Here is a 72,089-nt window from a genome sequence, read left to right as displayed (position 1 = left end):
ATTAAAACCAGGTATGTAGACAGTACATGCAGCAACAGTAAAAAATGTCTCCCCGTCGCTGACAGTGTTTACAATATATAGTAAATTACTATTGTACGCAGTACGTTGGTTTAACTTGTTTTTATTATTAAATTTCATTATCATCTAAGTCTGGTATATTTTGATTTTTTACAGAATCGATCATCATCAAATGAAATTTCTGAAATTTCTTTTAAGAACTGATTAAATAAATCATCCTTTCCTTGCTTGGAAGGTTTATAAAACACGTAATGGCTTAAGTACCCAATGAAATTATCTTTTTTGCTGAAAATAGAAAATATAATATTTATTATTTTGTATTATATGTTAGAAAAACATATTAAAAAACGTGTGGAACTGCAAATACTAACCGACAATATTCAGGCAAAAAGTGTTTACTATGCTTCCACGTAGTTTCTGTTTTATTCGTATGAGCGCCTGTTTCTGGATCTTTAAAATGTAAACTATTTACGGTTTACGGTGAGATGTTTATACCCTTAGTTTTTAAAAGCCATTGCATTATATAAAGATATTTGAAAAGCAAAGAACGTGGTTTTCTAAAAACAAACTCAGTTACAGATATTGTTTTAAAATTACCATATATGCTAACATATAATTATGAGCAATGTCGTGATATTATATAACTAACATTAAATAAAAATACTGCGCAGCAATTGTGGAAGGGTAGAGTAGATAGAGACTGATGAATCAACATTTTGTTGTAGAAATAATGGCACAGAGGCCATTTGAAAATTAATCACAGCGTCAATTTTCAAGATCTCATTACTGATGCTTACATGAATTAAATTGAAGAAACCACTTTTTTCTAACATATAATACTATCAATATTTTATATTTTCAATAAGAGTAACTTCATTGGATACCTGAGCCATTATGTATTTAGTAAATGTATATATAATAGAAAGATGGTGATTTATTCAATGAGATATTTGCAGAAATAGCAGAAATTTCATTCAATAAATGTTATTGTTAACAAATTAGCATTTGACTAGCTGGCATTTTGAACACAGGTAACGACAGTCACTTGTTTCCACCTGTGAACCTGTCAGAATATATTTAAAATACTTAGTTACTTTGTAAAAATACCGAATTTCCGCAGATAATGAAATGCATATACTAATGAAATAATATACTGAATTAGACGAATCGAATTACGTATAACTCATCCCGATCGTTGAACGGGTCGTTTGCTAGGAATATACCAAAAAACGTTCTTGACAAGTCTATAAAATACTTCAGTTCAGTTTGTTCATAATTCATCGATAAAAGAATCTAACTCTATGTTATCCAATAGACAAGATTTTAAAGTCAGTTTCTACTTTCATTATTAGATGCGTTGACTTTAATTCTATAAATTGTAATGATAAGTTCAAGATTTTACAGAAAGAGTTTATTTGTAATATTAAAGATTTCCTATATAAGGACAAGAGGAATACTTTTACCAATATCTATCTACCTATCTTAATATTCTTCCCACTTGGCCCACTTACTTTAACGAGTCTGAGTAAATCATCAGTACTATCTCTATTTTTATTAATAAAATGAATCTGTGATTCCATATCCAAAGATATAGTAAAAGCTACAAAATTCAGATTATTCAAGTTACTTCTATCACTCATCAAATTTTTTATGAAATTCTATGCTAATTCATGCTCTTTAAAATATTTATAATCTACTGGGACTTCATTAACTTTATGTTTTAATAAATCAATAATCAAAGTATCTATAATTAATATTAAAATCAAATAACAGTGTCAAAATAGTATTAATATTATCTTTTATTAATACTACTGGTATTTAAATTTTATTAAATATTTCAAATCTGTTATCACCTTGTTCAAATAATTTATTATTAGTTTTGACAATATATTTTGGGATGGATTTTTTTAGAATGATAGCAATTCAGTTATGAATTTTTATGAGGAACAAAGGGTTATTATTATACAATTAACATGTATATAATTCATTAACTTGCCCATTTAGGGGTAACATGTTATGCATAAATAGAGATTTACATACTTGTATAAATACCCACACTAAAATCATCTAAATATCTAAATCATTTTTAAATCTATGATTTGGAAAATTTTAGGGACATGGAACTCAATTCATCCTTTATCTTACAGTTTTATCGTCAACACGTGGCCAACACGTATGCGAAGAAGGCAAAATCATGAGCCAGATGCGGGCATAACCCAGACCTTTTTTCACGGTGACCGCCTGCGCCCTTTATCTGGGGAGAGTCACGGGAACCAAACTAGCGATACTACCGTGACTCTCCCCGTTGGCGCAACGCCCTACTACGGGCCCTTCCCGGGGGAGGAGATGTGATCCTCCTCCCCCGATGGGGGGCAACCATGATTGATTGCCCCCCGGCGACGCCGCGCGGTCACACGCGACGTCGCCCCACTCGTGCCGTTGCTACTAGCCGCGACCGGGCCCCCACCCGATCGCGACCACGGCTGCGGGGCCGGCTAACACTGCCGCCCCCGCTAAATGGGGCCCCTGTCACGGGCCCCCGGTCCGGTGATGGGCTGGGTGCGAGAGGGAATGAGGGAATAAAGTCCCTCACCTCGCACCACAAACACCATCACCGACCCCTTCGCGCTCCCCCTGCCACGGGGAGCGGTGGAGGGTCTTACGGTCGGCGTCGCCGCCTGCCCCCCACCTCCTCACGCGCCCTCTCGGCGTCTTCCTTGGCGGCCATGACCTCTTCACAAAACAAGGCCATGGCCGCCCACGCCTCCTCGCTGCCGACCATTGCCCGTATGACGGCCGGCAGCGAGAGGTCCGCTCCAATCGCTCTAACGAGGACACCGCGCTGAGCTGCCCACGCCGGACAAATTTCCAACGTGTGCTGCGCGGTGTCCTCCCTTCCCCTGCAATGATGGCACGCAGCCGTCGCCTCCCGCCCTATCCGATGCAGGTACCGACCGAAGCAACCGTGTCCGGTCAGTACCTGTGTCAGGCGGTAGGTGGGCGTACCCCAGCTACGGCCCACCCAGGCATAAAACACTGGGCGGACCGCCGCGGCGACGCGATCATCCTGCTGGTCTGGCTTCGATAACCAGACCAGCCACCGACTATAGACGCGTCGCCGCGCCTGGCTCCGGGCCCTGGCGGCCTCCTCGCCATGCGGGTCCACGCCCCGCTGGCGAAGGTTGCAGAGGCTTTGATACACCTCTGCGTCCATTTTCGCCAGCAGGTGAAACGGTGCGGAACCCGCTAGCAAGGTGGCGGCTGTGTAGGAGATCGTGCGATAACCCCGCACGACTCTGATGGCGACCAACCTCTGTAACCGACGGAGTACAAATGCACCCCGCCGATTGGCCATCAGACCGCCGGCCCATATCGGCGCGCCATAAAGCGCCATGGACCGGACGACTCCCAAATACAGCCGCCGTGCCGCCATGTTGGGTCCCCCGAGATTAGGCATTATGCGGCCTAACGCGGCCACTGCCCTCTCGATACGGGGACCCAACCCTTCCAAATGATGCCCGAACCGCCAGTAGCTGTCGAGGGTGAGGCCCAGATACTTCATCCGGCGCCCCACCGCGACTTGGGCTCCGCCCACCCGTAGAGACGCCTGGCGCGGCACCCCGCGACCACTGACGTTACACAGCCAGATGGCCTCGGTCTTCTGGGGTGCCACGCGCAACCCCAGACGCTCCACTTCGGCAACGACTCGTGCCGTCCCTTCCTCCGCGAGGGCCACGGCCCTCCTCCACGTGTCCCCGTCGGCTATCACCAGGGTGTCGTCGGCATAACAAATCAACGACACGCCGACGGGGAGTTCTGCCCGCAGCACCGCATCGTAGGCCATGTTCCACAAGAGCGGCCCTAGGACCGACCCCTGTGGAACCCCGCGGTGCACCGCTCTCTGCTCCATCCCGTTCCGACCCGAATATTGGACTACCCTGCCCCGAAGATAATCCCCGATCAGTCGGCATAGATAGGCGGGCACCCGGTGGTACTGGAGTGCCCGACCTATCGCCCCCCAGGAGACGGTATTGAAGGCGTTGGCAATGTCTAATGAGACTGCCAACGCCACACCCCCCCTGGAGATTGCCGATTCCGCCAGGGTCCGCACTGTCGCTATGGCGACGACTGTGGAGCGGCCCCGGCGAAAGCCGAACTGTCGGTCGGCCAGATCGGGGCCGACGCGGGACAGGTGCCCCTCGAGACGGGATACAATGACCCGCTCGAGGAGCTTCCCAGCCTCGTCCAGCAAGCATATCGGGCGGAACGCGGATGGAGAGTCCGCGGGCTTCCCAGGCTTGTGAAGGAGGACCAACCTCGCTACCTTCCACATGGGGGGGAACTGACCGGTCCGCAGGCACGCGTCAAAGACGCTAATCAGCCCGGCCCCCAGAACGCCCACCGCTACTGCCCAGGCCCTGCCAGGTATGCCGTCCGGTCCTGGCGCCGTCTTCTTGGCAGCCATTCTCCGGACGGCCCTGGCCAGCTCCTCCTCGGAGACCCCCAGTTCGTCGGACCACCAAGGCGGGTGATCCGGCTGTGGCTCGGGGGGATGCAGGAACGCCTCTCCCCCAACGGGGAAGAGGACGCGCATAGTTTCCCCGAGCAGCTGGGGGTCGAGACTCTCTGTGATCGGGGGCGCCCATGATCGCATCTTCCCTGCGACCATATGATAAGGGCGCCCCCATGGATTTGCATCCAGAGAGCCGAGGAGCTCCGTCCATGCCTGGGCTTTCGCGGTTGCGATGGCCCGGCGGAGGGTCCTTCGCGCCAGGGAAAATTCCCCGCGCAACCTCACCACCTCTGCCTCCGTCGCCCCGCGCCGTCTCCTGGCGCGGGTGTACTGGCGTCGAGCGAGGACACACCGAGTGCGTAAGTCCTCGATCTCGCCCGACCACCAGTACACGGACCCCCCTCGGCTCGGGGCGGTGGCCCGCGGCATGACTGCGTCGCATAAGGACGTCATAGTCTCGCGGAACCAACGCGCCCCAGCAGAAGGATTGCCGAGGGTCCGGCGTGGCATCTCCTGCCATGCCACAACGGAGGCTGCCATCGCTAGGGCGTCCGGGTCCAGCCTCTTGGCGGACCAGCGTGGCGCCAGGTGTACTTCCCTGCCCGGTTGGCGGGGTCCATTTACGCCGGGGGTCGCGGATACGGTAAACGTTATATAGAGGTGGTCGCTTAACGTGGCCACCTCTTCCGCAACCCTCCAGTCGGACACACGGCGCGCTATGGCGGGGCTCGCCAACGAAATGTCGACGATCGACTCGCCCCGCGCGTGCACGCACGTGCTCACGGCCCCTTCATTCAAAACTACGAGGCCGTGACCCGCCGCCCATTCGAGCATCGCGTCGCCCTTGACGGTCGTCCTGGGGCAGCCCCACGCTGCAGCGTGGGCGTTGAAATCACCCAGGACGAGTACCCCACTGGCGAGATGTGGGGAGATGCGTCTCCCCACCTCGTCGAGGTACGCCTCAAATTCGCTGAGGCCCATAGCGGGCGACGCGTAACACCCGGCAACCACCAGTTCCCCCCACTTCACCGCCACAAAACCGTGGCCCCTCCCCACGACAGAGCACGGCAGCGTGCCGCGTCCGTACTGCCAAGTGATCGCCGAGACACCGTTAAGGTCCCCTACCCAAGCTGGGTGTTTGGGGACACGGTAGGGCTCGGCGATCACGGCCATCCCAATGTTCCACTGCCGGAGGGTTTGAAGCATGAGATCCTGGGCCCCCCGGCAGTGGTTCAAATTGACCTGGAGGAGGCGTTGAGACATTATCGGGTCTCACCCGCGGCCTCCTCCAGGCCTCCCCTTCCAACGTTTAGGGGCGCCTCTGCGCGCCCCGGATCTTTGCCGCCGTACGAGGCCATCACCCCACGACTAAGGGGCTCTGACCCGCACGGCGACTGTGCTGCCGCTTGTGGTGGGGGCTCTGCAGCACCCCCACACATAACCCAGACCTAACCCAGACCTAACCGGTGTTATCCTCTAAAATATTCATCGAAACCAGGTTTAATTGACTGCTTCAGTGTGTTACCACATTACTACGTGATTCAAACACGAAAAAACCCCAGGATCTGGCCAACAAGTATGCGAAGAAGGCAAAATCATGAGCCAGATGCGGGCATAACCCAGACGAAACCCAGACCTAACCGGTGTTATCCTCTAAAATATTGATCGAAACCAGGTTTAATTGACTGCTTCAGTGAGTTACCACATTACTACGTGATTCAAACACGGAAAAAACCCAGGATCTGGCCAACAAGTATGCGAAGAAGGCAAAATCATGAGCCAGATGCGGGCATAACCGAGACCTAACCCAGACCTAACCGATGTTATCCGCTAAAATACTGTCCGAATCCAGGGTTAATTGACTGCTTCATTGTGTTACCTCATCACTACGTGATTCAAACACGAAAAAAACCCAGGATCTGGCCAACAAGTATGCGAAGAAGGCAAAATCATGAGCCAGATGCGGGCATAACCCAGACCTAACCCATACCTAACCGGTGTTATCCTCCAAAATATTGATCGAAACCAGGTTTAATTGACCCCTTCAGTGTGTTACCACATTACTACGCGATTCAAACACGAAAAAAACCCAGGATCTGGCCAACAAGTATGCGAAGAAGGCAAAATCATGAGCCAGATGCGGGCATATCCCGGACCTAACCCAGACCTAACCGGTGTTATCCTCTGAAATATTGATAGAATCCAGGTTTAATTGACTGCCTCAGTGTGGTACCACATTACTACGTGATCCAAACACGGAAAAAACCCAGGATCTGGCCAACAAGTTTGCGAAAAAGGCGAAAGTATAAGCCAGATGCGCGCATATCCCAGTCCTAACCCAGACCTAACCGGTGTTATCCTCTAAAATATTGATCGAAACCAGGTTTAATTGACTCCTTCAGTGTGTTACCACATTACTACGTGATTCGAACCCGAAAAAACCCAGGATCTAGCCAACAAGTTTGCGAAAAAGGCGAAAGTATAAGTCAGATGCGCGCATATCCCAGACCTAACCCAGACCTAACCGGTGTGATCCTCTAAAATATTGATCGAAACCTGGTTTAATTGACTGCTTCAGTGTGTTACCACATTACTACGTGAATCAAACACGAAAAAAACCCAGGATCTGGCCACCAAGTATGCGAAGAAGGCAAAATCATGAGCCAGATGCGGGCATATCCCGGACCTAACCCAGACCTAACCGGTGTTATCCTCCAAAATATTGATCGAAACCAGGTTTAATTGACTGCATCAGTGTGGTACCACATTACTACGTGATTCAAACACGGAAAAAACCCAGGATCTGGCCAACAAGTTTGCGAAAAAGGGGAAAGTATAAGTCAGATGCGCGCATATCCCAGACCTAACCCAGACCTAACCGGTGTGATCCTTTAAAATATTGATCGAAACCTCGTTTAATTGACTGCTTCAGTGTGTTACCACATTACTACGTGATCCAAACACGAAAAAAACCCAGGATCTGGCCAACAAGTATGCGAAGAAGGCAAAATCATGAGCCAGATGCGGGCATAACCCAGACCTAACCCAGACCTAACCGGTGTTATCCTCTAAAATATTTATCGAAACCACGTTTAATTGACTGCTTCAGTGTGTTACAACATTACTACGTGATTCAAACACGGAAAAAACCCAGGATCTGGCCAACAAGTTTGCGAAAAAGGCAAAATCATGAGCCAGATGCGGGTATAACCCAGAACTAAGCCAGACCTAACCGGTGTTATCCTCTAAAATACTGAGCGAGACGAGGTTTAATTGACTGCTTCAGTGTGTTACCACATTACTACGTGATTCAAACACGAAAAAAACCCAAGATCTGGCCAACAAGTTTGCGAAAAAGGCAAAATCATGAGCCAGATGCGGGCATAACCCAGACCTAACCCAGACCTAACCGGTGTTATCCTCTAAAATATTGATCGAAACCTGGTTTAAGTGACTGCTTCAGTGTGTTACCACATTCTTACGTGATTCAAACACGAAAAGAACCCAGGATCTGGCCAACAAGTATGCGAAGAAGGCAAAATCATGAGCCAGATGCGGGTATAACCCAGACCTAAGCAAGACCTAACCGGTGTTATCCTCCAAATTACTGAGCGAAACGAGGTTTAATTGACTGCTTCAGTGTGTTACCACATTACTACGTGATCCAAACACGAAAAAAAACCCAGGATCTGGCCAACAAGTATGCGAAGAAGGCAAAATCATGAGCCAGATGCGGGCATAACCCAGACCTAACCCAGACCTAACCGGTGTTATCCTCTAAAATATTTATCGAAACCACGTTTAATTGACTGCTTCAGTGTGTTACAACATTACTACGTGATTCAAACACGGAAAAAACCCAGGATCTGGCCAACAAGTTTGCGAAAAAGGCAAAATCATGAGCCAGATGCGGGTATAACCCAGAACTAAGCCAGACCTAACCGGTGTTATCCTCTAAAATACTGAGCGAAACGAGGTTTAATTGACTGCTTCAGTGTGTTACCACATTACTACGTGATTCAAACACGAAAAAAACCCAAGATCTGGCCAACAAGTTTGCGAAAAAGGCAAAATCATGAGCCAGATGCCGGCATAACCCAGACCTAACCCAGACCTAACCGGTGTTATCCTCTAAAATATTGATCGAAACCTGGTTTAAGTGACTGCTTCAGTGTGTTACCACATTCTTACGTGATTCAAACACGAAAAGAACCCAGGATCTGGCCAACAAGTATGCGAAGAAGGCAAAATCATGAGCCAGATGCGGGTATAACCCAGACCTAAGCAAGACCTAACCGGTGTTATCCTCCAAATTACTGAGCGAAACGAGGTTTAATTGACTGCTTCAGTGTGGTACCACATTACTACGTGATTCAGACACGAAAAAAACCCAAGATCTGGCCAACACGTTAGCGAAAAAGGCAAAATCATGAGCCAGATGCGGGCATAACCCAGACCTAACCCAGACCTAACCGGTGTTATCCTATAAAATATTGATCGAAACCTGGTTTAATTGACTGCTTCAGTGTGTTACCACATTACTACGTGATTCAAACGCGAAAAAAACCCAGGATCTGGCCAACAAGTATGCGAAGAAGGCAAAATCATGTGCCAGATGCGGGCATATCCCAGACCTAACCCAGACCTAACCGGTGTTATCCTCCAAAATATTGATCGAAAGCAGGGTTAATTGACTGCTTCATTGTGTTACCACATTACTACGTGATTCAAACACGAAAAAAACCCAGGATCTGGCCAACAAGTATGCGAAGAAGGCAAAATCATGAGCAAGATGCGGGCATAACCCAGACCTAACCCAGACCCAACCGGTGTTATCCTCTAAAATACTGTCCGAATCCAGGTTTAATTGACTGCCTCAGTGTGGTACAACATTACTACGTGATTCAAACACGAAAAAAACCCAGGATCTGGCCAACAAGTATGCGAAGAAGGCAAAATCATGTGCCAGATGCGGGCATAACCCAGACCTAACACAGACCTAACCGGTGTTATCCTCTAAAATATTGATCGAAACCAGGTTTAATTGACTGCCTCGGTGTGGTACCACATTACTACGTGATTCAAACACGGAAAAAACCCAGGATCTGGTCAACAAGTTTGCGAAAAAGGCGAAATCATAAGCCAGATGCGTGCATTTCCCTGACCTAACCCAGACCTAACCGGTGTTATCCTCTAAAATATTGATCGGAACCAGGTTTAATTGACTGCCTCTGTGTGGTACCACATTACTACGAGATTCAAACACGGAAAAAACCCAGGATCTGGTCAACATGTTTGCGAAAAAGGCGAAATCATAAGCCAGATGCGTGCATTTCCCGGACCTAACCCAGACCTAACCGGTGTTATTCTCTAAAATATTGATCGAAACCAGGTTTAATTGACTGCTTCAGTGTATTACCACATTACAACGTGATTCAAACACGGAAAAAACCCAGGATCTGGCCAAGAAGTTTGCGAAAAAGGCGAAAGTATAAGCTAGATGCGCGCATATCCCAGACCTAACCCAGACCTAACCGGTGTTATCCTCTAAAATATTGATCGAAACCAGGTTTAATTGACTGCTTCAGTGTGTTACCACATTACTACGTGATTCAAACACGAAAAAAAACCAGGATCTGGCCCACAAGTATGCGAAGAAGGCAAAATCATGAGCCAGTTGCGGGCATAACCCAGACCTAACCCAGACCTAACCGGTGTTATCCCCTAAAATATTGATCGGAACCAGGTTTAATTGACTGCTTCAGTGTGTTACCACATTACTACGTGATTCAAACACGAAAAAACCCAGGTTCTGGCCAACAAGTATGCGAAGAAGGCAAAATCATGAGCCAGATGCGGGCATAACCCAGACCTAACCCAGACCTAACCGGTGTTATCCTCTAAAATATTGATCGAAACCAGGTTTAATTGACTGCTTCTGTGTGTTACCACATTACTACGTGATTCAAACTCGAAAAAAACCCAGGATCTGGCCAACAAGTATGCGAAGAAGGCAAAATCATGAGCCAGATGCGGGCATAACCCAGACCTAACCCAGACCTAACCGGTGTTATCCTCTAAAATATTGATCGAAACCAGGTTTAATTGACTGCTTCAGTGAATTAACACATTACTACGTGATTCAAACACGGAAGAAACCCAGGATCTGGCCAACAAGTTTGCGAAATAGGCGAAATCATGAGCCTGATGCGTGCATTTCCCGGACCTAACCCAGACCTAACCGGTGTTGTCCTCTGAAATATTGATCGAACCCAGGTTTAATTGACTGCCTCAGTGTGGTACAACATTACTACGTGATTCAAACACGAAAAAAACCCAGGATCTGGCCAAAAAGTATGCGAAGAAGGCAAAATCATGAGCCAGATGCGGGCATAACCCAGACCTTACCCAGACCTAACCGGTGTTATCCTCTAAAATATTGATCGAAACCAGGTTTAATTGACTGCCTCAGTGTGGTACCACATTACTACGTGATTCAAACACGGAAAAAACCCAGGATCTGGCTAACAAGTCTGCGAAAAAGGCGAAATCATAAGCCTGATGCGTGCATTTCCCGGACCTAACCCAGACCTAACCGGTGTTATCCTCTAAAATATTGATCGAAACCAGGTTTAATCGACTGCTTCAGTGTATTACCACATTACTACGTGATTCAAACACGGAAAAGCCAGGATCTGGCCAACAAGTTTGCGAAAAAGGCGAAAGTATAAGCCAGATGCGCGCATATCACAGACCTAACCCAGACCTAACCGGTGTTATCCTCTAAAATATTGATCGAAACCAGGTTTAAAAGAGTGCTTCAGTGAACTACCACATTACTACGTGATTCAAACACGGAAAAAACCTAGGATCTGGCCAACAAGTTTGCGAAAATGGCGAAAGTGTAAGCCAGATGCGCGCATATCCCAGACCTAACCCAGACCTAACCGGTGTTATCCTCTAAAATATTGATCGAAACCAGGTTTAATTGACTGCTTCAGTATGTTACCACAGTACTACGTGATTCAGACACGAAAAAAAACCAGGATCTGGCCCACAAGTATGCGAAGAAGGCAAAATCATGAGCCAGATGCGGGCATAACCCAGACCTAACCCAGACCTAACCGGTGTTATCCTCTAAAATATTGATCGGAACCAGGTTTAATTGACTGCTTCAGTGTGTTACCACATTACTACGTGATTCAAACACGAAAAAAACCCAGGATCTGGCCAACAAGTATGCGAAGAAGGCAAAATCATGAGCCAGAAGCGGGCATAACCCAGACCTAACCCAGACCTAACCGGTGTTATCCTGTAAAATATTGATCGAAACCAGGTTTAATTGACTGCTTCAGTGAATTACCACATTACTACGTGACTCAAACACGGAAAAAACCCAGGATCTGGCCAACAAGTTTGCGAAAAAGGCGAAATCATTAGCCAGATGCGTGCATTTCCCGGACCTAACCCAGACCTAACCGGTGTTATCCTCTGAAATATTGATCGAAACCAGGTTTAATTGACTGCCTCAGTGTGGTACAACATTACTACGTGATTCAAACACGAAAAAAACCCAGGATCTGGCCAACAAGTTTGCGAAAATAGCGAAAGTGTAAGCCAGATGCGCGCATATCCCAGACCTAACCCAGACCTAACCGGTGTTATCCTCCAAAATATTTATCGAAACCAGGTTTAATTGACTGCTTCAGTGTATTACCACATTACAACGTGATTGAAACACGGAAAAAACCCAGGATCTGGCCAACAAGTTTGCGAAAAAGGCGAAAGTATACGCCAGATGCGCGCATATCGCAGACCTAACCCAGACCTAACCGGTGTTATCCTCTAAAATATTGATCGGAACCAGGTTTAATTGACTGCTTCAGTGTGTTACCACATTACTACGTGATTCAAACACGAAAAAAACCCAGGATCTGGCCAACAAGTATGCGAAGAAGGCAAAATCATGAGCCAGATGCGGGCATAACCCAGACCTTACCCAGACCTGACCGGTGTTATCCTCTAAAATATTGATCGAAACCAGGTTTAATTGACTGCTTTTGTGTGTTACCACATTACTACGTGATTCAAACACGAGAAAAACCCAGGATCTGGCCAACAAGTATGCGAAGAAGGCAAAATCATGAGCCAGTTGCGGGCATAACCCAGACCTAACCCAGACCTAACCGGTGCTATCCTCTAAAATATTGATCGAAACCAGGTTTAATAGACTGCTTCAGTGAATTATCACATTACTACGAGATTCAAACACGGAAGAAACCCAGGATCTGGCCAACAAGTTTGCGAAAAAGGCGAAATCATGAGCCAGATGCGTGCATTTCCCGGACCTAACCCAGACCTAACCGGTGTTGTCCTCTAAAATATTGATCGAAACCAGGTTTAATTGACTGCTTCAGTGGGTTACCACATTACTACGTGATTCAAACACGAAAAAAACCCAGGATCTGGCCAACAAGTTTGCGAAAATGGCGAAAGTGTAAGCCAGATGCGCGCATATCCCAGACCTAACCCAGACCTAACTGGTGTTATCCTCTAAAATATTGATCGAAACCAGGTTTAATTGACTGCTTCTGTGTGTTACCACATTACTACGTGATTCAAACACGAAAAAGCCCAGGATCTGGCCAACAAGTTTGCGAAAATAGCGAAAGTGTAAGCCAGATGCGCGCATATCCCAGACCTAACACAGACCTAACCGGTGTTATCCTCTAAAACATTGATCGGAACCAGGTTTAATTGACTGCTTCAGTGTGTTACCACATTACTACGTGATTCAAACACGAAAAAAACCCAGGATCTGGCCAACAAGTATGCGAAGAAGGCAAAATCATGAGCCAGATGCGGGCATAACCCAGACCTAACCCAGACCTAACCGGTGTTATCCTCTAAAATATTGATCGAAACCAGGTTTAATTGACTGCTTCTGTGTGTTACCACATTACTACGTGATTCAAACACGAAAAAAACCCAGGATCTGGCCAACAAGTATGCGAAGAAGGCAATACCATGAGCCAGATGCGGGCATAACCCAGACCTAACCCAGACCTAACCGGTGTTGTCCTCTAAAATATTGATCGAAACCAGGTTTAATTGACTGCTTCAGTGTATTACCACATTACTACGTGATTCAAACACGGAAAAAACCCAGGATCTGGCCAACAAGTTTGCGAAAAAGGCGAAAGTATAAGCCAGATGCGCGCATATCCCAGACCTAACCCAGACCTAACCGGTGTTGTCCTCTAAAATATTGATCGAAACCAGGTTTAATTGACTGCTTCAGTGGGCTACCACATTACTACGTGATTCAAACACGAAAAAAACCCAGGATCTTGCCAACAAGTATGGGAAGAAGGCAAAATCATGAGCCAGATGCGGGCATATCCCGGACCTAACCCAGACCTAACCGGTGTTATCCTGTGAAATATTGATCGAAACCAGGTTTCATTGACTGCCTCAGTGTGGTACCACATTACTACGTGATTCAAACACGGAAAAAACCCAGGATCTGGCCAACAAGTTTGCGAAAAAGGCGAAAGTATAAGTCAGATGCGCGCATATCCCAGACCTAACCCAGACCTAACCGGTGTGATCCTCTAAAATATTGATCGAAACCTGGTTTAATTGACTGCTTCAGTGTGTTACCACATTACTACGTGATTCAAACACGAAAAAAACCCAGGATCTGGCCAACAAGTATGCGAAGAAGGCAAAATCATGAGCCAGATGCGGGCATAACCCAGACCTAACCCAGACCTAACCGGTGTTATCCTCTAAAATATTTATCGAAACCACGTTTAATTGACTGCTTCAGTGTGTTACAACATTACTACGTGATTCAAACACGGAAAAAACCCAGGATCTGGCCAACAAGTTTGCGAAAAAGGCATAATCATGAGCCAGATGCGGGTATAACCCAGCACTAAGCCAGACCTAACCGGTGTTATCCTCTAAAATACTGAGCGAAACGAGGTTTAATTGACTGCTTCAGTGTGTTACCACATTACTACGTGATTCAAACTCGGAAAAAACCCAGGATCTGGCCAACAAGTTTGCGAAAATGGCGAAAGTATAAGCCAGATGCGCGCGTATCCCAGACCTAACCCAGACCTAACCGGTGTTATCCTCTAAAATATTGATCGAAACCAGGTTAAATTGACTGCTTCAGTGTGTTACCACATTACTACGTGATTCAAACACGAAAAAAATCCAGGATCTGGCCAACAAGTATGCGAAGAAGGCAAAATCATGAGCCAGATGCGGGCATAACCCAGACTTAACACAGACCTAACCGGTGTCATCCTCTAAAAAAATTGTTCGAAACCAGGTTTAATTGACTGCTTCAGTGTGTTACCACATTACTACGTGATTCGAACCCGAAAAAACCCAGGATCTAGCCAACAAGTTTGCGAAAAAGGAGAAAGTATAAGCCAGATGCGCGCATATCCCAGACCTAACCCAGACCTAACCGGTGTTATCCTCTAAAATATTGATCGAAACCAGGTTTAATTGACTGCTTCAGTGTGTTACCACATTACTACGTGATTCGGACCCGAAAAAACCTAGGATCTAGCCAACAAGTTTGCGAAAAAGGAGAAAGTATAAGCCAGATGCGCGCATATCCCAGACCTAACCCAGACCTAACCGGTGTTATCCTCCAAAATATGGATCGAAACCAGGGTTAATTGACTGCTTCATTGTGTTACCACATTACTACGTGATTCAAACACGAAAAAAACCGAGGGTCTGGCCAACAAGTATGCGAAGAAGGCAAAGTCATGAGCCAGATGCGGGCATAACCCAGACCTAAGCCAGACCTAACCGGTGTTATCCTCCAAAATATGGATCGAAACCAGGGTTAATTGACTGCTTCATTGTGTTACCACATTACTACGTGATTCAAACACGAAAAAAACCCAGGGTCTGGCCAACAAGTATGCGAAGAAGGCAAAATCATGAGCCAGATGCGGGCATAACCCAGACCTAAGCCAGACCTAACCGGTGTTATCCTCTAAAATACTGAGCGAAACGAGGTTTAATTGACTGCTTCAGTGTGTTACCACATTACTACGTGATTCAAACACGAAAAAAACCCAAGATCTGGCCAACAAGTTTGCGAAAAAGGCAAAATCATGAGCCAGATGCGGGCATAACCCAGACCTAACCCAGACCTAACCGGTGTTATCCTCTAAAATATTGATCGAAACCAGGTTTAATTGACTGCTTCAGTGAATTACCACATTACTACGTGATTCAAACACGGAAGAAACCCAGGATCTGGGCAACAAGTTTGCGAAAAAGGCGAAATCATGAGCCTGATGCGTGCATTTCCCGGACCTAACCCAGACCTAACCGGTGTTGTCCTCTGAAATATTGATCGAAACCAGGTTTAATTGACTGCCTCAGTGTGGTACAACATTACTACGTGATTCAAACACGAAAAAAACCCAGGATCTGGCCAACAAGTTTGCGAAAATGGCGAAAGTGTAAGCCAGATGCGCGCATATCCCAGACCTAACCCAGACCTAACTGGTGTTATCCTCTAAAATATTGATCGAAACCAGGTTAAATTGACTGCCTCAGTGTGGTACCACATTACTACGTGATTCAAACACGGAAAAAACCCAGGATCTGGTCAACAAGTTCGCGAAAAAGGCGAAATCATAAGCCAGATGCGTGCATTTCCTGGACCTAACCCAGACCTAACCGGTGTTATCCTCTAAAATATTGATCGAAACCAGGTTTAATTGAATGCTTCAGTGTATTACCACATTACTACGTGATTCAAACACGGAAAAAACCCAAGATCTGGCCAACAAGTTAGCGAAAAAGGCAAAATCATGAGCCAGATGCGGGCATAACCCAGACCTAACCCGGACCTAACCGGTGTTATCCTCTAAAATATTGATCGAAACCTGGTGTAATTGACTGCTTCAGTGTGTTACCACATTATTACGTGATTCAAACGCGAAAAAAACCCAGGATCTGGCCAACAAGTATGCGAAGAAGGCAAAATCATGTGCCAGATGCGGGCATAACCCAGACCTAACCCAGACCTAACCGGTGTTATCCTCCAAAATATTGATCGAAAGCAGGGTTAATTGACTGCTTCATTGTGTTACCACATTACTACGTGATTCTAACACGAAAAAAACCCAGGATCTGGCCAACAAGTATGCGAAGAAGGCAAAATCATGAGCCAGATGCGGGCATAACCCAGACCTAAGCCAGACCTAACCGGTGTTATCCTCTAAAATACTGAGCGAAACGAGGTTTAATTGACTGCTTCAGTGTGTTACAACATTACTACGTGATTCAAACACGAAAAAAACCCAAGATCTGGCCAACAAGTTTGCGAAAAAGGCAAAATCATGAGCCAGATGCGGGCATAACCCAGACCTAACCCAGACCTAACCGGTGTTATCCTCTAAAATATTGATCGAAACCTGGTTTAAGTGACTGCTTCAGTGTGTTACCACATTCTTACGTGATTCAAACACGAAAAGAACACAGGATCTCGCCAACAAGTATGCGAAGAAGGCAAAATCATGAGCCAGATGCGGGTATAACCCAGACCTAAGCAAGACCTAACCGGTGTTATCCTCTAAAATACTGAGCGAAACGAGGTTTAATTGACTGCTTCAGTGTGTTACCACATTACTACGTGATTCAGACACGAAAAAAACCCAAGATCTGGCCAACAAGTTAGCGAAAAAGGCAAAATCATGGGCCAGATGCAGGCATAACCCAGACCTAAACCAGACCTAACCGGTGTCATCCTCCAAAATATTGATCGGAACCAGGGTTAATTGACTGCTTCATTATGTTACCACATTACTACGTGATTCAAACACGGAAAAAATCCAGGATCTGGCCAACTAGTTTGCGAAAAAGGCGAAAGTATAAGCCAGATGCGCGCGTATCCCAGACCTAACCCAGACCTAACCGGTGTTATCCTCTAAAATATTGATCGAAACCTGGTTTAAGTGACTGCTTCAGTGTGTTACCACATTCTTACGTGATTCAAACACGAAAAGAACACAGGATCTGGCCAACAAGTATGCGAAGAAGGCAAAATCATGAGCCAGATGCGGGCATAACCCAGACCTAACCCAGACCTAACCGGTGTTATCCTCTAAAATACTGAGCGAAACGAGGTTTAATTGACTGCTTCAGTGTGTTACCACATTACTACGTGATTCAGACACGAAAAAAACCCAAGATCTGGCCAACAAGTTAGCGAAAAAGGCAAAATCATGGGCCAGATGCAGGCATAACCCAGACCTAAACCAGACCTAACCGGTGTCATCCTCCAAAATATTGATCGGAACCAGGGTTAATTGACTGCTTCATTATGTTACCACATTACTACGTGATTCAAACACGGAAAAAATCCAGGATCTGGCCAACTAGTTTGCGAAAAAGGCGAAAGTATAAGCCAGATGCGCGCGTATCCCAGACCTAACCCAGACCTAACCGGTGTTATCCTCTAAAATATTGATCGAAACCTGGTTTAAGTGACTGCTTCAGTGTGTTACCACATTCTTACGTGATTCAAACACGAAAAGAACACAGGATCTGGCCAACAAGTATGCGAAGAAGGCAAAATCATGAGCCAGATGCGGGTATAACCCAGACCTAAGCAAGACCTAACCGGTGTTATCCTCTAAAATACTGAGCGAAACGAGGTGTAATTGACTGCTTCAGTGTGTTACCACATTACTACGTGATTCAAACGCGAAAAAAACCCAGGATCTGGCCAACAAGTATGCGAAGAAGGCAAAATCATGTGCCAGATGCGGGCATAACCCAGACCTAACCCAGACCTAACCGGTGTTATCCTCCAAAATATTGATCGAAAGCAGGGTTAATTGACTGCTTCATTGTGTTACCACATTACTACGTGATTCAAACACGAAAAAAACCCAGGATCTGGCCAACAAGTATGCGAAGAAGGCAAAATCATGAGCAAGATGCGGACATAACACAGACCTAACCCAGACCTAACCGGTGTTATCCTCTAAAATATTGATCGAAACCAGGTTTAATTGACTGCCTCAGTGTGGTACCACATTACTACGTGATTCAAACACGGAAAAAACCCAGGATCTGGTCAACAAGTTTGCGAAAAAGGCGAAATCATAAGCCAGCTGCGTGCATTTCCCGGACCTAACCCAGACCTAACCGGTGTTATCCTCTAAAATATTGATCGAAACCAGGTTTAATTGACTGCTTCAGTGTATTACCACATTACTACGTGATTCAAACACGGAAAAAACCCAGGATCTGGCCAACAAGTTTGCGAAAAAGGCGAAAGTATAAGCCAGATGCGCGCATATCCAAGACCTAACCCAGACCTAACCGGTGTTATCCTCTAAAATATTGATCGAAACCAGGTTTAAAAGAGTGCATCAGTGAACTACCACATTACTACGTGATTCAAACACGGAGAAAACCTAGGATCTGGCCAACAAGTTTGCGAAAATGGCGAAAGTGTAAGCCAGATGCGCGCATATCCCAGACCTAACCCAGACCTAACCGGTGTTATCCTCTAAAATATTGATCGAAACCAGGTTTAATTGACTGCTTCAGTGCATTACCACATTACAACGTGACTCAAACACGGAAAAAACCCAGGATCTGGTCAACAAGTTTGCGAAAAAGGCGATAGTATAAGCCAGATGCGCACATATCCCAGACCTAACCCAGACCTAACCGGTGTTATCCTCTAAAATATTGATCGAAACCAGGTTTAATTGACTGCTTCAGTGTGTTACCACAGTACTACGTGATTCAGACACGAAAAAAAACCAGGATCTGGCCCACAAGTATGCGAAGAAGGCAAAATCATGAGCCAGATGCGGGCATAACCCAGACCTAACCCAGACCTAACCGGTGTTATCCTCTAAAATATTGATCGGAACCAGGTTTAATTGACTGCTTCAGTGTGTTACCACATTACTACGTGATTCAAACACAAAAAAAACCCACGATCTGGCCAACAAGTATGCGAAGAAGGCAAAATCATGAGCCAGATGCGGGCATAACTCAGACCTAACCCAGACCTAACCGGTGTTATCCTCTAAAATATTGATCGAAACCAGGTTTAATTGACTGCTTCAGTGTGTTACCATATTACTACGTGATTCAAACACGAAAAAAACCCAGGATCTGGCCAACAAGTATGCGAAGAAGGCAAAATCATGAGCCAGAAGCGGGCATAACCCAGACCTAACCCAGACCTAACCGGTGTTATCCTCTAAAATATTGATCGAAACCAGGTTTAATTGACTGCTTCAGTGAATTACCACATTACTACGTGACTCAAACACGGAAAAAACCCAGGATCTGGCCAACAAGTTTGCGAAAAAGGCGAAATCATTAGCCAGATGCGTGCATTTCCCGGACCTAACCCAGACCTAACCGGTGTTATCCGCTGAAATATTGATCGAAACCAGGTTTAATTGACTGCCTCAGTGTGGTACAACATTACTACGTGATTCAAACACGGAAAAAACCCACGATCTGGCCAACAAGTATGCGAAGAAGGCAAAATCATGAGCCAGATGCGGGCATAACCCAGACCTAACCCAGACCTAACCGGTGTTATCCTCTAAAATATTTATCGAAACCACGTTTAATTGACTGCTTCAGTGTGTTACAACATTACTACGTGATTCAAACACGGAAAAAACCCAGGATCTGGCCAACAAGTTTGCGAAAAAGGCAAAATCATGAGCCAGATGCGGGCATAACCCAGACCTAACCCAGACCTAACCGGTGTTATCCTCTAAAATATTGATCGAAACCAGGTTTAATTGACTGCTTCAGTGAATTACCACATTACTACGTTACTCAAACACGGAAAAAACCCAGGATCTGGTCAACAAGTTTGCGAAAAAGGCGAAATCATAAGCCAGTTGCGTGCATTTCCCGGACCTAACCGAGACCTAACCGGTGTTATCATCTAAAATATTGATCGAAACCAGGTTTAATTGACTGCCTCAGTGTGGTACAACATTACTACGTGATTCAAACACGAAAAAAACCCAGGATCTGGCCAACAAGTTTGCGAAAATAGCGAAAGTGTAAGCCAGATGCGCGCATATCCCAGACCTAACCCAGACCTAACCGGTGTTATCCTCTAAAATATTGATCGAAACCAGGTTTAATTGACTGCCTCGGTGTGGTACCACATTACTACGTGATTCAAACACGGAAAAAACCCAGGATCTGGTCAACAAGTTTGCGAAAAAGGCGAAATCATAAGCCAGTTGCGTGCATTTCCCGGACCTAACCGAGACCTAACCGGTGTTATCATCTAAAATATTGATCGAAACCAGGTTTAATTGACTGCTTCAGTGTATTACCACATTACAACGTGATTCAAACACGGAAAAAACCCAGGATCTGGCCAACAAGTTTGCGAAAAAGGCGAAAGTATAAGCCAGATGCGCGCATATCCCAGACCTAACCCAGACCTAACCGGTGTTATCCTCTAAAATATTGATCGGAACCAGGTTTAATTGACTGCTTCAGTGTGTTACCACATTACTACGTGATTCAAACACGAAAAAAACCCAGGATCTGGCCAACAAGTTTGCGAAAAAGGCGAAATCATAAGCCAGATGCGTGCATTTCCTGGACCTAACCCAGACCTAACCGGTGTTATCCTCTAAAATATTGATCGAAACCAGGTTTAATTGACTGCTTCAGTGTATTACCACATTACTACGTGATTCAAACACGGAAAAAACCCAAGATCTGGCCAACAAGTTAGCGAAAAAGGCAAAATCATGAGCCAGATGCGGGCATAACCCAGACCTAACCCGGACCTAACCGGTGTTATCCTCTAAAATATTGATCGAAACCTGGTGTAATTGACTGCTTCAGTGTGTTACCACATTACTACGTGATTCAAACGCGAAAAAAACCCAGGATCTGGCCAACAAGTATGCGAAGAAGGCAAAATCATGTGCCAGATGCGGGCATAACCCAGACCTAACCCAGACCTAACCGGTGTTATCCTCCAAAATATTGATCGAAAGCAGGGTTAATTGACTGCTTCATTGTGTTACCACATTACTACGTGATTCAAACACGAAAAAAACCCAGGATCTGGCCAACAAGTATGCGAAGAAGGCAAAATCATAAGCCAGATGCGGGCATAACCCAGACCTAACCCAGACCTAACCGGTGTTATCCTCCAAAATATGGATCGAAACCAGGGTTAATTGACTGCTTCATTGTGTTACCACATTACTACGTGATTCAAACACGAAAAAAACCCAGGATCTGGTCAACAAGTTAGCGAAAAAGGCGAAATCATAAGCCAGATGCGTGCATTTCCCGGACCTAACCCAGACCTAACCGGTGTTATCCTCTAAAATATAGATCGAAACCAGGTTTAATTGACTGCTTCAGTGTATTACCACATTACTACGTGATTCAAACACGGAAAAAACCCAGGATCTGGCCAACAAGTTTGCGAAAAAGGCGAAAGTATAAGCCAGATGCGCGCATATCCCAGACCTAACCCAGACGTAACCGGTGTTGTCCTCTAAAATATTGATCGAAACCAGGTTTAATTGACTGCTTCAGTGGGTTACCACATTACTACGTGATTCAAACACGGAAAAAACCCAGGATCTGGCCAACAAGTTTGCGAAAAAGGCGAAAGTATAAGTCAGATGCGCGCATATCCCAGACCTAACCCAGACCTAACCGGTATGATCCTCTAAAATATTGATCGAAACCTGGTTTAATTGACTGCTTCAGTGTGTTACCACATTACTACGTGATTCAAACACGAAAAAAACCCAGGATCTGGCCAACAAGTATGCGAAGAAGGCAAAATCATGAGCCAGATGCGGGCATACCCCAGACCTAACCCAGACCTAACCGGTGTTATCCTCTAAAATATTTATCGAAACCACGTTTAATTGACTGCTTCAGTGTGTTACAACATTACTACGTGATTCAAACACGGAAAAAACCCAGGATCTGGCCAACAAGTTTGCGAAAAAGGCAAAATCATGAGCCAGATGCGGGTATAACCCAGAACTAAGCCAGACCTAACCGGTGTTATCCTCTAAAATACTGAGCGAAACGAGGTTTAATTGACTGCTTCAGTGTGTTACCACATTACTACGTGATTCAAACACGAAAAAAACCCAAGATCTGGCCAACAAGTTTGCGAAAAAGGCAAAATCATGAGCCAGATGCGGGCATAACCCAGACCTAACCCAGACCTAACCGGTGTTATCCTGTAAAATATTGATCGAAACCTGGTTTAATTGACTGCTTCAGTGTGTTACCACATTCTTACGTGATTCAAACACGAAAAGAACCCAGGATCTGGCCAACAAGTATGCGAAGAAGGCAAAATAATGAGCCAGATGCGGGTATAACCCAGACCTAAGCCAGACCTAACCGGTGTTATCCTCTAAAATACTGAGCGAAACGAGGCTTAATTGACTGCTTCAGTGTGTTACCACATTACTACGTGATTCAGACACGAAAAAAACCCAAGATCTGGCCAACAAGTTAGCGAAAAAGGCAAAATCATGAGCCAGATGCGGGCATAACCCAGACCTAACCCAGACCTAACCGGTGTTATCCTCTAAAATATTGATCGAAACCTGGTTTAATTGACTGCTTCAGTGTGTTACCACATTACTACGTGATTCAATGCGAAAAAAAACCCAGGATCTGGCCAACAAGTATGCGAAGAAGGCAAAATCATGTGCCAGATGCGGGCATAACCCAGACCTAACTCAGACCTAACCGGTGTTATCCTCCAAAGTATTGATCGAAAGCAGGGTTAATTGACTGCTTCATTGTGTTACCACATTACTACGTGATTCAAACACGAAAAAAACCCAGGATCTGGCCAACAAGTATTCGAAGAAGGCAAAATCATGAGCCAGATGCGGGTATAACCCAGACCTAACCCAGACCTAACTGGTGCTATCCTCTAAAATATTGATCGAAACCAGGCTTAATTGACTGCCTCAGTGTGGTACCACATTACTACGTGATTCAAACACGGAAAAAACCCAGGATCTGGTCAACAAGTTAGCGAAAAAGGCGAAATCATAAGCCAGATGCGTGCATTTCCCGGACCTAACCCAGACCTAACCGGTGTTATCCTCTAAAATATAGATCGAAACCAGGTTTAACTGACTGCTTCAGTGTATTACCACATTACTACGTGATTCAAACACGGAAAAAACCCAGGATCTGGCCAACAAGTTTGCAAAAAAGGCGAAAGTATAAGCCAGATGCGCGCATATCGCAGACCTAACCCAGACCTAACCGGTGTGATCCTCTAAAATATTGATCGAAACCTGCTTTAATTGACTGCTTCAGTGTGTTACCACATTACTACGTGATTCAAACACGAAAAAAACCCCGGATCTGGCCAACAAGTATGCGAAGAAGGCAAAATCATGAGCCAGATGCGGGCATAACCCAGACCTAACCCAGATCTAACCGGTGTTATCCTCAAAAAATATTTATCGAAACCACGTTTAATTGACAGCTTCAGTGTGTTACAACATTACTACGTGATTCAAACACGGAAAAAACCCAGGATCTGGCCAACAAGTTTGCGAAAAAGGCAAAATCATGAGCCAGATGCGGGTATAACCCAGAACTAAGCCAGACCTAACCGGTGTTATCCTCTAAAATACTGAGCGAAACGAGGTTTAATTGACTGCTTCAGTGTGTTACCACATTACTACGTGATTCAAACACGAAAAAAACCCAAGATCTGGCCAACAAGTTTGCGAAAAAGGCAAAATCATGAGCCAGATGCGGGCATAACCCAGACCTAACCCAGACCTAACCGGTGTTATCCTCCAAAATATTGATCGAAAGCAGGGTTAATTGACTGCTTCATTGTGTTACCACATTACTACGTGATTCAAACACGAAAAAAACCCAGGATCTGGCCAACAAGTATGCGAAGAAGGCAAAATCATGAGCCAGATGCGGGCATAACCCAGACCTAAGCCAGACCTAACCGGTGTTATCCTCTAAAATACTGAGCGAAACGAGGTTTAATTGACTGCTTCAGTGTGTTACCACATTACTACGTGATTCAAACACGAAAAAAACCCAAGATCTGGCCAACAAGTTTGCGAAAAAGGCAAAATCATGAGCCAGATGCGGGCATAACCCAGACCTAACCCAGACCTAACCGGTGTTATCCTCTAAAATATTGATCGAAACCTGGTTTAATTGACTGCTTCAGTGTGTTACCACATTACTACGTGATTCAATGCGAAAAAAACCCAGGATCTGGCCAACAAGTATGCGAAGAAGGCAAAATCATGTGCCAGATGCGGGCATAACTCAGACCTAACCCAGACCTAACCGGTGTTATCCTCCAAAATATTGATCGAAAGCAGGGTTAATTGACTGCTTCATTGTGTTACCACATTACTACGTGATTCAAACACGAAAAAAACCCAGGATCTGGCCAACAAGTATGCGAAGAAGGCAAAATCATGAGCCAGATGCGGGCATAACCCAGACCTAAGCCAGACCTAACCGGTGTTATCCTCTAAAATACTGAGCGAAACGAGGTTTAATTGACTGCTTCAGTGTGTTACCACATTACTACGTGATTCAAACACGAAAAAAACCCAAGATCTGGCCAACAAGTTTGCGAAAAAGGCAAAATCATGAGCCAGATGCGGGCATAACCCAGACCTAACCCAGATCTAACCGGTGTTATCCTCTAAAATATTGATCGAAACCAGGTTAAATTGACTGCTTCAGTGTGTTACCACATTACTACGTGATTCAAACACGAAAAAAATCCAGGGTCTGGCCAACAAGTATGCGAAGAAGGCAAAATCATGAGCCAGATGCGGGCATAACCCAGACCTAACCCAGACCTAACCGGTGTCATCCTCTAAAAAAACTGATCGAAACCAGGTTTAATTGACTGCTTCAGTGTGTTACCACATTACTACGTGATTCAAACACGAAAAAAACCCAAGATCCGGCCAACAAGTTTGCGAAAAAGGCAAAATCATGAGCCAGATGCGGGCATAACCCAGACCTAACCCAGACCTAACCGGTGTTATCCTCTAAAATATTGATCGAAACCAGGTTTAATTGACTGCTTCAGTGCATTACCACATTACAACGTGACTCAAACACGGAAAAAACCCAGGATCTGGTCAACAAGTTTGCGAAAAAGGCGAAAGTATAAGCCAGATGCGCACATATCCCAGACCTAACCCAGACCTAACCGGTGTTATCCTCTAAAATATTGATCGAAACCAGGATTAATTGACTGCTTCAGTGTGTTACCACATTACTACGTGATTCAGACACGAAAAAAAAACCAGGATCTGGCCCACAAGTATGCGAAGAAGGCAAAATCATGAGCCAGATGCGGGCATAACCCAGACTTAACCCAGACCTAACCGGTGTTATCCTCTAAAATATTGATCGGAACCAGGTTTAATTGACTGCTTCAGTGTGTTACCACATTACTACGTGATTCAAACACGAAAAAAACCCAGGATCTGGCCAACAAGTATGCGAAGAAGGCAAAATCATGAGCCAGATGCGGGCATAACTCAGACCTAACCCAGACCTAACCGGTGTTATCCTCTAAAATATTGATCGAAACCAGGTTTAATTGACTGCTTCAGTGTGTTACCATATTACTACGTGATTCAAACACGAAAAAAACCCAGGATCTGGCCAACAAGTATGCGAAGAAGGCAAAATCATGAGCCAGAAGCGGGCATAACCCAGACCTAACCCAGACCTAACCGGTGTTATCCTCTAAAATATTGATCGAAACCAGGTTTAATTGACTGCTTCAGTGAATTACCACATTACTACGTGACTCAAACACGGAAAAAACCCAGGATCTGGCCAACAAGTTTGCGAAAAAGGCGAAATCATTAGCCAGATGCGTGCATTTCCCGGACCTAACCCAGACCTAACCGGTGTTATCCTCTGAAATATTGATCGAAACCAGGTTTAATTGACTGCCTCAGTGTGGTACAACATTACTACGTGATTCAAACACGAAAAAGACCCAGGATCTGGCCAACAAGTTTGCGAAAATAGCGAAAGTGTAAGCCAGATGCGCGCATATCCCAGACCTAACCCAGACCTAACCGGTGTTATCCTCTAAAATATTGATCGAAACCAGGTTTAATTGACTGCCTCGGTGTGGTACCACATTACTACGTGATTCAAACACGGAAAAAACCCAGGATCTGGTCAACAAGTTTGCGAAAAAGGCGAAATCATAAGCCAGCTGCGTGCATTTCCCGGACCTAACCGAGACCTAACCTGTGTTATCCTCTAAAATATTGATCGAAACTAGGTTTAATTGACTGCTTCAGTGTATTACCACATTACAACGTGATTCAAACACGGAAAAAACCCAGGATCTGGCAAACAAGTTTGCGAAAAAGGCGAAAGTATAAGCCAGATGCGCGCATATCCCAGACCTAACCCAGACCTAACCGGTGTTATCCTCTAAAATATTGATCGGAACCAGGTTTAATTGACTGCTTCAGTGTGTTACCACATTACTACGTGATTCAGACACGAAAAAAACCCAAGATCTGGCCAACAAGTTAGCGAAAAAGGCAAAATCATGAGCCAGATGCGGGCATAACCCAGACCTAACCCAGACCTAACCGGTGTTATCCTCTAAAATATTGATCGAAACCTGGTTTAATTGACTGCTTCAGTGTGTTACCACATTACTACGTGATTCAATGCGAAAAAAACCCAGGATCTGGCCATCAAGTATGCGAAGAAGGCAAAATCATGTGCCAGATGCGGGCATAACCCAGACCTAACCCAGACCTAACCGGTGTTATCCTCCAAAATATGGATCGAAACCAGGGTTAATTGACTGCTTCATTGTGTTACCACATTACTACGTGATTCAAACACGAAAAAAACCCAGGATCTGGCCAACAAGTATGCGAAGAAGGCAAAATCATGAGCCAGATGCGGGTATAACCCAGAACTAAGCCAGACCTAACCGGTGTTATCCTCTAAAATACTGAGCGAAGCGAGGTTTAATTGACTGCTTCAGTGTGTTACCACATTACTACGTGATTCAAACACGAAGAAAACCCAAGATCTGGCCAACAAGTTTGCGAAAAAGGCAAAATCATGAGCCAGATGCGGGCATAACCCAGACCTAACCCAGACCTAACCGGTGTTATCCTCTAAAATATTGATCGAAACCAGGCTTAATTGACTGCCTCAGTGTGGTACCACATTCTGACGTGATTCAATGCGAAAAAAACCCAGGATCTGGCCAACAAGTATGCGAAGAAGGCAAAATCATGTGCCAGATGCGGGCATAACCCAGACCTAACTCAGACCTAACCGGTGTTATCCTCCAAAGTATTGATCGAAAGCAGGGTTAATTGACTGCTTCATTGTGTTACCACATTACTACGTGATTCAAACACGAAAAAAACCCAGGATCTGGCCAACAAGTATTCGAAGAAGGCAAAATCATGAGCCAGATGCGTGCATTTCCCGGACCTAACCCAGACCTAACCGGCGTTATCCTCTGAAATATTGATCGAAACCAGGTTTAATTGACTGCCTCAGTGTGGTACAACATTACTACGTGATTCAAACACGAAAAAAACCCAGGATCTGGCCAACAAATTTGCGAAAATGGCGAAAGTGTAAGCCAGATTCGCGCATATCCCAGACCTAACCCAGACCTAACTGGTGCTATCCTCTAAAATATTGATCGAAACCAGGCTTAATTGACTGCCTCAGTGTGGTACCACATTACTACGTGATTCAAACACGGAAAAAACCCAGGATCTGGTCAACAAGTTAGCGAAAAAGGCGAAATCATAAGCCAGATGCGTGCATTTCCCGGACCTAACCCAGACCTAACCGGTGTTATCCTCTAAAATATAGATCGAAACCAGGTTTAACTGACTGCTTCAGTGTATTACCACATTACTACGTGATTCAAACACGGAAAAAACCCAGGATCTGGCCAACAAGTTTGCAAAAAAGGCGAAAGTATAAGCCAGATGCGCGCATATCGCAGACCTAACCCAGACCTAACCGGTGTGATCCTCTAAAATATTGATCGAAACCTGCTTTAATTGACTGCTTCAGTGTGTTACCACATTACTACGTGATTCAAACACGAAAAAAACCCCGGATCTGGCCAACAAGTATGCGAAGAAGGCAAAATCATGAGCCAGATGCGGGCATAACCCAGACCTAACCCAGACCTAACCGGTGTTATCCTCAAAAAATATTTATCGAAACCACGTTTAATTGACAGCTTCAGTGTGTTACAACATTACTACGTGATTCAAACACGGAAAAAACCCAGGATCTGGCCAACAAGTTTGCGAAAAAGGCAAAATCATGAGCCAGATGCGGGTATAACCCAGAACTAAGCCAGACCTAACCGGTGTTATCCTCTAAAATACTGAGCGAAACGAGGTTTAATTGACTGCTTCAGTGTGTTACCACATTACTACGTGATTCAAACACGAAAAAAACCCAAGATCTGGCCAACAAGTTTGCGAAAAAGGCAAAATCATGAGCCAGATGCGGGCATAACCCAGACCTAACCCAGACCTAACCGGTGTTATCCTCCAAAATATTGATCGAAAGCAGGGTTAATTGACTGCTTCATTGTGTTACCACATTACTACGTGATTCAAACACGAAAAAAACCCAGGATCTGGCCAACAAGTATGCGAAGAAGGCAAAATCATGAGCCAGATGCGGGCATAACCCAGACCTAAGCCAGACCTAACCGGTGTTATCCTCTAAAATACTGAGCGAAACGAGGTTTAATTGACTGCTTCAGTGTGTTACCACATTACTACGTGATTCAAACACGAAAAAAACCCAAGATCTGGCCAACAAGTTTGCGAAAAAGGCAAAATCATGAGCCAGATGCGGGCATAACCCAGACCTAACCCAGACCTAACCGGTGTTATCCTCTAAAATATTGATCGAAACCTGGTTTAATTGACTGCTTCAGTGTGTTACCACATTACTACGTGATTCAATGCGAAAAAAACCCAGGATCTGGCCAACAAGTATGCGAAGAAGGCAAAATCATGTGCCAGATGCGGGCATAACTCAGACCTAACCCAGACCTAACCGGTGTTATCCTCCAAAATATTGATCGAAAGCAGGGTTAATTGACTGCTTCATTGTGTTACCACATTACTACGTGATTCAAACACGAAAAAAACCCAGGATCTGGCCAACAAGTATGCGAAGAAGGCAAAATCATGAGCCAGATGCGGGCATAACCCAGACCTAAGCCAGACCTAACCGGTGTTATCCTCTAAAATACTGAGCGAAACGAGGTTTAATTGACTGCTTCAGTGTGTTACCACATTACTACGTGATTCAAACACGAAAAAAACCCAAGATCTGGCCAACAAGTTTGCGAAAAAGGCAAAATCATGAGCCAGATGCGGGCATAACCCAGACCTAACCCAGATCTAACCGGTGTTATCCTCTAAAATATTGATCGAAACCAGGTTAAATTGACTGCTTCAGTGTGTTACCACATTACTACGTGATTCAAACACGAAAAAAATCCAGGGTCTGGCCAACAAGTATGCGAAGAAGGCAAAATCATGAGCCAGATGCGGGCATAACCCAGACCTAACCCAGACCTAACCGGTGTCATCCTCTAAAAAAACTGATCGAAACCAGGTTTAATTGACTGCTTCAGTGTGTTACCACATTACTACGTGATTCAAACACGAAAAAAACCCAAGATCCGGCCAACAAGTTTGCGAAAAAGGCAAAATCATGAGCCAGATGCGGGCATAACCCAGACCTAACCCAGACCTAACCGGTGTTATCCTCTAAAATATTGATCGAAACCAGGTTTAATTGACTGCTTCAGTGCATTACCACATTACAACGTGACTCAAACACGGAAAAAACCCAGGATCTGGTCAACAAGTTTGCGAAAAAGGCGAAAGTATAAGCCAGATGCGCACATATCCCAGACCTAACCCAGACCTAACCGGTGTTATCCTCTAAAATATTGATCGAAACCAGGATTAATTGACTGCTTCAGTGTGTTACCACATTACTACGTGATTCAGACACGAAAAAAAACCAGGATCTGGCCCACAAGTATGCGAAGAAGGCAAAATCATGAGCCAGATGCGGGCATAACCCAGACTTAACCCAGACCTAACCGGTGTTATCCTCTAAAATATTGATCGGAACCAGGTTTAATTGACTGCTTCAGTGTGTTACCACATTACTACGTGATTCAAACACGAAAAAAACCCAGGATCTGGCCAACAAGTATGCGAAGAAGGCAAAATCATGAGCCAGAAGCGGGCATAACCCAGACCTAACCCAGACCTAACCGGTGTTATCCTCTAAAATATTGATCGAAACCAGGTTTAATTGACTGCTTCAGTGAATTACCACATTACTACGTGACTCAAACACGGAAAAAACCCAGGATCTGGCCAACAAGTTTGCGAAAAAGGCGAAATCATTAGCCAGATGCGTGCATTTCCCGGACCTAACCCAGACCTAACCGGTGTTATCCTCTGAAATATTGATCGAAACCAGGTTTAATTGACTGCCTCAGTGTGGTACAACATTACTACGTGATTCAAACACGAAAAAGACCCAGGATCTGGCCAACAAGTTTGCGAAAATAGCGAAAGTGTAAGCCAGATGCGCGCATATCCCAGACCTAACCCAGACCTAACCGGTGTTATCCTCTAAAATATTGATCGAAACCAGGTTTAATTGACTGCCTCGGTGTGGTACCACATTACTACGTGATTCAAACACGGAAAAAACCCAGGATCTGGTCAACAAGTTTGCGAAAAAGGCGAAATCATAAGCCAGCTGCGTGCATTTCCCGGACCTAACCGAGACCTAACCGGTGTTATCCTCTAAAATATTGATCGAAACTAGGTTTAATTGACTGCTTCAGTGTATTACCACATTACAACGTGATTCAAACACGGAAAAAACCCAGGATCTGGCCAACAAGTTTGCGAAAAAGGCGAAAGTATAAGCCAGATGCGCGCATATCCCAGACCTAACCCAGACCTAACCGGTGTTATCCTCTAAAATATTGATCGGAACCAGGTTTAATTGACTGCTTCAGTGTGTTACCACATTACTACGTGATTCAGACACGAAAAAAACCCAAGATCTGGCCAACAAGTTAGCGAAAAAGGCAAAATCATGAGCCAGATGCGGGCATAACCCAGACCTAACCCAGACCTAACCGGTGTTATCCTCTAAAATATTGATCGAAACCTGGTTTAATTGACTGCTTCAGTGTGTTACCACATTACTACGTGATTCAATGCGAAAAAAACCCAGGATCTGGCCATCAAGTATGCGAAGAAGGCAAAATCATGTGCCAGATGCGGGCATAACCCAGACCTAACCCAGACCTAACCGGTGTTATCCTCCAAAATATGGATCGAAACCAGGGTTAATTGACTGCTTCATTGTGTTACCACATTACTACGTGATTCAAACACGAAAAAAACCCAGGATCTGGCCAACAAGTATGCGAAGAAGGCAAAATCATGAGCCAGATGCGGGTATAACCCAGAACTAAGCCAGACCTAACCGGTGTTATCCTCTAAAATACTGAGCGAAGCGAGGTTTAATTGACTGCTTCAGTGTGTTACCACATTACTACGTGATTCAAACACGAAGAAAACCCAAGATCTGGCCAACAAGTTTGCGAAAAAGGCAAAATCATGAGCCAGATGCGGGCATAACCCAGACCTAACCCAGACCTAACCGGTGTTATCCTCTAAAATATTGATCGAAACCAGGCTTAATTGACTGCCTCAGTGTGGTACCACATTCTGACGTGATTCAAACACGAAAAGAACCCAGGATCTGGCCAACAAGTATGCGAAGAAGGCAAAATCATGAGCCAGATGCGGGTATAACCCAGACCTAAGCCAGACCTAACCGGTGTTATCCTCTAAAATACTGAGCGAAACGAGGCTTAATTGACTGCTTCAGTGTGTTACCACATTACTACGTGATTCAGACACGAAAAAAACCCAAGATCTGGCCAACAAGTTAGCGAAAAAGGCAAAATCATCAGCCAGATGCGGGCACAACCCAGACCTAACCCAGACCTAACCGGTGTTATCCTCTAAAATATTGATCGAAACCTGGTTTAATTGACTGCTTCAGTGTGTTACCACATTACTACGTGATTCAATGCGAAAAAAACCCAAGATCTGGCCAACAAGTTTGCGAAAAAGGCAAAATCATGAGCCAGATGCGGGCATAACCCAGACCTAACCCAGACCTAACCGGTGTCATCCTCCAAAATATTGATCGAAACCAGGGTTAATTGACTGCTTCATTATGTTACCACATTACTACGTGATTCAAACACGAAAAAAATCCAGGGTCTGGCCAACAAGTATGCGAAGAAGGCAAAATCATGAGCCAGATGCGGGCATAACCCAGACCTAACCCAGACCTAACCGGTGTCATCCTCTAAAAAAATTGATCGAAACCGGGTTTAATTGACTGCTTCAGTGTGTTACCACATTACTACGTGATTCAAACACGAAAAAAACCCAAGATCCGGCCAACAAGTTTGCGAAAAAGGCAAAATCATGAGCCAGATGCGGGCATAACCCAGACCTAACCCAGACCTAACCGGTGTTATCCTCTAAAATATTGACCGAAACCTGGTTTAAGTGACTGCTTCAGTGTGTTACCACATTCTTACGTGATTCAAACACGAACAGAACCCAGGATCTGGCCAACAAGTATGCGAAGAAGGCAAAATCATGTGCCAGATGCGGGCATAACCCAGACCTAACCCAGACCTAACCGGTGTTATCCTCCAAAATATTGATCGAAAGCAGGGTTAATTGACTGCTTCATTGTGTTACCACATTACTACGTGATTCAAACACGAAAAAAACCCAGGATCTGGCCAACAAGTATGCGAAGAAGGCAAAATCATGAGCAAGATGCGGGCATAACCCAGACCTAACCCAGACCTAACCGGTGTTATCCTCTAAAATACTGTCCGAATCCAGGTTTAATTGACTGCCTCAGTGTGGTACAACATTACTACGTGATTCAAACACGGAAAAAACCCATGATCTGGCCAACAAGTTTGCGAAAAAGACGAATGTATAAGCCAGATGCGCGCATATTCCAGACCTAACCCAGACCTAACTGGTGTTATCCTCTGAAATATTGATCGAAACCAGGTTTAATTGACTGCCTCAGTGTGGTACAACATTACTACGTGATTCAAACACGAAACAAACCCAGGATCTGGCCAACAAGTTTGCGAAAATGGCGAAAGTGTAAGCCAGATGCGCGCATATCCCAGACCTAACCCAGACCTAACTGGTGTTATCCTCTAAAATATTGATCGAAACCAGGTTTAATTGACTGCCACAGTGTGGTACCACATTACTACGTGATTCAAACACGGAAAAAACCCAGGATCTGGTCAACAAGTTCGCGAAAAAGGCGAAATCATAAGCCAGATGCGTGCATTTCCCGGACCTAACCCAGACCTAACCGGCGTTATCCTCTAAAATATTGATCGAGACCAGGTTTAATTGACTGCTTTAGTGTATTACCACATTACTACGTGATTCAAACACGGAAAAAACCCAAGATCTGGCCAACAAGTTAGCGAAAAAGGCAAAATCATGAGCCAGATGCGGGCATAACCCAGACCTAACCCGGACCTAACCGGTGTTATCCTCTAAAATATTGATCGAAACCTGGTGTAATTGACTGCTCCAGTGTGTTACCACATTACTACGTGATTCAAACGCGCAAAAAACCCAGGATCTGGCCAACAAGTATGCGAAGAAGGCAAAATCATGAGCCAGATGCGGGCATAACCCAGACCTAACCCAGACCTAACCGGTGTTATCCTCCAAAATATTGATCGAAAGCAGGGTTAATTGACTGCTTCATTGTGTTACCACATTACTACGTGATTCAAACACGAAAAAAACCCAAGATCTGGCCAACAAGTTTGCGAAAAAGGCAAAATCATGAGCCAGGTGCGGCCATAACCCAGACCTAACCCAGACCTAACCGGTGTTATCCTCTAAAATACTGTCCGAATCCAGGTTTAATTGACTGCCTCAGTGTGGTACAACATTACTACGTGATTCAAACACGGAAAAAACCCATGATCTGGCCAACAAGTTTGCGAAAAAGGCGAAAGTATAAGCCAGATGCGCGCATATTCCAGACCTAACCCAGACCTAACTGTTGTTATCCTCTAAAATATTGATCGAAAGCAGGGCTAATTGACTACCTCAGTGTGGTACCACATTACTACGTGATTCAAACACGGAAAAAACCCAGGATCTGGCCAAAAAGTTTGCGAAAAAGGCGAAAGTATAAGCCAGATGCGCGCATATCCCAGACCTAAGCCAGACCTAACCGGTGTCATCCTCTAAAAAAATTGATCGAAACCAGGTTTAATTGACTGCTTCAGTGTGTTACCACATTACTACGTGATTCAAACACGAAAAAAACCCAGGATCTGGCCAACAAGTATGCGAAGAAGGCAAAATCATGAGCAAGATGCGATCATAACCCAGACCTAAGCCAGACCTAACCGGTGTTATCCTCTAAAATACTGTACGAATCCAGGTTTAATTGACTGCCTCAGTGTGGTACAACATTACTACGTGATTCAAACACGGAAAAAACCCATGATCTGGCCAACAAGTTTGCGAAAAAGGCGAAAGTATAAGCCAGATGCGCGCATATTCCAGACCTAACCCAGACCTAACTGGTGGTATCCTCTAAAATATTGATCGAAAGCAGGGCTAATTGACTACCTCAGTGTGGTACCACATTACTACGTGATTCAAACACGGAAAAAACCCAGGATCTGGCCAAAAAGTTTGCGAAAAAGGCGATAGTATAAGCCAGATGCGCGCATATCCCAGACCTAACCCAGACCTAACCGGTGTTATCCCCTAAAATATTGATCGAAACCAGGTTTAATTGACTGCTTCAGTGTATTACCACATTACTACGTGATTCAAACACGGAAAAAACCCAGGATCTGACCAACAAGTTTGCGAAAAAGGCGAAAGTATAAGCCAGATGCGCGCATATCCCAGACCTAAGCCAGACCTAACCGGTGTCATCCTCTAAAAAAATTGATCGAAACCAGGTTTAATTGACTGCTTCAGTGTGTTACCACATTACTACGTGATTCAAACACGAAAAAAACCCAGGATCTGGCCAACAAGTATGCGAAGAAGGCAAAATCATGAGCAAGATGCGGGCATAACCCAGACCTAACCCAGACCTAACCGGTGTTATCCTCTAAAATACTGTCCGAATCCAGGTTTAATTGACTGCCTCAGTGTGGTACAACATTACTACGTGATTCAAACACGGAAAAAACCCATGATCTGGCCAACAAGTTTGCGAAAAAGGCGAAAGTATAAGCCAGATGCGGGCATAACCCAGACCTTACCCAGACCTAACCGGTGTTATCCTCCAAAATATGGATCGAAACCAGGGTTAATTGACTGCTTCATTGTGTTACCACATTACTACGTGATTCAAACACGAAAAAAACCCAGGGTCTGGCCAACAAGTATGCGAAGAACGCAAAATCATGAGCCAGATGCGGGCATAACCCAGACCTAAGCCAGACCTAACCGGTGTTATGCTCTAAAATACTGAGCGAAGCGAGGTTTAATTGACTGCTTCAGTGTGTTACCACATTACTACGTGATTCAAACACGAAAAAAACCCAAGATCTGGCCAACAAGTTTGCGAAAAAGGCAAAATCATGAGCCAGATGCGGGCATAACCCAGACCTAACCCAGGCCTAACCGGTGTTATCCTCTAAAATATTGATCGAAACCAGGTTTAATTGACTGCTTCAGTGAATTACCACATTACTACGTGATTCAAACACGGAAGAAACCCAGGATCTGGCCAACAAGTTTGCGAAAAAGGCGAAATCATGAGCCTGATGCGTGCATTTCCCGGACCTAACCCAGACCTAACCGGTGTTGTCCTCTGAAATATTGATCGAAACCAGGTTTAATTGACTGCCTCAGTGTGGTACAACATTACTACGTGATTCAAACACGAAAAAAACCCAGGATCTGGCCAACAAGTTTGCGAAAATGGCGAAAGTGTAAGCCAGATGCGCGCATATCCCAGACCTAACCCAGACCTAACTGGTGTTATCCTCTAAAATATTGATCAAAACCAGGTTTAATTGACTGCCTCAGTGTGGTACCACATTACTACGTGATTCAAACACGGAAAAAACCCAGGATCTGGCCAACAAGTTTTGCGAAAAAGGCGAAAGTATAAGCCAGATGCGCGCATATCCCAGACCTAACCCAGACCTAACCGGTGTTATCCTCTAAAATATTGCACGAAACCAGGTTTAAAAGAGTGCTTCAGTGAACTACCACATTACTACGTGATTCAAACACGGAAAAACCCCAGGATCTGGCCAACAAGTTTGCGAAAATGGCGAAAGTGTAAGCCAGATGCGCGCATATCCCAGACCTAACCCAGACCTAACCGGTGTTATCCTCTAAAATATTGATCGAAACCAGGTTTAATTGACTGCTTCAGTGTGTTACCACATTACTACGTGATTCAAACACGAAAAAAACCCAGGATCTGGCCAACAAGTTTGCGAAAAAGGCGAAATCATGAGCCAGATGCGTGCATTTCCCGGACCTAACCCAGACCTAACCGGTGTTGTCCTCTGAAATATTGATCGAAACCAGGTTTAATTGACTGCCTCAGTGTGGTACAACATTACTACGTGATTCAAACACGAAAAAAACCCAGGATCTGGCCAACAAGTTTGCGAAAATGGCGAAAGTGTAAGCCAGATGCGCGCATATCCCAGACCTAACCCAGACCTAACTGGTGTTATCCTCTAAAATACTGAGCGAAACGAGGTTTAATTGACTGCTTCAGTGTGTTACCACATTACTACGTGATTCACACACGAAAAAAACCCAAGATCTGGCCAACAAGTTTGCGAAAAAGGCAAAATCATGAGCCAGATGCGCGCATATCCCAGACCTAACCCAGACCTAACCGGTGTTATCCTCTAAAATATTGATCGGAACCAGGTTTAATTGACTGCTTCAGTGTGTTACCACATTACTACGTGATTCAAACACGAAAAAAACCCAGGATCTGGCCAACAAGTTTGCGAAAAAGGCGAAATCATGAGCCAGATGCGTGCATTTCCCGGACCTAACCCAGACCTAACCGGTGTTGTCCTCTGAAATATTGATCGAAACCAGGTTTAATTGACTGCCTCAGTGTGGTACAACATTACTACGTGATTCAAACACGAAAAAAACCCAAGATCTGGCCAACAAGTTTGCGAAAAAGGCAAAATCATGAGCCAGATGCGCGCATATCCCAGACCTAACCCAGACCTAACCGGTGTTATCCTCTAAAATATTGATCGGAACCAGGTTTAATTGACTGCTTCAGTGTGTTACCACATTACTACGTGATTCAAACACGAAAAAAACCCAGGATCTGGCCAACAAGTTTGCGAAAATGGCGAAAGTGTAAGCCAGATGCGCGCATATCCCAGACCTAACCCAGACCTAACTGGTGTTATCCTCTAAAATACTGAGCGAAACGAGGTTTAATTGACTGCTTCAGTGTGTTACCACATTACTACGTGATTCAAACACGAAAAAAACCCAAGATCTGGCCAACAAGTTTGCGAAAAAGGCAAAATCATGAGCCAGATGCGGGCATAACCCAGACCTAACCCAAACCTAACCTGTGTTATCCTGTAAAATATTGATCGAAACCTGGTTTAATTGACTGCTTCAGTGTGTTACCACATTCTTACGTGATTCAAACACGAAAAGAACCCAGGATCTGGCCAACAAGTATGCGAAGAAGGCAAAATCATGAGCCAGATGCGGGTATAACCCAGACCTAAGCCAGACCTAACCGGTGTTATCCTTTAAAATACTGAGCGAAACGAGGCTTAATTGACTGCTTCAGTGTGTTACCACATTACTACGTGATTCAGACACGAAAAAAACCCAAGATCTGGCCAACAAGTTAGCGAAAAAGGCAAAATCATGAGCCAGATGCGGGCATAACCCAGACCTAACCCAGACCTAACCGGTGTTATCCTCTAAAATATTGATCGAAACCTGGTTTAATTGACTGCTTCAGTGTGTTACCACATTACTACGTGATTCAATGCGAAAAAAACCCAAGATCTGGCCAACAAGTTTGCGAAAAAGGCAAGATCATGAGCCAGATGCGGGCATAACCCAGACCTAACCCAGACCTAACCGGTGTCATCCTCCAAAATATTGATCGAAACCAGGGTTAATTGACTGCTTCATTATGTTACCACATTACTACGTGATTCAAACACGGAAAAAACCCAGGATCTGGCCAACAAGTTTGCGAAAAAGGCGAAAGTATAAGCCAGATGCGCGCGTATCCCAGACCTAACCCAGACCTAACCGGTGTTATCCTCTAAAATATTGATCGAAACCAGGTTAAATTGACTGCTTCAGTGTGTTACCACATTACTACGTGATTCAAACACGAAAAAAATCCAGGGTCTGGCCAACAAGTATGCGAAGAAGGCAAAATCATGAGCCAGATGCGGGCATAACCCAGACCTAACCCAGACCTAACCGGTGTCATCCTCTAAAAAAATTGATCGAAACCAGGTTTAATTGACTGCTTCAGTGTGCTACCATATTACTACGTGATTCAAACACGAAAAAAACCCAAGATCCGGCCAACAAGTTTGCGAAAAAGGCAAAATCATGAGCCAGATGCGGGCATAACCCAGACCTAACCCAGACCTAACCGGTGTTATCCTCTAAAATATTGACCGAAACCTGGTTTAATTGACTGCTTCAGTGTGTTACCACATTACTACGTGATTCAAACACGGAAAAAACCCAGGATCTGGCCAACAAGTATGCGAAGAAGGCAAAATCATGTGCCAGATGCGGGCATAACCCAGACCTAACCCAGACCTAACCGGTGTTATCCTCCAAAATATTGATCGAAAGCAGGGTTAATTGACTGCTTCATTGTGTTACCACATTACTACGTGATTCAAACACGAAAAAAACCCAGGATCTGGCCAACAAGTATGCGAAGATGGCAAAATCATGAGCAAGATGCGGGCATAACCCAGACCTAACCCAGACCTAACCGGTGTTATCCTCTAAAATACTGTCCGAATCCAGGTTTAATTGACTGCCTCAGTGTGGTACAACATTACTACGTGATTCAAACACGGAAAAAACCCATGATCTGGCCAACAAGTTTGCGAAAAAGGCGAATGTATAAGCCAGATGCGCGCATATTCCAGACCTAACCCAGACCTAACTGGTGTTATCCTCTGAAATATTGATCGAAACCAGGTTTAATTGACTGCCTCAGTGTGGTACAACATTACTACGTGATTCAAACACGAAAAAAACTCAGGATCTGGCCAACAAGTTTGCGAAAATGGCGAAAGTGTAAGCCAGATGCGCGCATACCCCAGACCTAACCCAGACCTAACTGGTGTTATCCTCTAAAATATTGATCGAAACCAGGTTTAATTGACTGCCACAGTGTGGTACCACATTACTACGTGATTCAAACACGGAAAAAACCCAGGATCTGGTCAACAAGTTCGCGAAAAAGGCGAAATCATAAGCCAGATGCGTGCATTTCCCGGACCTAACCCAGACCTAACCGGTGTTATCCTCTAAAATATTGATCGAAACCAGGTTTAATTGACTGCTTTAGTGTATTACCACATTACTACGTGATTCAAACACGGAAAAAACCCAAGATCTGGCCAACAAGTTAGCGAAAAAGGCAAAATCATGAGCCAGATGCGGGCATAACCCAGACCTAACCCGGACCTAACCGGTGTTATCCTCTAAAATATTGATCGAAACCTGGTGTAATTGACTGCTCCAGTGTGTTACCACATTACTACGTGATTCAAACGCGAAAAAAACCCAGGATCTGGCCAACAAGTATGCGAAGAAGGCAAAATCATGAGCCAGATGCGGGCATAACCCAGACCTAACCCAGACCTAACCGGTGTTATCCTCCAAAATATTGATCGAAAGCAGGGTTAATTGACTGCTTCATTGTGTTACCACATTACTACGTGATTCAAACACGAAAAAAACCCAAGATCTGGCCAACAAGTTTGCGAAAAAGGCAAAATCATGAGCCAGGTGCGGGCATAACCCAGACCTAACCCAGACCTAACCGGTGTTATCCTCTAAAATACTGTCCGAATCCAGGTTTAATTGACTGCCTCAGTGTGGTACAACATTACTACGTGATTCAAACACGGAAAAAACCCATGATCTGGCCAACAAGTTTGCGAAAAAGGCGAAAGTATAAGCCAGATGCGCGCATATTCCAGACCTAACCCAGACCTAACTGGTGTTATCCTCTAAAATATTGATCGAAAGCAGGGCTAATTGACTACCTCAGTGTGGTACCACATTACTACGTGATTCAAACACGGAAAAAACCCAGGATCTGGCCAAAAAGTTTGCGAAAAAGGCGAAAGTATAAGCCAGATGCGCGCATATGCCAGACCTAACCCAGACCTAACCGGTGTTATCCTCTAAAATATTGATCGAAACCAGGTTTAATTGACTGCTTCAGTGTGTTACCACATTACTACGTGATTCAAACACGGAAAAAACCCAGGATCTGGTCAACAAGTTTGCGAAAAGGCGAAATCATAAGCCAGATGCGTGCATTTCCCAGACCTAACCCAGACCTAACCGGTGTTATCCTCTAAAATACTGTCCGAATCCAGGTTTAATTGACTGCCTCAGTGTGGTACAACATTACTACGTGATTCAAACACGGAAAAAACCCATGATCTGGCCAACAAGTTTGCGAAAAAGGCGAATGTATAAGCCAGATGCGCGCATATTCCAGACCTAACCCAGACCTAACTGGTGTTATCCTCTGAAATATTGATCGAAACCAGGTTTAATTGACTGCCTCAGTGTGGTACAACATTACTACGTGATTCAAACACGAAAAAAACCCAGGATCTGGCCAACAAGTTTGCGAAAATGGCGAAAGTGTAAGCCAGATGCGCGCATACCCCAGACCTAACCCAGACCTAACTGGTGTTATCCTCTAAAATATTGATCGAAACCAGGTTTAATTGACTGCCACAGTGTGGTACCACATTACTACGTGATTCAAACACGGAAAAAACCCAGGATCTGGTCAACAAGTTCGCGAAAAAGGCGAAATCATAAGCCAGATGCGTGCATTTCCCGGACCTAACCCAGACCTAACCGGTGTTATCCTCTAAAATATTGATCGAAACCAGGTTTAATTGACTGCTTTAGTGTATTACCACATTACTACGTGATTCAAACACGGAAAAAACCCAAGATCTGGCCAACAAGTTAGCGAAAAAGGCAAAATCATGAGCCAGATGCGGGCATAACCCAGACCTAACCCGGACCTAACCGGTGTTATCCTCTAAAATATTGATCGAAACCTGGTGTAATTGACTGCTCCAGTGTGTTACCACATTACTACGTGATTCAAACGCGAAAAAAACCCAGGATCTGGCCAACAAGTATGCGAAGAAGGCAAAATCATGAGCCAGATGCGGGCATAACCCAGACCTAACCCAGACCTAACCGGTGTTATCCTCCAAAATATTGATCGAAAGCAGGGTTAATTGACTGCTTCATTGTGTTACCACATTACTACGTGATTCAAACACGAAAAAAACCCAAGATCTGGCCAACAAGTTTGCGAAAAAGGCAAAATCATGAGCCAGGTGCGGGCATAACCCAGACCTAACCCAGACCTAACCGGTGTTATCCTCTAAAATACTGTCCGAATCCAGGTTTAATTGACTGCCTCAGTGTGGTACAACATTACTACGTGATTCAAACACGGAAAAAACCCATGATCTGGCCAACAAGTTTGCGAAAAAGGCGAAAGTATAAGCCAGATGCGCGCATATTCCAGACCTAACCCAGACCTAACTGGTGTTATCCTCTAAAATATTGATCGAAAGCAGGGCTAATTGACTACCTCAGTGTGGTACCACATTACTACGTGATTCAAACACGGAAAAAACCCAGGATCTGGCCAAAAAGTTTGCGAAAAAGGCGAAAGTATAAGCCAGATGCGCGCATATGCCAGACCTAACCCAGACCTAACCGGTGTTATCCTCTAAAATATTGATCGAAACCAGGTTTAATTGACTGCTTCAGTGTGTTACCACATTACTACGTGATTCAAACACGGAAAAAACCCAGGATCTGGTCAACAAGTTTGCGAAAAGGCGAAATCATAAGCCAGATGCGTGCATTTCCCGGACCTAACCCAGACCTAACCGGTGTTATCCTCTAAAATATTGATCGAAACCAGGTTTAATTGACTGCTTCAGTGTATTACCACATTACTACGTGATTCAAACACGGAAAAAACCCAGGATCTGGCCAACAAGTTTGCCAAAAAGGCGAAAGTGTAAGCCAGTTGCGCGCATATCCCAGACCTAACCCAGACCTAACCGGTGTTATCCTCTAAAATATTGATCGAAACCAGGTTTAATTGACTGCCTCGGTGTGGTACCACATTACTACGTGATTAAAACACGGAAAAAACCCAGGATCTGGCCAACAAGTATGCGAAGAAGGCAAAATCATGAGCCAGATGCGGGCATAACCCAGACCTAAGCCAGACCTAACCGGTGTTATCCTCTAAAATACTGAGCGAAACGAGGTTTAAATGACTGCTTCAGTGTGTTACCACATTACTACGTGATTCAAACACGAAAAAAACCCAAGATCTGGCCAACAAGTTTGCGAAAAAGGCAAAATCATGAGCCAGATGCAGGCATAACCCAGACCTAACCCAGACCTAACCAGTGTTATCCTCTAAAATATGGATCGAAACCAGGGTTAATTGAGTGCTTCATTGTGTTACCACATTACTACGTGATTCAAACACGAAAAAAACCCAGGATCTGGCCAAAAAGTATGGGAAGAAGGCAAAATTATGAGCCAGATGCGGGCATAACCCAGACCTAACCCAGACCTAACCGGTGTCATCCTCCAAAATATTGATCGAAACCAGGGTTAATTGACTGCTTCATTATGTTACCACATTACTACGTGATTCAAACACGGAAAAAACCCATGATCTGGCCAACAAGTTTGCGAAAAAGGCGAAAGTATAATCCAGACGCGCATATTGCAGACCTAACCCAGACCTAACTGGTGTTATCCTCTAAAATATTGATCGAAGGCAGGGCTAATTGACTACCTCAGTGTGGTACCACATTACTACGTGATTCAAACACGGAAAAAACCCAGGATCTGGCCAAAAAGTTTGCGAAAAAGGCGAAAGTATAAGCCAGATGCGCGCATATCCCAGACCTAACCCAGACCTAACCGGTGTTATCCTCTAAAATATTGATCGAAACCTGGTTTAAGTGACTGCTTCAGTGTGTTACCACATTCTTACGTGATTCAAACACGAAAAGAACCCAGGATCTGGCCAACAAGTATGCGAAGAAGGCAAAATCATGAGCCAGATGCGGGTATAACCCAGACCTAAGCAAGACCTAACCGGTGTTATCCTCTAAAATACTAAGCGAAGCGAGGTTTAATTGACTGCTTCAGTGTGTTACCACATTACTACGTGATTCAGACACGAAAAAAACCCAAGATCTGGCCAACAAGTTAGCGAAAAAGGCAAAATCATGAGCCAGATGCGGGCATAACCCAGACCTAACCCAGACCTAACCGGTGTTATCCTCTAAAATATTGATCGAAACCTGGTTTAATTGACTGCTTCAGTGTGTTACCACATTACTACGTGATTCAAACGCGAAAAAAACCCAGGATCTGGCCAACAAGTATGCGAAGAAGGCAAAATCATGTGCCAGATGCGGGCATAACCCAGACCTAACCCAGACCTAACCAGTGTTATCCTCCAAAATATTGAACGAAAGCAGGGTTAATTGACTGCTTCATTGTGTTACCACATTACTACGTGATTCAAACACGAAAAAAACCCAGGATCTGGCCAACAAGTATGCGAAGAAGGCAAAATCATGAGCAAGATGCGGGCATAACCCAGACCTAACCCAGACCTAACCGGTGTTATCCTCTAAAATACTGTCCGAATCCAGGTTTAATTGACTGCCTCAGTGTGGTACAACATTACTACGTGATTCAAACACGGAAAAAACCCATGATCTGGCCAAAAAGTTTTGCGAAAAAGGCGAAAGTATAAGCCAGATGCGCGCATATCCCAGACCTAACCCAGACCTAACCGGTGTTATCCTCTAAAATATTGATCGAAACCAGGTTTAATTGACTGCTTCAGTGTGTTACCACATTACTACGTGATTCGAACCCGAAAAAACCCAGGATCTAGCCAACAAGTTTGCGAAAAAGGAGAGAGTATAAGCCAGATGCGCGCATATTCCAGACCTAACCCAGACCTAACCGGTGTCATCCTCTAAAATATTGATCGAAACCAGATTTAATTGACTGCTTCAGTGTGTTACCACATTACTACGTGATTCAAACACGAAATACCCAGGATCTGGCCAACAAGTATGCGAAGAAGGCAAAATCATGAGCCAGATGCGGGCATAACCCAGACCTAACCCAGACTTAACCGGTGTTATCCTCCAAAATATGGATCGAAACCAGGGTTAATTGACTGCTTCATTGTGTTACCACATTACTACGTGATTCAAACACGAAAAAAACCCAGGGTCTGGCCAACAAGTATGCGAAGAAGGCAAAATCATGAGCCAGATGCGGGCATAACCCAGACCTAAGCCAGACCTAACCGGTGTTATCCTCCAAAATATGGATCGAAACCAGGGTTAATTGACTGCTTCATTGTGTTACCACATTACTACGTGATTCAAACACGAAAGAAACCCAGGGTCTGGCCAACAAGTATGCGAAGAAGGCAAAATCAAGAGCCAGATGCGGGCGTAACCCAGACCTAAGCCAGACCTAACCGGTGTTATCCTCTAAAATACTGAGCGAAACGAGGTTTAATTGACTGCTTCAGTGTGTTACCACATTACTACGTGATTCAAACACGAAAAAAAACCAAGATCTGGCCAACAAGTTTGCGAAAAAGGCAAAATCATGAGCCAGATGCGGGCATAACCCAGACCTAACCCAGACCTAACCGGTGTTATCCTCTAAAATATTGATCGAAACCAGGTTTAATTGACTGCTTCAGTGTGTTACCACATTACTACGTGATTCGAACCCGAAAAAACCCAGGATCTAGCCAACAAGTTTGCGAAAAAGGAGAGAGTATAAGCCAGATGCGCGCATATCCCAGACCTAACCCAGACCTAACCGGTGTCATCCTCTAAAATATTGATCGAAACCAGATTTAATTGACTGCTTCAGTGTGTTACCACATTACTACGTGATTCAAACACGAAAAACCCATGATCTGGCCAAAAAGTTTGCGAAAAAGGCGAAAGTATAAGCCAGATGCGCGCATATTCCAGACCTAACCCAGACCTAACTGGTGTTATCCTCTATAATATTGATCGAAAGCAGGGCTAATTGACTACCTCAGTGTGGTACCACATTACTACGTGATTCAAACACGGAAAAAACCCAGGATCTGGCCAAAAAGTTTGCGAAAAAGGCGAAAGTATAAGCCAGATGCGCGCATATCCCAGACCTAAGCCAGATCTAACCGGTGTCATCCTCTAAAAAAATTGATCGAAACCAGGTTTAATTGACTGCTTCAGTGTGTTACCACATTACTACGTGATTCAAACACGAAAAAAAACCAAGATCTGGCCAACAAGTTTGCGAAAAAGGCAAAATCATGAGCAAGATGCGGGCATAACCCAGACCTAACCCAGACCTAACCGGTGTTATCCTCTAAAATATTGATCGAAACCTGGTTTAATTGACTGCTTCAGTGTGTTACCACATTACTACGTGATTCAAACGCGAAAAAAACCCAGGATCTGGCCAACAAGTATGCGAAGAAGGCAAAATCATGTGCCAGATGCGGGCATAACCCAGACCTAACCCAGACCTAACCGGTGTTATCCTCCAAAATATTGATCGAAAGCAGGGTTAATTGACTGCTTCATTGTGTTACCACATTACTACGTGATTCAAACACGAAAAAAACCCAGGATCTGGCCAACAAGTATGCGAAGAAGGCAAAATCATGAGCAAGATGCGGGCATAACCCAGACCTAACCCAGACCTAACCGGTGTTATCCTCTAAAATACTGTCCGAATCCAGGTTTAATTGACTGCCTCAGTGTGGTACAACATTACTACGTGATTCAAACACGGAAAAAACCCATGATCTGGCCAAAAAGTTTGCGAAAAAGGCGAAAGTATAAACCACATGCGCGCATATCCCAGACCTAACCCAGACCTAACCGGTGTTATCCTCTAAAATATTGATCGAAACCAGATTTAATTGACTGCTTGAGTGTGTTACCACATTACTACGTGATTCAAACACGAAATACCCAGGATCTGGCCAACAAGTATGCGAAGAAGGCAAAATCATGAGCCAGATGCGGGCATAACCCAGACCTAAGCCAGACCTAACCGGTGTTATCCTCCAAAATATGGATCGAAACCAGGGTTAATTGACTGCTTCAATGTGTTACCACATTACTACGTGATTCAAACACGAAAAAAACCCAGGGTCTGGCCAACAAGTATGCGAAGAAGGCAAAATCATGAGCCAGATGCGGGCATAACCCAGACCTAAGCCAGACCTAACCGGTGTTATCCTCCAAAATATGGATCGAAACCAGGGTTAATTGACTGCTTCATTGTGTTACCACATTACTACGTGATTCAAACACGAAAAACACCCAGGGTCTGGCCAACAAGTATGCGAAGAAGGCAAAATCATGAGCCAGATGCGGGCGTAACCCAGACCTAAGCCAGACCTAACCGGTGTTATCCTCTAAAATACTGAGCGAAACGAGATTTAATTGACTGCTTCAGTGTGTTACCACATTACTACGTGATTCAAACACGAAAAAAACCCAAGATCTGGCCAACAAGTTTGCGAAAAAGGCAAAATCATGAGCCAGATGCGGGCATAACCCAGACCTAACCCAGACCTAACCGGTGTTATCCTCTAAAATATTGATCGAAACCAGGTTTAATTGACTGCTTCAGTGAATTACCACATTACTACGTGATTCAAACACGGAAGAAACCCAGGATCTGGCCAACAAGTTAGCGAAAAAGGCGAAATCATGAGCCTGATGCGTGCATTTCCCGGACCTATCCCAGACCTAACCGGTGTTGTCCTCTGAAATATTGATCGAAACCAGGTTTAATTGACTGCCTCAGTGTGGTACAACATTACTACGTGATTCAAACGCGAAAAAAACCCAGGATCTGGCCAACAAGTTAGCGAAAATGGCGAAAGTGTAAGCCAGATGCGCGCATATCCCAGACCTAACCCAGACCTAACTGGTGTTATCCTCTAAAATATTGATCGAAACCAGGTTTAATTGACTGCCTCAGTGTGGTACCACATTACTACGTGATTCAAACACGGAAAAAACCCAGGATCTGGTCAACAAGTTTGCGAAAAAGGCGAAATCATAGGCCAGATGCGTGCATTTCCCGGACCTAACCGAGACCTAACCGGTGTTATCCTCTAAAATATTGATCGAAACCAGGTTTAATTGACTGCTTCAGTGTATTACCACATTACTACGAGATTCAAAGACGGAAAAAACCCAGGATCTGGCCAACAAGTATGCGAAAAAGGCAAAATCATGAGCCAGATGCGGGCATAACTCAGACCTAACCCAGACCTAACCGGTGTTATCCTCTAAAATATTGATCGGGATCCAGGTTTAATTGACTGCCTCGGTGTGGTACCACATTACTACGTGATTCAAACACGGAAAAAACCCAGGATCTGGTCAACAAGTTTGCGAAAAAGGCGAAAGTGTAAGCCAGATGCGTGCATTTCCCGGACCTAACCCAGACCTAACCGGTGTTATGCTCTAAAATATTGATCGAAACCAGGTTTAAAAGAGTGCTTCAGTGAACTACCACATTACTACGTGATTCAAACACGGAAAAAAACCCAGGATCTGGCCAACAAGTTTGCGAAAATGGCGAAAGTGTAAGCCAGATGCGCGCATATCCCAGACCTAACCCAGACCTAACCGGTGTTATCCTCTAAAATATTGATCGAAACCAGGTTTAATTGACTGCCTCGGTGTGGTACCACGTTACTACGTGATTCAAACACGGAAAAAACCCAGGATCTGGTCAACAAGTTTGTGAAAAAGGCGAAAGTATAAGCCAGATGCGCGCATATCCCAGACCTAACCCAGACCTAACCGGTGTTATCATCTAAAATATTGATCGAAACCAGGTTTAATTGACTGCTTCAGTGTGTTACCACATTACTACGTGATTCAGACACGAAAAAAAACCAGGATCTGGCCCACAAGTATGCGAATAAGGCAAAATCATGAGCCAGATGCGGGCATAACCCAGACCTAACCCAGACCTAACCGGTGTTATCCTCTAAAATATTGATCGGAACCAGGTTTAATTGACTGCCTCAGTGTGTTACCACATTACTACGTGATTCAAACACGAAAAAAACCCAGGATCTGGCCAACAAGTATGCGAAGAAGGCAAAATCATGAGCCAGATGCGGGCATAACTCAGACCTAACCCAGACCTAACCGGTGTTATCCTCTAAAATATTGATCGAAACTAGGTTTAATTGACTGCTTCAGTGTGTTACCACATTACTACGTGATTCAAACACGAAAAAAAACCCAGGATCTGGCCAACAAGTATGCGAAGAAGGCAAAATCATGAGCCAGAAGCGGGCATAACCCAGACCTAACCGGTGTTATCCTCTAAAATAATGATCGAAACCAGGTTTAATTGACTGCTTCAGTGAATTACCACATTACTACGTGATTCAAACACGGAAAAAACCCAGGATCTGGCCAACAAGTTTGCGAAAAAGGCGAAATCATGAGCCAGATGCGGGCATAACCCAGACCTTACCCAGACCTAACCGGTGTTATCCTCTAAAATATTGACCGAAACCAGGTTTAATTGACTGCTTCAGTGAATTACCACATTACTACGTGATTCAAACACGGAAAAAACCCAGGATCTGGCCAACAAGTTTGCGAAAAAGGCGAAATCATGAGCCAGATGCGGGCATAACCCAGACCTTACCCAGACCTAACCGGTGTTATCCTCTAAAATATTGATCGAAACCAGGTTTAATTGACTGCTTCAGTGAATTACCACATTACTACGTGATTCAAACACGGAAGAAACCCAGGATCTGGCCAACAAGTTTGCGAAAAAGGCGAAATCATGAGCCAGATGCGTGCATTTCCCGGACCTAACCCAGACCTAACCGGTGTTGTCCTCTGAAATATTGATCGAAACCAGGTTTAATTGACTGCCTCAGTGTGGTACAACATTACTACGTGATTCAAACACGAAAAAACCCCAGGATCTGGCCAACAAGTTTGCGAAAATGGCGAAAGTGTAAGCCAGATGCGCGCATATCCCAGACCTAACCCAGACCTAACCGGTGTTATCCTCTAAAATATTGATCGAAACCAGGTTTAATTGACTGCTTCAGTGAATTACCACATTACTACGTGATTCAAACACGGAAGAAACCCAGGATCTGGCCAACAAGTTTGCGAAAAAGGCGAAATCATGAGCCAGATGCGTGCATTTCCCGGACCTAACCCAGACCTAACCGGTGTTGTCCTCTGAAATATTGATCGAAACCAGGTTTAATTGACTGGCTCAGTGTGGTACAACATTACTACGTGATTCAAACACGAAAAAAACCCAGGATCTGGCCAACAAGTTTGCGAAAATGGCGAAAGTGTAAGCCAGATGCGCGCATATCCCAGACCTAACCCAGACCTAACCGGTGTTATCCTCTAAAATATTGATCGAAGCCAGGTTTAATTGACTTCTTCAGTGTGTTACCACATTACTACGTGATTCGAACCCGAAAAAACCCAGGATCTAGCCAACAAGTTTGCGAAAAAGGAGAGAGTATAAGCCAGATGCGCGCATATCCCAGACCTAACCCAGACCTAACCGGTGTCATCCTCTAAAATATTGATCGAAACCAGATTTAATTGACTGCTTCAGTGTGTTACCACATTACTACGTGATTCAAACACGAAAAAAACCCAGGATCTGGCCAACAAGTATGCGAAGAAGGCAAAATCATGAGCCAGATGCGGGCATAACCCAGACCTAACCCAGACTTAACCGGTGTTATCCACCAAAATATGGATCGAAACCAGATTTAATTGACTGCTTCAGTGTGTTACCACATTACTACGTGATTCAAACACGAAAAAAACCCAGGATCTGGCCAACAAGTATGCGAAGAAGGCAAAATCATGAGCCAGATGCGGGCATAACCCAGACCTAAGCCAGACCTAACCGGTGTTATCCTCTAAAATATTGATCGAAACCAGGTTTAATTGACTGCCTCAGTGTGGTACAACATTACTACGTGATCCAAACACGGAAAAAACCCAGGATCTGGCCAACAAGTATGCGAAGAAGGCAAAATCATGAGCCAGATGCGGGCATAACCCAGACCTAAGCCAGACCTAACCGGTGTTATCCTCTAAAATATTGATCGAAACCAGGTTTAATTGACTGCCTCAGTGTGGTACAACATTACTACGTGATTCAAACACGAAAAAAACCCAGGATCTGGCCAACAAGTTTGCGAAAATGGCGAAAGTGTAAGCCAGATGCGCGCATATCCCAGACCTAACCCAGACCTAACCGGTGTTATCCTCTAAAATATTGATCGAAGCCAGGTTTAATTGACTTCTTCAGTGTGTTACCACATTACTACGTGATTCGAACCCGAAAAAACCCAGGATCTAGCCAACAAGTTTGCGAAAAAGGAGAGAGTATAAGCCAGATGCGCGCATATCCCAGACCTAACCCAGACCTAACCGGTGTCATCCTCTAAAATATTGATCGAAACCAGATTTAATTGACTGCTTCAGTGTGTTACCACATTACTACGTGATTCAAACACGAAAAAAACCCAGGATCTGGCCAACAAGTATGCGAAGAAGGCAAAATCATGAGCCAGATGCGGGCATAACCCAGACCTAACCCAGACTTAACCGGTGTTATCCTCCAAAATATGGATCGAAACCAGATTTAATTGACTGCTTCAGTGTGTTACCACATTACTACGTGATTCAAACACGAAAAAAACCCAGGATCTGGCCAACAAGTATGCGAAGAAGGCAAAATCATGAGCCAGATGCGGGCATAACCCAGACCTAAGCCAGACCTAACCGGTGTTATCCTCTAAAATATTGATCGAAACCAGGTTTAATTGACTGCCTCAGTGTGGTACAACATTACTACGTGATTCAAACACGGAAAAAACCCAGGATCTGGTCAACAAGTTTGCGAAAAAGGCGAAAGTGTAAGCCAGATGCGTGCATTTCCCGGACCTAACCCAGACCTAACCGGTGTTATCCTCTAAAATATTGATCGAAACCAGGTTTAATTGACTGCCTCAGTGTGGTACCACATTACTACGTGATTCAAACACGGAAAAAACCCAGGATCTGGTCAACAAGTTTGCGAAAAAGGCGAAATCATAAGCCAGATGCGTGCATTTCCCGGACCTAACCCAGACCTAACCGGTGTTATCCTCTAAAATATTGATCGAAACCAGGTTTAATTGACTGCTTCAGTGTATTACCACATTACTACGTGATTCAAACACGGAAAAAACCCAGGATCTGGCCAACAAGTATGCGAAAAAGGCAAAATCATGAGCCAGATGCGGGCATAACTCAGACCTAAGCCAGACCTAACCGGTGTTATCCTCTAAAATATTGTTCGAAACCAGGTTTAATTGACTGCCTCGGTGTGGTACCACATTACTACGTGATTCAAACACGGAAAAAACCCAGGATCTGGCCAACAAGTATGCGAAAAAGGCAAAATCATGAGCCAGATGCGGGCATAACTCAGACCTAAGCCAGACCTAACCGGTGTTATCCTCTAAAATATTGTTCGAAACCAGGTTTAATTGACTGCCTCGGTGTGGTACCACATTACTACGTGATTCAAACACGGAAAAAACCCAGGATCTGGTCAACAAGTTTGCGAAAAAGGCGAAAGTGTAAGCCAGATGCGTGCATTTCCCGGACCTAACCCAGACCTAACCGGTGTTATCCTCTAAAATATTGATCGAAACCAGGTTTAATTGACTGCTTCAGTGTATTACCACATTACTACGTGATTCAAACACGGAAAAAACCCAGGATCTGGCCAACAAGTATGCGAAAAAGGCAAAATCATGAGCCAGATGCGCGCATATCCCAGACCTAACCCAGACCTAACCGGTGTTATCCTCTAAAATATTGATCGAAACCAGGTTTAATTGACTGCCTCGGTGTGGTACCACATTACTACGTGATTCAAACACGGAAAAAACCCAGGATCTGGTCAACAAGTTTGTGAAAAAGGCGAAAGTATAAGCCAGATGCGCGCATATCCCAGACCTAACCCAGACCTAACCGGTGTTATCCTCTAAAATATTGATCGAAACCAGGTTTAATTGACTGCTTCAGTGTGTTACCACATTACTACGTGATTCAGACACGAAAAAAAACCAGGATCTGGCCCACAAGTATGCGAAGAAGGCAAAATCATGAGCCAGATGCGGGCATAACCCAGACCTAACCCAGACCTAACCGGTGTTATCCTCTAAAATATTGATCGGAACCAGGTTTAATTGACTGCCTCAGTGTGTTACCACATTACTACGTGATTCAAACACGAAAAAAACCCAGGATCTGGCCAACAAGTATGCGAAGAAGGCAAAATCATGAGCCAGATGCGGGCATATCCCAGACCTAACCCAGACCTAACCGGTGTTATCCTCTAAAATATTGATCGAAACCAGGTTTAATTGACAGTTTCAGTGTGTTACCACATTACTACGTGATTCAAACACGAGAAAAACCCAGGATCTGGCCAACAAGTATGCGAAAATGGCGAAAGTGTAAGCCAGATGCGCGCATATCCCAGACCTAACCCAGACCTAACCGGTGTTATCCTCTAAAATATTGATCGAAACCAGGTTTAATTGACTGCTTCAGTGAATTACCACATTACTACGTGATTCAAACACGGAAGAAACCCAGGATCTGGCCAACAAGTTTGCGAAAAAGGCGAAATCATGAGCCAGATGCGTGCATTTCCCGGACCTAACCCAGACCTAACCGGTGTTGTCCTCTGAAATATTGATCGAAACCAGGTTTAATTGACTGCCTCAGTGTGGTACAACATTACTACGTGATTCAAACACGAAAAAACCCCAGGATCTGGCCAACAAGTTTGCGAAAATGGCGAAAGTGTAAGCCAGATGCGCGCATATCCCAGACCTAACCCAGACCTAACCGGTGTTATCCTCTAAAATATTGATCGAAACCAGGTTTAATTGACTGCTTCAGTGAATTACCACATTACTACGTGATTCAAACACGGAAGAAACCCAGGATCTGGCCAACAAGTATGCGAAAAAGGCGAAATCATGAGCCAGATGCGTGCATTTCCCGGACCTAACCCAGACCTAACCGGTGTTGTCCTCTGAAATATTGATCGAAACCAGGTTTAATTGACTGGCTCAGTGTGGTACAACATTACTACGTGATTCAAACACGAAAAAACCCCAGGATCTGGCCAACAAGTTTGCGAAAATGGCGAAAGTGTAAGCCAGATGCGCGCATATCCCAGACCTAACCCAGACCTAACCGGTGTTATCCTCTAAAATAATGATCGAAACCAGGTTTAACTGACTGCTTCAGTGAATTACCACATTGCTACGTGATTCAAACACGGAAAAAACCCAGGATCTGGCCAACAAGTTTGCGAAAAAGGCGAAATCATGAGCCAGATGCGGGCATAACCCAGACCTTACCCAGACCTAACCGGTGTTATCCTCTAAAATATTGACCGAAACCAGGTTTAATTGACTGCTTCAGTGAATTACCACATTACTACGTGATTCAAACACGGAAAAAACCCAGGATCTGGCCAACAAGTTTGCGAAAAAGGCGAAATCATGAGCCAGATGCGGGCATAACCCAGACCTTACCCAGACCTAACCGGTGTTATCCTCTAAAATATTGATCGAAACCAGGTTTAATTGACTGCTTCAGTGAATTACCACATTACTACGTGATTCAAACACGGAAGAAACCCAGGATCTGGCCAACAAGTTTGCGAAAAAGGCGAAATCATGAGCCAGATGCGTGCATTTCCCGGACCTAACCCAGACCTAACCGGTGTTGTCCTCTGAAATATTGATCGAAACCAGGTTTAATTGACTGCCTCAGTGTGGTACAACATTACTACGTGATTCAAACACGAAAAAACCCCAGGATCTGGCCAACAAGTTTGCGAAAATGGCGAAAGTGTAAGCCAGATGCGCGCATATCCCAGACCTAACCCAGACCTAACCGGTGTTATCCTCTAAAATATTGATCGAAACCAGGTTTAATTGACTGCTTCAGTGAATTACCACATTACTACGTGATTCAAACACGGAAGAAACCCAGGATCTGGCCAACAAGTATGCGAAAAAGGCGAAATCATGAGCCAGATGCGTGCATTTCCCGGACCTAACCCAGACCTAACCGGTGTTGTCCTCTGAAATATTGATCGAAACCAGGTTTAATTGACTGGCTCAGTGTGGTACAACATTACTACGTGATTCAAACACGAAAAAAACCCAGGATCTGGCCAACAAGTTTGCGAAAATGGCGAAAGTGTAAGCCAGATGCGCGCATATCCCAGACCTAACCCAGACCTAACCGGTGTTATCCTCTAAAATATTGATCGAAGCCAGGTTTAATTGACTTCTTCAGTGTGTTACCACATTACTACGTGATTCGAACCCGAAAAAACCCAGGATCTAGCCAACAAGTTTGCGAAAAAGGAGAGAGTATAAGCCAGATGCGCGCATATCCCAGACCTAACCCAGACCTAACCGGTGTCATCCTCTAAAATATTGATCGAAACCAGATTTAATTGACTGCTTCAGTGTGTTACCACATTACTACGTGATTCAAACACGAAAAAAACCCAGGATCTGGCCAACAAGTATGCGAAGAAGGCAAAATCATGAGCCAGATGCGGGCATAACCCAGACCTAACCCAGACTTAACCGGTGTTATCCTCCAAAATATGGATCGAAACCAGATTTAATTGACTGCTTCAGTGTGTTACCACATTACTACGTGATTCAAACACGAAAAAAACCCAGGATCTGGCCAACAAGTATGCGAAGAAGGCAGAATCATGAGCCAGATGCGGGCATAACCCAGACCTAAGCCAGACCTAACCGGTGTTATCCTCTAAAATATTGATCGAAACCAGGTTTAATTGACTGCTTCAGTGAATTACCACATTACTACGTGATTCAAACACGGAAGAAACCCAGGATCTGGCCAACAAGTTTGGGGAAAGGGCGAAATCATGAGCCTGATGCCTGCATTTCCCGGACCTAACCCAGACCTAACCGGTGTTGTCCTCTGAAATATTGATCGAAACCAGGTTTAATTGACTGCCTCAGTGTGGTACAACATTACTACGTGATTCAAACGCGAAAAAAACCCAGGATCTGGCCAACAAGTTTGCGAAAATGGCGAAAGTGTAAGCCAGATGCGCGCATATCCCAGACCTAACCCAGACCTAACTGGTGTTATCCTCTAAAATATTGATCGAAACCAGGTTTAATTGACTGCCTCAGTGTGGTACCACATTACTACGTGATTCAAACACGGAAAAAACCCAGGATCTGGTCAACAAGTTTGCGAAAAAGGCGAAATCATAAGCCAGATGCGTGCATTTCCCGGACCTAACCCAGACCTAACCGGTGTTATCCTCTAAAATATTGATCGAAACCAGGTTTAATTGACTGCTTCAGTGTATTACCACATTACTACGTGATTCAAACACGGAAAAAACCCAGGATCTGGCCAACAAGTATGCGAAAAAGGCAAAATCATGAGCCAGATGCGGGCATAACTCAGACCTAAGCCAGACCTAACCGGTGTTATCCTCTAAAATATTGATCGAAACCAGGTTTAATTGACTGCCTCGGTGTGGTACCACATTACTACGTGATTCAAACACGGAAAAAACCCAGGATCTGATCAACAAGTTTGCGAAAAAGGCGAAAGTGTAAGCCAGATGCGTGCATTTCCCGGACCTAACCCAGACCTAACCGGTGTTATCCTCTAAAATATTGATCGAAACCAGGTTTAAAAGAGTGCTTCAGTGAGCTACCACATTACTACGTGATTCAAACACGGAAAAAAACCCAGGATCTGGCCAACAAGTTTGCGAAAATGGCGAAAGTGTAAGCCAGATGCGCGCATATCCCAGACCTAACCCAGACCTAACCGGTGTTATCCTCTAAAATATTGATCGAAACCAGGTTTAATTGACTGCCTCGGTGTGGTACGACATTACTACGTGATTCAAACACGGAAAAAACCCAGGATCTGGTCAACAAGTTTGTGAAAAAGGCGAAAGTATAAGCCAGATGCGCGCATATCCCAGACCTAACCCAGACCTAACCGGTGTTATCCTCTAAAATATTGATCGAAACCAGGTTTAATTGACTGCTTCAGTGTGTTACCACATTACTACGTTATTCAGACACGAAAAAAAACCAGGATCTGGCCCACAAGTATGCGAAGAAGGCAAAATCATGAGCCAGATGCGGGCATAACCCAGACCTAACCCAGACCTAACCGGTGTTATCCTCTAAAATATTGATCGAAACCAGGTTTAATTGACTGCTTCAGTGTGTTACCACATTACTACGTGATTCAAACACGAAAAAAACCCAGGATCTGGCCAACAAGTATGCGAAGAAGGCAAAATCATGAGCCAGATGCGGGCATAACCCAGACCTAACCCAGACTTAACCGGTGTTATCCTCCAAAATATGGATCGAAACCAGGGTTAATTGACTGCTTCATTGTGTTACCACATTACTACGTGATTCAGACACGAAAAAAACCAGGATCTGGCCCACAAGTATGCGAAGAAGGCAAAATCATGAGCCAGATGCGGGCATACCCCAGACCTAACCCAGACCTAACCGGTGTTTTCCTCTAAAATATTGATCGGAATCGGGTTTAATTGACTGCTTCAGTGTGTTACCACATTACTACGTGATTCAAACACGAAAAAAACCCAGGATCTGGCCAACAAGTATGCGAAGAAGGCAAAATCATGAGCCAGATGCGGGCATAACTCAGATCTAACCCAGACCTAACCGGTGTTATCCTCTAAAATATTGATCGAAACCAGGTTTAATTGACTGCTTCAGTGTGTTACCACATTACTACGTGATTCAAACATGAAAAAAACCCAGGATCTGGCCAACAAGTATGCGAAGAAGGCAAAATCATGAGCCAGATGCGGGCATAACTCAGACCTAACCCAGACCTAACCGGTGTTATCGTCTAAAATATTGATCGAAACCAGGTTTAATTGACTGCTTCAGTGTGTTACCATATTACTACGTGATTCAAACACGAAAAAAACCCAGGATCTGGCCAACAAGTATGCGAAGAAGGCAAAATCATGAGCCAGAAGCGGGCATAACCCAGACCTAACCCAGACCTAACCGGTGTTATCCTCTAAAATATTGATCGAAACCAGGTTTAATTGACTGCTTCAGTGTATTACCACATTACAACGTGATTCAAACACGGAAAAAACCCAGGATCTGGTCAACAAGTTTGCGAAAAAGGCGAAATCATAAGCCAGATGCGTGCATTTCCCGGACCTAACCCAGACCTAACCGGTGTTATCCTCTAAAATATTCATCGAAACCAGGTTTAATTGACTGCTTCAGTGTGTTACCACATTACTACGTGATTCAAACACGAAAAAAACCCAGGATCTGGCCAACAAGTATGCGAAGACGGCAAAATCATGAGCCAGATGCGGGCATAACCCAGACCTAACGCAGACCTAACCGTTGTTATCCTCTAAAATATTGATCGAAACCAGGTTTAATTGACTGCCTCAGTGTGGTACCACATTACTACGTGATTCAAACACGGAAAAAACCCAGGATCTGGTCAACAAGTTTGCGAAAAAGGCGAAATCATAAGCCAGATGCGTGCATTTCCCGGACCTAACCCAGACCTAACCGGTGTTATCCTCTAAAATATTGATCGAAACCAGGTTTAATTGACTGCTTCAGTGTATTACCACATTACTACGTGATTCAAACACGGAAAAAACCCAGGATCTGGCCAACAAGTATGCGAAAAAGGCAAAATCATGAGCCAGATGCGGGCATAACTCAGACCTAAGCCAGACCTAACCGGTGTTATCCTCTAAAATATTGATCGAAACCAGGTTTAATTGACTGCCTCGGTGTTGTGCCACATTACTACGTGATTCAAACACGGAAGAAACCCAGGATCTGGCCAACAAGTTTGCGAAAAAGGCGAAATCATGAGCCAGATGCGTGCATTTCCCGGACCTAACCCAGACCTAACCGGTGTTGTCCTCTGAAATATTGATCGAAACCAGGTTTAATTGACTGCCTCAGTGTGGTACAACATTACTACGTGATTCAAACACGAAAAAACCCCAGGATCTGGCCAACAAGTTTGCGAAAATGGCGAAAGTGTAAGCCAGATGCGCGCATATCCCAGACCTAACCCAGACCTAACCGGTGTTATCCTCTAAAATATTGATCGAAACCAGGTTTAATTGACTGCTTCAGTGAATTACCACATTACTACGTGATTCAAACACGGAAGAAACCCAGGATCTGGCCAACAAGTATGCGAAAAAGGCGAAATCATGAGCCAGATGCGTGCATTTCCCGGACCTAACCCAGACCTAACCGGTGTTGTCCTCTGAAATATTGATCGAAACCAGGTTTAATTGACTGGCTCAGTGTGGTACAACATTACTACGTGATTCAAACACGAAAAAACCCAGGATCTGGCCAACAAGTTTGCGAAAATGGCGAAAGTGTAAGCCAGATGCGCGCATATCCCAGACCTAACCCAGACCTAACCGGTGTTATCCTCTAAAATATTGATCGAAGCCAGGTTTAATTGACTTCTTCAGTGTGTTACCACATTACTACGTGATTCGAACCCGAAAAAACCCAGGATCTAGCCAACAAGTTTGCGAAAAAGGAGAGAGTATAAGCCAGATGCGCGCATATCCCAGACCTAACCCAGACCTAACCGGTGTCATCCTCTAAAATATTGATCGAAACCAGATTTAATTGTCTGCTTCAGTGTGTTACCACATTACTACGTGATTCAAACACGAAAAAAACCCAGGATCTGGCCAACAAGTATGCGAAGAAGGCAAAATCATGAGCCAGATGCGGGCATAACCCAGACCTAACCCAGACTTAACCGGTGTTATCCTCCAAAATATGGATCGAAACCAGATTTAATTGACTGCTTCAGTGTGTTACCACATTACTACGTGATTCAAACACGAAAAAAACCCAGGATCTGGCCAACAAGTATGCGAAGAAGGCAGAATCATGAGCCAGATGCGGGCATAACCCAGACCTAAGCCAGACCTAACCGGTGTTATCCTCTAAAATATTGATCGAAACCAGGTTTAATTGACTGCTTCAGTGAATTACCACATTACTACGTGATTCAAACACGGAAGAAACCCAGGATCTGGCCAACAAGTTTGGGGAAAGGGCGAAATCATGAGCCTGATGCGTGCATTTCCCGGACCTAACCCAGACCTAACCGGTGTTGTCCTCTGAAATATTGATCGAAACCAGGTTTAATTGACTGCCTCAGTGTGGTACAACATTACTACGTGATTCAAACGCGAAAAAAACCCAGGATCTGGCCAACAAGTTTGCGAAAATGGCGATAGTGTAAGCCAGATGCGCGCATATCCCAGACCTAACCCAGACCTAACTGGTGTTATCCTCTAAAATATTGATCGAAACCAGGTTTAATTGACTGCCTCAGTGTGGTACCACATTACTACGTGATTCAAACACGGAAAAAACCCAGGATCTGGTCAACAAGTTTGCGAAAAAGGCGAAATCATAAGCCAGATGCGTGCATTTCCCGGACCTAACCCAGACCTAACCGGTGTTATCCTCTAAAATATTGATCGAAACCAGGTTTAATTGACTGCTTCAGTGTATTACCACATTACTACGTGATTCAAACACGGAAAAAACCCAGGATCTGGCCAACAAGTATGCGAAAAAGGCAAAATCATGAGCCAGATGCGGGCATAACTCAGACCTAAGCCAGACCTAACCGGTGTTATCCTCTAAAATATTGATCGAAACCAGGTTTAATTGACTGCCTCGGTGTGGTACCACATTACTACGTGATTCAAACACGGAAAAAACCCAGGATCTGGTCAACAAGTTTGCGAAAAAGGCGAAAGTGTAAGCCAGATGCGTGCATTTCCCGGACCTAACCCAGACCTAACCGGTGTTATCCTCTAAAATATTGATCGAAACCAGGTTTAAAAGAGTGCTTCAGTGAGCTACCACATTACTACGTGATTCAAACACGGAAAAAAACCCAGGATCTGGCCAACAAGTTTGCGAAAATGGCGAAAGTGTAAGCCAGATGCGCGCATATCCCAGACCTAACCCAGACCTAACCGGTGTTATCCTCTAAAATATTGATCGAAACCAGGTTTAATTGACTGCTTCAGTGTGTTACCACATTACTACGTGATTCAGACACGAAAAAAAACCAGGATCTGGCCCACAAGTATGCGAAGAAGGCAAAATCATGAGCCAGATGCGGGCATAACCCAGACCTAACCCAGACCTAACCGGTGTTATCCTCTAAAATATTGATCGAAACCAGGTTTAATTGACTGCTTCAGTGTGTTACCACATTACTACGTGATTCAAACACGAAAAAAACCCAGGATCTGGCCAACAAGTATGCGAAGAAGGCAAAATCATGAGCCAGATGCGGGCATAACCCAGACCTAACCCAGACCTAACCGGTGTTATCCTCTAAAATATTGATCGGAACCAGGTTTAATTGACTGCTTCTGTGTGTTACCACATTACTACGTGATTCAAACACGAAAAAAACCCAGGATCTGGCCAACAAGTATGCGAAGAAGGCAAAATCATGAGCCAGAAGCGGGCATAACCCAGACCTAACCCAGACCTAACCGGTGTTATCCTCTAAAATATTGATCGAAACCAGGTTTAATTGACTGCTTCAGTGTATTACCACATTACAACGTGATTCAAACACGGAAATAACTCAGGATCTGGCCAACAAGTTTGCGAAAAAGGCGAAAGTATAAGCCAGATGCACGCATATCCCAGACCTAACCCAGACCTAACCGGTGTTATCCTCTAAAATATTCATCGAAACCAGGTTTAATTGACTGCTTCAGTGTGTTACCACATTACTACGTGATTCAAACACGAAAAAAAACCAGGATCTGGCCCACAAGTATGCGAAGAAGGCAAAATCATGAGCCAGATGCGGGCATAACCCAGACCTAACCCAGACCTAACCGGTGTTATCCTCTAAAATATTGATCGGAACCAGGTTTAATTGACTGCTTCTGTGTGTTACCACATTACTACGTGATTCAAACACGAAAAAAACCCAGGATCTGGCCAACAAGTATGCGAAGACGGCAAAATCATGAGCCAGATGCGGGCATAACCCAGACCTAACGCAGACCTAACCGGTGTTATCCTCTAAAATATTGATCGAAACCAGGTTTAATTGACTGCTTCAGTGAATTACCACATTACTACGTGATTCAAACACGGAAGAAACCCAGGATCTGGCCAACAAGTATGCGAAGAAGGCAAAATCATGAGCCAGATGCGGGCATAACTCAGACCTATCCCAGACCTAACCTGTGTTATCCTCTAAAATATTGATCGAAACCAGGTTTAATTGACTGCTTCAGTGTGTTACCATATTACTACGTGATTCAAACACGGAAGAAACCCAGGATCTGGCCAACAAGTTTGCGAAAAAGGCGAAATCATGAGCCTGATGCGTGCATTTCCCGGACCTAACCCAGACCTAACCGGTGTTGTCCTCTGAAATATTGATCGAAACCAGGTTTAATTGACTGCCTCGGTGTGGTACCACATTACTACGTGATTCAAACACGGAAAAAACCCAGGATCTGGTCAACAAGTTTGCGAAAAATGCGAAAGTATAAGCCAGATGCGCGCATATCCCAGACCTAACCCAGACCTAACCGGTGTTATCCTCTAAAATATTGATCGAAACCAGGTTTAATTGACTGCTTCAGTGTGTTACCACATTACTACGTGATTCAGACACGAAAAAAAACCAGGATCTGGCCCACAAGTATGCGAAGAAGGCAAAATCATGAACCAGATGCGGGCATAACCCAGACCTAACCCAGACCTAACCGGTGTTATCCTCTAAAATATTGATCGGAACCAGGTTTAATTGACTGCTTCAGTGTGTTACCACATTACTACGTGATTCAAACACGAAAAAAACCCAGGATCTGGCCAACAAGTATGCGAAGAAGGCAAAATCATGAGCCAGATGCGGGCATAACTCAGACCTATCCCAGACCTAACCTGTGTTATCCTCTAAAATATTGATCGAAACCAGGTTTAATTGACTGCTTCAGTGTGTTACCATATTACTACGTGATTCAAACACGAAAAAAACCCAGGATCTGACCAACAAGTATGCGAAGAAGGCAAAATCATGAGCCAGAAGCGGGCATAACCCAGACCTAACCCAGACCTAACCGGTGTTATCCTCTAAAATATTGATGGAAACCAGGTTTAATTGACTGCTTCAGTGAATTACCACATTACTACGTGACTCAAACACGGAAAAAACCCAGGATCTGGCCAACAAGTTTGCGAAAGAGGCGAAATCATTAGCCAGATGCGTGTATTTCCCGGACCTAACCCAGACCTAACCGGTGTTATCCTCTGAAATATTGATCGAAACCAGGTTTAATTGACTGCCTCAGTGTGGTACAACATTACTACGTGATTCAAACACGAAAAAAACCCAGGATCTGGCCAACAAGTTTGCGAAAATAGCGAAAGTGTAAGCCAGATGCGCGCATATCCCAGACCTAACCCAGACCTAACCGATGTTATCCTCTCAAATATTGATCGGAACCAGGTTTAATTGAATGCTTCAGTGTGTTACCACATTACTACGTGATTCAAACACGAAAAAAACCCAGGATCTGGCCAACAAGTATGCGAAGAAGGCAAAATCATGAGCCAGATGCGGGCATAACCCAGACCTTACCCAGACCTAACCGGTGTTATCCTCTAAAATATTGATCGAAACCAGGTTTAATTGACTGCTTCTGTGTGTTACCACATTACTACGTGATTCAAACACGAAAAAAACCCAGGACCTGGCCAACAAGTTTGCGAAAATGGCGAAAGTGTAAGCCAGATGCGCGCATATTCTAGACCTAACCCAGACCTAACCGGTGTTATCCTCTAAAATATTGATCGGAACCAGGTTTAATTGACTGCTTCAGTGTGTTACCACATTACTACGTGATTCAAACACGAAAAAAACCCAGGATCTGGCCAACAAGTATGCGAAGAAGGCAAAATCATGAGCCAGATGCGGGCATAACCCAGACCTAACCCAGACCTAACCGGTGTTATCCTCTAAAATATTGATCGAAACCAGGTTTAATTGACTGCTTCTGTGTGTTACCACATTACTACGTGATTCAAACACGAAAAAAACCCAGGATCTGGCCAACAAGTATGCGAAGAAGGCAAAATCATGAGCCAGATGCGGGCATAACCCAGACCTAACCCAGACCTAACCGGTGTTGTCCTCTAAAATATTGATCGAAACCAGGTTTAATTGACTGCTCCAGTGAATTACCACATTACTACGTGATTCAAACACGGAAAAAACCCAGGATCTGGCCAACAAGTTTGCGAAAAAGGCGAAATCATGTGCCAGATGCGTGCATTTCCCGGACCTAACCCAGACCTAACCGGTGTTATCCTCTGAAATATTGATCGAAACCAGGTTTAATTGACTGCCTCAGTGTGGTACAACATTACTACGTGATTCAAACACAAAAAAAACCCAGGATCTGGCCAACAAGTTTGCGAAAATGGCGAAAGTGTAAGCCAGATGCGCGCATATCCCAGACCTAACCCAGACCTAACTGGTGTTATCCTCTAAAATATTGATCGAAACCAGGCTTAATTGACTGCCTCAGTGTGGTACCACATTACTACGTGATTCAAACACGGAAAAAACCCAGGATCTGGCCAACAAGTATCCGAAGAAGGCAAAATCATGAGCCAGATGCGGGCATAACCCAGACCTAACCCAGACCTAACCGGTGTTATCCTCTAAAAGATTGATCGGAACCAGGTTTAATTGACTGCTTCAGTGTGTTACCACATTACTACGTGATTCAAACACGAAAAAAACCCAGGATCTGGCCAACAAGTATGCGAAGAAGGCAAAATCATGAGCCAGATGCGCGCATATCCCAGACCTAACCCAGACCTAACCGGTGTTGTCCTCTAAAATATTGATCGAAACCAGGTTTAATTGACTGCCTCGGTGTGGTACCACATTACTACGTGATTCAAACACGGAAAAAACCCAGGATCTGGCCAACATGTTTGCGAAAAAGGCAAAAGTATAAGTCAGATGCGCGCATATCCCAGACCTAACCCAGACCTAAAAGGTGTGATCCTCTAAAATATTGATCGAAACCTGGTTTAATTGACTGCTTCAGTGTGTTACCACATTACTACGTGATTCAAACACGAAAAAAACCCAGGATCTGGCCAACAAGTATGCGAAGAAGGCAAAATCATGAGCCAGATGCGGGCATAACCCAGACCTAACCCAGACCTAACCGGTGTTATCCTCTAAAATATTTATCGAAACCACGTTTAATTGACTGCTTCAGTGTGTTACAACATTACTACGTGATTCAAACACGGAAAAAACCCAGGATCTGGCCAACATGTTTGCGAAAAAGGCAAAATCATGAGCCAGATGCGGGCATAACCCAGACCTAACCAAGACCTAACCGGTGTTATCCTCTAAAATATTGATCGGAACCAGGTTTAATTGACTGCTTCAGTGTGTTACCACATTACTACGTGATTCAAACACGAAAAAAACCCAGGATCTGGCCAACAAGTATGCGAAGAAGGCAAAATCATGAGCCAGATGCGGGCATAACCCAGACCTAACCCAGACCTAACCGGTGTTATCCTCTAAAATATTGATCGGAACCAGGTTTAATTGACTGCTTCAGTGTGTTACCACATTACTACGTGATTCAAACACGAAAAAAACCCAGGATCTGGTCAACAAGTATGCGAAGAAGGCAAAATCATGAGCCAGATGCGGGCATAACCCAGACCTAACCCAGACCTAACCGGTGTTATCCTCTAAAATATTGATCGGAACCAGGTTTAATTGACTGCTTCAGTGTGTTACCACATTACTACGTGATTCCAACACGAAAAAAACCCAGGATCTGGCCAACAAGTATCCGAAGAAGGCAAAATCATGAGCCAGATGCGGGCATAACCCAGACCTAACCCAGACCTAACCGGTGTTATCCTCCAAAATATGGATCGAAACCAGGGTTAATTGACTGCTTCATTGTGTTACCACATTACTACGTGATTCAAACACGAAAAAAACCCAAGATCTGGCCTACAAGTTTGCGGAAAAGGCAAAATCATGAGCCAGATGCGGGCATAACCCAGACCTAACCCAGACCTAACCGGTGTTATCATGTAAAATATTGATCGAAACCTGGTTTAATTGACTGCTTCAGTGTGTTACCATATTCTTACGCGATTCAAACACGAAAAGAACCCAGGATCTGGCCAACAAGTATGGGAAGAAGGCAAAATCATGAGCCAGATGCGGGTATAACCCAGACCTAAGCCAGACCTAACCGGTGTTATCCTCTAAAATACTGAGCGAAACGAGGCTTAATTGACTGCTTCAGTGTGTTACCACATTACTACGTGATTCAGACACGAAAAAAACCCAAGATCTGGCCAACAAGTTAGCGAAAAAGGCAAAATCATGAGCCAGATGCGGGCATAACCCAGACCTAACCCAGACCTAACCGGTGTTATCCTCTAAAATACTGAGCGAAACGAGGTTTAATTGACTGCTTCATTATGTTACCACATTACTACGTGATTCAAACACGGAAAAAACCCAGGATCTGGCCAACAAGTTTGCGAAAAAGGCAAAATCATGAGCCAGATGCGGGCATAACCCAGACCTAACCCAGACCTAACCGGTGTTATCCTCTAAAATATTGATCGAAACCTGGTTTAAGTGACTGCTTCAGTGTGTTACCACATTCTTACGTGATTCGAACACGAAAAGAACCCAGGATCTGGTCAACAAGTATGCGAAGAAGGCAAAATCATGAGCCAGATGCGGGTATAACCCAGACCTATGCAAGACCTAACCGGTGTTATCCTCTAAAATACTGAGCGAAACGAGGTTTAATTGACTGCTTCAGTGTGTTACCACATTACTACGTGATTCAGACACGAAAAAAACCCATGATCTGGCCAACAAGTTTGCGAAAAAGGCGAAAGTATAAGCCAGATGCGCGCATATTCCAGACCTAACCCAGACCTAACTGGTGTTATCCTCTAAAATATTGATCGAAAGCAGGGCTAATTGACTACCTCAGTGTGGTACCACATTACTACGTGATTCAAACACGGAAAAATCCCAGGATCTGGCCAAAAAGTTTGCGAAAAAGGCGAAAGTATAAGCCAGATGCGCGCATATCCCAGACCTAACCCAGACCTAACCGGTGTTATCCTCTAAAATATTGATCGAAACCAGTTTTAATTGACTGCATCAGTGTGTTACCACATTACTACGTGATTCAAACGCGAAAAAAAGCCAGCATCTGGCCAACAAGTATGCGAAGAAGGCAAAATCATGTGCCAGATGCGGGCATAACCCAGACCTAACCCAGACCTAACCGGTGTTATCCTCTAAAATATTGATCGAAACCTGGTTTAATTGACTGCTTCAGTGTATTACCACATTACTACGTGATTCAAACGCGAAAAAACCCAGGTTCTGGCCAACAAGTATGCGAAGAAGGCAAAATCATGAGCCAGATGCGGGTATAACCCAGACCTAAGCAAGACCTAACCGGTGTTATCCTCTAAAATACTGAGCGAATCGAGGTTTAATTGACTGCTTCAGTGTGTTACCACATTACTACGTGATTCAGACACGAAAAAAACCCATGATCTGGCCAACAAGTTTGCGAAAAAGGCGAAAGTATAAGCCAGATGCGCGCATATTCCAGACCTAACCCAGACATAACTGGTGTTATCCTCTAAAATATTGATCGAAAGCAGGGCTAATTGACTACCTCAGTGTGGTACCACATTACTACGTGATTCAAACACGAAAAAAACCCAGGATCTGGCCAACAAGTATGCGAAGAAGGCAAATTCATGAGCCAGATGCGGGCATAACCCAGACCTAAGCCAGACCTAACCGGTGTTATCCTCTAAAATATTGATCGAAACCAGGGTTAATTGACTGCTTCATTATGTTACCACATTACTACGTGATTCAAACACGGAAAAAACCCAGGATCTGGCCAACAAGTTTGCGAAAAAGGCAAAATCATGAGCCAGATGCGGGTATAACCCAGACCTAAGCAAGACCTAACCGGTGTTATCCTCTAAAATACTGAGCGAAACGAGGTTTAATTGACTGCTTCAGTGTGTTACCACGTTACTACGTGATTCAGACACGAAAAAAACCCATGATCTGGCCAACAAGTTTGCGAAAAAGGCGAAAGTATAAGCCAGATGCGCGCATATTCCAGACCTAACCCAGACATAACTGGTGTTATCCTCTAAAATATTGATCGAAAGCAGGGCTAATTGACTACCTCAGTGTGGTACCACATTACTACGTGATTCAAACACGGAAAAAACCCAGGATCTGGCCAAAAAGTTTGCGAAAAAGGCGAAAGTATAAGCCAGATGCGCGGATATCCCAGACCTAACCCAGACCTAACCGGTGTTATCCTCTAAAATATTGATCGAAACCAGGTTTAATTGACTGCTTCAGTGTGTTACCATATTACTACGTGATTCAAACGCGAAAAAAACCCAGTATCTGGCCAACAAGTATGCGAAGAAGGCAAAATCATGTGCCAGATGCGGGCATAACCCAGACCTAACCCAGACCTAACCGGTGTTATCCTCTAAAATATTGATCGAAACCTGGTTTAATTGACTGCTTCAGTGTGTTACCACATTACTACGTGATTCAAACGCGAAAAAAACCCAGGATCTGGCCAACAAGTATGCGAAGAAGGCAAAATCATGTGCCAGATGCGGGCATAACCCAGACCTAACCCAGACCTAACCGGTGTTATCCTGTGAAATATTGATCGAAACCAGGTTTAATTGACTGCCTCAGTGTGGTACCTCATTACTACGTGATTCAAACACGAAAAAAACCCAGGATCTGGCCAACAAGTATGCGAAGAAGGCAAAATCATGAGCCAGATGCGCGCATATCCCAGACCTAACCCAGACCTAACCGGGGTTGTCCTCTAAAATATTGATCGAAACCAGGTTTAATTGACTGCTTCAGTGGGTTACCACATTACTACGTGATTCAAACACGAAAAAAACCCAGGATCTTGCCAACAAGTATGCGAAGAAGGCAAAATCATGAGCCAGATGCGGGCATATCCCGGACCTAACCCAGACCTAACCGGTGTTATCCTGTGAAATATTGATCGAAACCAGGTTTAATTGACTGCCTCAGTGTGGTACCTCATTACTACGTGATTCAAACACGGAAAAAACCCAGGATCTGGCCAACAAGTTTGCGAAAAAGGCGAAAGTATAAGTCAGATGCGCGCATATCCCAGACCTAACCCAGACCTAACCGGTGTGATCCTCTAAAATATTGATCGAAACCTGGTTTAATTGACTGCTTCAGTGTGTTACCACATTACTACGTGATTCAAACACGAAAAAAACCCAGGATCTGGCCAACAAGTATGCGAAGAAGGCAAAATCATGAGCCAGATGCGGGCATAACCCAGACCTAACCCAGACCTAACCGGTGTTATCCTCTAAAATATTTATCGAAACCACGTTTAATTGACTGCTTCAGTGTGTTACAACATTACTACGTGATTCAAACACGGAAAAAACCCAGGATCTGGCCAACATGTTTGCGAAAAAGGCAAAATCATGAGCCAGATGCGGGCATAACCCAGACCTAACCAAGACCTAATCGGTGTTATCCTCTAAAATATTGATCGGAACCAGGTTTAATTGACTGCTTCAGTGTGTTACCACATTACTACGTGATTCAAACACGAAAAAAACCCAGGATCTGGCCAACAAGTATGCGAAGAAGGCAAAATCATGAGCCAGATGCGGGCATAACCCAGACCTAACCCAGACCTAACCGGTGTTATCCTCTAAAATATTGATCGGAACCAGGTTTAATTGACTGCTTCAGTGTGTTACCACATTACTACGTGATTCAAACACGAAAAAACCCAGGATCTGGTCAACAAGTATGCGAAGAAGGCAAAATCATGAGCCAGATGCGGGCATAACCCAGACCTAACCCAGACCTAACCGGTGTTATCCTCTAAAATATTGATCGGAACCAGGTTTAATTGACTGCTTCAGTGTGTTACCACATTACTACGTGATTCAAACACGAAAAAATCCCAGGATCTAGCCAACAAGTTAGCGAAAAAGGAGAAAGTATAAGCCAGATGCGCGCATATCCTAGACCTAACCTAGACCTAACCGGCGTTATCCTCTAAAATATTGATCGAAACGAGGTTTAATTGACTGCTTCAGTGTGTTACCACATTACTACGTGATTCGAACCCGACAAAACCCAGGATCTGGCCAACAGGTATCCGAAGAAGGCAAAATCATGAGCCAGATGCGGGCATAACCCAGACCTAACCCAGACCTAACCGGTGTTATCCTCCAAAATATGGATCGAAACCAGGGTTAATTGACTGCTTCATTGTGTTACCACATTACTACGTGATTCAAACACGAAAAAAACCCAAGATCTGGCCAACAAGTTTGCGAAAAAGGCAAAATCATGAGCCAGATGCGGGCATAACCCAGACCTAACCCAGACCTAACCGGTGTTATCATGTAAAATATTGATCGAAACCTGGTTTAATTGACTGCTTCAGTGTGTTACCATATTCTTACGCGATTCAAACACGAAAAGAACCCAGGATCTGGCCAACAAGTATGGGAAGAAGGCAAAATCATGAGCCAGATGCGGGTATAACCCAGACCTAAGCCAGACCTAACCGGTGTTATCCTCTAAAATACTGAGCGAAACGAGGCTTAATTGACTGCTTCAGTGTGTTACCACATTACTACGTGATTCAGACACGAAAAAAACCCAAGATCTGGCCAACAAGTTAGCGAAAAAGGCAAAATCATGAGCCAGATGCGGGCATATCCCGGACCTAACCCAGACCTAACCGGTGTTATCCTGTGAAATATTGATCGAAACCAGGTTTAATTGACTGCCTCAGTGTGGTACCTCATTACTACGTGATTCAAACACGGAAAAAACCCAGGATCTGGCCAACAAGTTTGCGAAAAAGGCGAAAGTATAAGTCAGATGCGCGCATATCCCAGACCTAACCCAGACCTAACCGGTGTGATCCTCTAAAATATTGATCGAAACCTGGTTTAATTGACTGCTTCAGTGTGTTACCACATTACTACGTGATTCAAACACGAAAAAAACCCAGGATCTGGCCAACAAGTATGCGAAGAAGGCAAAATCATGGTTCCAGATGCGGGCATAACCCAGACCTAACCCAGACCTAACCGGTGTTATCCTCTAAAATATTTATCGAAACCACGTTTAATTGACTGCTTCAGTGTGTTACAACATTACTACGTGATTCAAACACGGAAAAAACCCAGGATCTGGCCAACATGTTTGCGAAAAAGGCAAAATCATGAGCCAGATGCGGGCATAACCCAGACCTAACCAAGACCTAATCGGTGTTATCCTCTAAAATATTGATCGGAACCAGGTTTAATTGACTGCTTCAGTGTGTTACCACATTACTACGTGATTCAAACACGAAAAAAACCCAGGATCTGGCCAACAAGTATGCGAAGAAGGCAAAATCATGAGCCAGATGCGGGCATAACCCAGACCTAACCCAGACCTAACCGGTGTTATCCTCTAAAATATTGATCGGAACCAGGTTTAATTGACTGCTTCAGTGTGTTACCACATTACTACGTGATTCAAACACGAAAAAAACCCAGG

This window comes from Colletes latitarsis, chromosome 5 (assembly GCF_051014445.1).
Source record: "Colletes latitarsis isolate SP2378_abdomen chromosome 5, iyColLati1, whole genome shotgun sequence".
Lineage (NCBI taxonomy): Eukaryota > Metazoa > Arthropoda > Insecta > Hymenoptera > Colletidae > Colletes > Colletes latitarsis.
This window is presented reverse-complemented; position numbering follows the sequence as displayed.